At 35.7% G+C, this 72,089-nt stretch overlaps 2 protein-coding genes, 2 long non-coding RNA genes and 1 other non-coding gene across 5 annotated transcripts; 2 read left to right on the plus strand and 3 right to left on the minus strand.

Annotated features, from left to right (window-relative positions):
* Positions 1-8,239: 8,239 nt before the first annotated feature.
* Positions 8,240-10,619, minus strand: LOC147567329 (uncharacterized). Its single transcript, XM_086653955.1, has 4 exons — positions 10,147-10,619; positions 9,907-10,050; positions 9,269-9,474; positions 8,240-8,610 (listed from the first exon to the last, which is right to left on the minus strand). Exons 1-4 carry the CDS (start codon positions 10,392-10,394, stop codon positions 8,447-8,449), a joined length of 762 nt encoding a protein of 253 aa, XP_086510081.1. The 5' UTR covers positions 10,395-10,619; the 3' UTR covers positions 8,240-8,446.
* Positions 10,620-27,360: 16,741 nt separating this feature from the next.
* Positions 27,361-28,799, plus strand: LOC147567330 (uncharacterized). Its single transcript, XR_015237643.1, has 5 exons — positions 27,361-27,487; positions 27,569-27,690; positions 28,124-28,168; positions 28,331-28,554; positions 28,704-28,799. It is a non-coding gene; the product is annotated as an uncharacterized LOC147567330 (long non-coding RNA).
* A 9,762-nt stretch (positions 28,800-38,561) lies between these two features.
* On the minus strand, positions 38,562-43,410 carry LOC147567331 (uncharacterized). Its single transcript, XR_015230738.1, has 2 exons — positions 43,211-43,410; positions 38,562-39,226 (listed from the first exon to the last, which is right to left on the minus strand). It is a non-coding gene; the product is annotated as an uncharacterized LOC147567331 (long non-coding RNA).
* A 2,115-nt stretch (positions 43,411-45,525) lies between these two features.
* LOC147567332 (uncharacterized) lies at positions 45,526-46,164 on the minus strand. Its single transcript, XM_086657400.1, has one exon. The coding sequence runs from the start codon at positions 46,162-46,164 to the stop codon at positions 45,526-45,528; it is 639 nt and encodes a 212-aa protein (XP_086513526.1).
* Positions 46,165-59,560: 13,396 nt separating this feature from the next.
* Positions 59,561-59,633, plus strand: TRNAK-UUU (transfer RNA lysine (anticodon UUU)). The gene has a single exon. It is a non-coding gene; the product is annotated as a tRNA-Lys (tRNA).
* The last annotated feature ends 12,456 nt before the right edge of the window (positions 59,634-72,089 follow it).

Here is a 72,089-nt window from a genome sequence, read left to right on the forward strand (position 1 = left end):
CTAACAATCTCTCTCTGTTTCTGTTTCTCTTTGTTTGAACCTGTCCTCACTCTCTCTGTTTCTTTCTCTCTCCATAATCACTCATTTCTCTCACAAAAAGAAATAAAATACAAAGCAAAGAACAGAAGAAGGAGATGAAGATGAACCAATAATCTGTTTTTCCTTCTCTCTCTTTCTCTGATTTTTCTATTTTAGTTGAGCTTTTGACCCCCAAAGATGAGATGGTTCCTGCTCCGTTCTCTCTCTGTTTTATACTGAAAGAATAAGAACATCAGTCAATTCCTTGATTCAAGTTGTCTTCTTCATCCAACCGGGACTTCCTCTCAATCGAACCCTCTTACCATCTCTATCTAAAACTTTTTATGAGAGAATGAAAGTCGACCAACCCTTGTTCCGTGAGACGGAGAAAAAGACCAGGTTCACTTCCTCTCTTTAAAATCTTTTCTCCAATCACCCTCTCTTTCTAAGGCCATAATATCTCTACAAATATCCCAAATCTCCTTCTTGATTTCTCTGAGAATATTCAATCCCAACTCTCTTTCTCTATTTTGAAATATATATTCAGATTTAGGAAAGAGAGATAAAGAAGCCGAGAGCTCTCTTTCTCTCTAGATATCTTTGTTCAAAACCAACTCCTACCTTCCATCTCTAATTCTCCCTTTCATTTTTAATCAATATTCATCCTCTCGATTTCCAACTCTTATTCCTTTCTCTCACTGGGAATCTAAAGCTCTTTCTAAAATTTCATAAAACTCTCCCAAAGAATGCTTCATACTTGATAGAGACGAGAGAAGGACAATCTGGGCAAATAATGTTGGCTGCTAAGTGAACATGTTATTGTGCATCTCGGGACATGTTAAGCAATTGGGACGCGCCTTTAGATAGACTCAAGTGCCACGGAATGATCTCGAACGTAGATTTGGTTGGCTTTGTAGTAGGAGCATGGCAGCATCTTGCATCCGAGTGTACAGTATCATCGCCTGGTATAGATCTCGAAATAGTCCCGTCCTGCCCACTTGTGTACCGAAATTCCACAGTAACGCTCGGGTGTGCGCCACATGTCTCTGAGGCTGATTTAGTCAACTGACTTTGACCAAACATTGACTTAAAATAATCTTTCTCATACGGGCTCCGATTCAACTTCCGTCTTCGCCGTTGGACTCCTCTTGGACTCTACTTTCATTCGAGCATCAAAACCGACCACAACTTGCCGACTAACCTTACCACCAAAATGACCAAAATGCCCCTCTTTTATCTACTTTCCGAGCTCAATTATGTAGAAGACAACTGGACAAGAGAAACACACAATTCATGAGAGTAACTGCTCGAACTAGACTAACTAGCCCAAATTAAACGATTCAGATGAGGCATTTTCATGACTCATCAACCGACCACAATTTCATTTCGTTGCATAAAAAATAAGTTTCTTATTCTTGATTAGGTTCTTTTAATTTCTTTTCCTTTTCAGTTTAACACCTTTAAACTTTCTTAAATTATTATTAACTTAAGATAATAAGATAATTCAGAAGTTATTACTAAAGTTTAGTTTTTCTTACTCTCTACTTCTACATATAATATTTTAGTATGATAAACACTTTAGGGTCTGGTCGGTTCGGTTTGGGCGGTTTCTAGAAACCCCAAGCCGATTTAAGTTGCTCAGTTTTTCGGGTGAACCGAGTCGAACAGTGATCGGTTCGGTCCAAAACTCGATCGGTCCGTTTCGACTTGGTTTGGTTCGGTTTTTGCTCACCCCTAGCTGGTGACTTTCATTTTTTTCTTGTTTCTTGAAAAAACTAACAAAATTCGCAATCTCTCTTTAAAATTTTGTGTCGTAGAAAATTTAACCAAATCCACAATTTTTTTTTTAAAATTTTAACCCGAAAATATTCTTGTTTTCTCGAAGCGGCGACCAATTACTTGACTTTCAAAAAGTTTAGGTGTTTTTTTTCAAATCAACTATTTAGGTTGTGTTTGATATCAAAAAGTTTAAGCGTCGGCAAACTTCCATCATTGACGACCCTTTATTTTTCTATTATCTTCTTCCCTTCTCTCCCGCCACCACCACCAACACCGCTACCTTCCTCTCACACCTAGGGGTGGGAATCGGTCCCGACCAGTCGATACCATTCTCTAACTTCATCGGATCGGTCGACTCGAACATAAAATGTTGGTGACCACCTATTTAATCTGGCGGTCTCGGGCGGTTACTTTAAAAATATTCTGTCCATTGATCGTCTAAAATCGTTTATTTTATCGGGCTAGTCGGACACCGAACAGTCTAGGTCCGGACTTTCCAATAAAATTTACATAAACTTATAATTTTTTTAATTACCACAAAGAAAATTACATTTACAAATGTAAATGTTTAACCAAGAAAACACAAGTATTTATAAAAAAAAAATTAATCATTATTTGGCAAGATATAGTTAAGACATGCGTTAATCATTGAATCTACCTTCATATCTTCGATAGCATACATTATCTAACACTACAAGGGTCAAGACAAAGTACATCCTTGAACAATATGTTGTTGATTCAAAGTTAGCTCCACGACCATCATATGTCAACAAAATTCGACGGTCTATAACCTCTAAAAACGAGGACGGGTTATTCGGTCACTCGTACGGGTCGGTTAGCGGGCGGTCCTTTAACACAAAATTTTGATCATGACTGTCCACCAATTCTTTCGGGCCGGTCGGACACTGACCGTTATGATCATCGGGTGTCCATGGACACTTTTTGTCTCGATCGAACGGATCGGGTAGCGGTCTTCCGGGTTTTTTCCCACCACTACTCACACTCCTACTCAATCTCCCCCCACTTTTCATTATTTTTCTCTCTTTCTCCCTCTCTCTTTCTGCGAAGGGGAAGGTCCACCTTCCCATTCTTTGAAAGTCGTTTATGGTTTGGGCAAAATCCTCTTAACCAAACCGAAAAGAAAGGATTCTCCCAGCTGGAACCCCTCGTCTAAGAAAGGTATCTACTCGTAAAAAACATATTTAGTTTCTTTTTGAAAGTCCTTTTTCTGGAGAGAGAGAGAGAGATAGAGTAATGTACGTCGTGATGAAGGTGAAAAACTAAAAATGATAAAGACGAAGGTGAAGAACGATTTAAGAAAAGAAATACGAGAATTATTCTTCTGACTTGTTTTGAGAAACATGAAGTTGAGAAACAAGAAGTTGAGGAGAGAGAGAGAGAGAAAGACAAACATGGTAGTGGTGGCTGGAGGTGGTGGTGAGGGGCGGATCCATGGGGGTGCGGCCGCCCCCTGGATCCTCCCGAAAAAAGAATCTGACAGTCGTAATTATCTTATTATATACATAGGTGTATATAATATATGTTCTTATGTAACTATTTAACATAAGTAAGTCCTTGGCTTAGTGGTTAAACCGAAGCTTGGAGTGTATTTATGACCGCGAGGACATGAGGTCAAGGCCATTTGCGAGCAATTTAAGTATTTTTATATTTACGTGTTTATACCTATATATATCTAATCGTGTGTTAGATGACATCAATTAGTGTTTGCCTTCACGATTAAGGCTTTTCGTGGTGGGCGAGTGGAAGCAATTCGAAGTATTTTAACTTTTTATATATAGAAATGATTCAATTAATATATCTTAAGTTCTTATAAAGTTCAAGTACGACTCTAAAAAAGTTCAATTTATCTACCCTAAAGGCATAAGTCTGGTCGTTCGTTTCTGTTGTGAGTTTGATAAAGATTACGATGATATAAATAGAGGGGATATTGTCAGTTAAAATCTCCCTAAAATATCTCTCAACACCCCACAATTTCTCTCTTTCTTTCTTACGTACCCTCTCTTCCAACATATCTTCCCACTAAATTATCGCTTCCATAACTTTTAAATAACTTTTCAGTCTCCCTTATCTCTCTTTATCTTCTTCTTCTTCCAACAAATCTTCCCACTGAATTAGTCAGTTAGGATCTCTCCTCTAAATAAGTTACAATATCCCTAAACGACATACTTAAGTCACTTGTCCACAACTACAAGCATACGGTTATATTTCTCTCTATATTCTCTGCAATTCTTTCTTCTCTAAAAGTATTGAAGTTATTAATTTGTAAGAAGAATATGAAATCTTGCGGCGTTAGTCAAGAGGAATCTTTCGCGTCCGCAAGACGCCGCGGAAACCTAGTCCTATAAGCTTCAACTCGCCATAAACGACATTAGATAGACATTCGAAACTCAAGTATCATACCACACCCATTTAAATGATACCATAGAGGTTGCTCGGTACCCATTTAAATGATACCATAGAAGTAAATCGGTATATATTAGAACAAGTATTGGTGTTTCACAGAAATTATGAACCCGAAACTTCACAAAATCCAGATAATTTCATTAAACTATTAAAGCTTCTTGCTCGAAATTGTCCAGAAATTGATGCAGTTACATTTGATAATGCTGTTGAAAATTTAAAATTGGTTGATCATAATATTCAAAAAGATATTGCTTACTCGTGTGCATATGTTCCCTTCTCTATTTTCATTTAGTGCTTATAACTTTAGCACAAACTTTGCCGGTTGCAATTGCCTCCGTGAAGAAAAAAATCAGTTATGAAGTTAGTTAAAACACGCTTAAGAAACAAGATGAGTGATCCGTGGTTGAATGATAGTTTAGTAGTCTTTATTGAAAAAGAAGATTTTAGTGAAATTGACAATGAGTCGATTATACGAACATTTCAAAATATGAACTCTCATAGAGGTCAATTACGTTTGTAATTGTGATGTATCAATCCGCACCCCCTAAATGAAAATCCTGGATCCGTCTCTGGTGGTGACGATGAAGATCTTGTATGGTTTTATGTCAATTTGGGTCAAATGTGTGCGAATTTTAAATGTGAACATATGAGAATAAGTCGGTGTTTAAGTGGTAAGTGGGAATAACCATGAGTGTGGCCGGTAAACCTAAGAAGTGTTTATAAATTTCAGAGTTAATTGTACAAGATTGAGTAAAATGAATTCAACCAAACCCACAAGTGTGTTCAAAATACTCATTCCCAACCATTCTCTCAATTGCAAATAACTACTTGCTTAGTTGGTTGTGCATCTGCTTCGAAAATCCAAAGGAATTCATCAGTTCGATGCACAGTAGAAGCAAAATTTATTGACTTGTGTTCATTAAGAATTAGTGAAATGAAGGTAGAAATAAATGAGTTTTAGGTAAGTTGGATTAATAATAGTGAAAGACCAGGTTGTATAAGTCCTATACAGGTTATTTGCCGTTGGCCTCCAATTTGTAACTAATTGAAAATTTTGGTTTACATATTTGTCTAACATTGTACGCAATTTAATTTTGGGAGGGAAATTGAAACGATGAACTAATATGGGAACCAAAATTTCAATTGTTCACAACTTTGGAGTCAAACTAGAACTATCCCCTTTCAACAAAAAAAAAGCAAAGAAAAATTAGAACTATCCCATTTAACATTTACTTTTGGAGATACGTGGGTATCACGTATTCAAAATCAAGAGTTGGTAGTTTTTTTTTTGATGAAATATATTAGAATAAAATAACAAGCTATTCTTACATGAGATCCTTAATTTAAAGAAAAAATAAAAGATGGTACTACATTCTATATTTTTTCCTGAATATTATTTCTACCCCATTTAGCTAGAGCATCGGCTTTGGGGTTGCATTCCCTGGGAGCATAAGTGAAGATTATATCTGTGAACTGATTCTTGAGATCTAGAGACTTTGAGATGATTTGTCTAGACTGCCAATGTAAACCGTCGCTTTGACCATTAATGTACTTGATGATATTTTGATTGTCGCTTTCGATGTGAACATGTTGTATTCGTAGTTGGATGGCCCATAAAATGCTGTAGCGTATAGCTAGACTTTCACATTCTTCAGCATTTTGTCCCCTGACTGTGTTTGCTGCCGCTATGATAAAATTTGCTTCTTCATCATGGATACAACCTATTCCTGCTGGTTCTGTAAGTTGCGTAAATGATGCGTCAACATTGATTTTAAGATACGGTGTCGATGGAGGTCTCCATTGTTGTTGATGTGGTTCATCCCTGCATTTGTTAGTTATTATGGAACCAATTTTGAGTGGCTTGGTTGTCGTGTTGTTGATGCGATTGATCATCTGCAAAGGAGTTTGTTTTTGAGCGGTAAAACAATTTTCGCACCTAGCTTTCCATATAAACCATAGGATTTTGGCATATAAATTAGTAATCTCCTCATCCAAATTTTTCCATTGCTGAATCCATTGTCTCACCGTAATTAATTGTTCCGATCTAACCCGAAAATGAAACCATATCGCTCTGGCGTAGTTGCAGTGTAACATCACATGGTCTAAAGTTTCATTATCATTACAGTTTATAAAAGTATAGATGTTACCGATATACCTCCCAATTTTGTCCTTTACTGGTAGGCTATTCGTACAACATTTCCAAATGAATAGTTTTATACGTGGTATGGTATTCAGATTCCATATGAATAACCAGTCGTTAGAGTCATGCATAGGTCCATTGCTACCTGTTCTTAAATAATTATACATTGATTTAATCGAGAAATTACCAGCTTTTGTGAGTGTCCATTTTGCTGTGTCCTCCTGATCAGTCTGCAAATTAATACTCAAAATCGCACTGCAAATATCACTATCAAAACAATTATTAAGCAAGTCAGTATTCCAGGTATTATTAGTAATGAGCTGGGCAACCCAGTTGAGGCTAGAGTTACTTTGATTTGTGATAGGTGGGGGATGGTTCGGGATCAAGAGTTGGTAGTTAATACTGTATCACCTCCTCTTCGGCATACTAATATGACACAGGAAATAAGCTACTAGGGTGGCTTTCAAAATCTGAGCTTCCCCAAGTATTCATGAGCCAAAGTATTAGTCAACTTTGATCGAAGTGTACACGTGATAACCATCGCTAAAGTCTCCAGAGACTGCTAAAGTCACCAGAGACGTAGATCTGGCGGAGCCCTTCCACCTGAACTCTGATATGGGAGGTCGACACGAGTCGCATAAGCACCCCGAACCCTACTTTAACTTAGAGATAAGTCAAAAAAGAGAAACCATGTGAACTCTGATGAAGAGCTTTGCTCCAGGTCTTAGAACAGTAAGGGAGAACTGAAAAATCAACCCAACACCTTGAGCACCGTCTTGCCTCGAGGCACGACAAGATGGACCCGAGATAAAATTTGCCCAACCTAAACCCTGACTTGATGTCAGGGCCGGGGCAGAATTTGTACAGACGCTCATTGGATATTATTCTCCTAAAGTCGGTGCCCTACCGCTGCATCATCTTAGTCGAGCATCACGATTGACCAAGCCTATATAAGCATATCTGATTTGCCCTGACGGGAGATCGAAGGGCCAATTTCACTCAAGACTTTAAATTCATTTCCTTAAACTGCAACATCTCACTCAAATTGTGTTGGCGTGTGCCGCAAGCCAACTTTCGGGTCATGTTGGCGTGTCCCGTAGGCCAACACGACCCGACTCCCACCATTAAGAGAGGAGAATTCCTTGATATGGGATCAGGAATGAATGATAAATTATGATTATTTTACCCATTTACATATTTTTTTTTTTTGTTGAAAATTACCCATTTACATATGTTGTGGTATTTCTATCTTTAGGAGAAAAAGATCTTGTTCACCACCGTGGGTAAAGATTTTGGCCTAAACTATGTCACAATATTTTGCCATGTTCTATCATTTTCTCAATATCTATGAATAGAACCAAGTTGCTTACTATCACAACACTCTTGCAAATCTCCTTCCATCAACTTCCAGAGCTTCATCCTCATGTTTACGTTGTTTGCGTTCCATTAACTCACAACATGCATTCAGTAAGTACACACAAGATTTTATTATAATGCTATAAGATGTCGTAGTGACAGATTAATGATGATTGTTTATGTGAGGATTTATAGAGAATAAGGAGACACTATCCGTACTTTTGCTAAGCAATAGGGTTGAATGCTTTCCACTACAAAGATAATGCAGAAACATGCAAGACGGATGATGTATGTAAGAATCTAGAGAGTTGCAAAATGTGAAACCAGACATATATGACTGAAGCTACTTATCAAGTAATGTCTTTTGGCGTCATTTCCAACAACTTCACTGCCCCACCCTTTTGACATGCCGGCGAGGAATGTTCATTCTCAATGTAGATATTAGCTTTATTTGATCAATGAAGTCATAGAAACAATAGATAGTACTGTCCCTTACGGGAGATTTTAAATGTTCCTTAAGAGTTCCATACTTGTCTTGTTCTCATTGATAGTCAAACAATTAGAGTACAAGTTAGAGTTCAAAGGAATTTGCATCATAACAATAGAGGTTAAGAAGTTCCATACTTATATCGAACTTGTTCAAGAAATAAATATAACTCAAACCAACAAAGCATTACTGATCAGATCTATATTAAACAACAATATCTCTTACTGAAACTAGTTAGAAATCTAATCACTAGAATACCTGTCCTCGTCTTCATCTTCATGTGCTGTTACAACCTTCTCTATGAACTTCCTTCGAACTCCTTCGATAACAGCATCTCTAGATGAGTCACCTGTACTCTGCCCGTCATTAAGTACAGGATCTGATTGACATAGAATTAGTGCAACACCTGAAATTTCAAGTCATGAGTAACGACATAATTATGAATTAGGATATTTAGGACAAAGAATGGAAATAAGGTTTGACGAGGCATTTGTTTTTAGGTCCCCCATTGCTAACTTTCTGATGTCCTATTTCAGTGATTCAATCTACAAATAAAGATAGTATATACCCCTCAAGGATATGAACTAAATCTTTAGCTTGGAAGAAACAGGAAAGAAATGGTTTGATTCTGAATCAATCGGAAACCATTTGTTTGACCAGTGCTGGGGATGTAATTTTCTGGTCCCAACTGCAGGGTGTGCCGTTTTTAATCCCACATATACCATCCCAACATGTTATTGTGCCAAAAACCTTGTAAACTTTTCTCTTTTGCACACAATCTTTCAGACTTCTGACTTAAAAGAAAAATAAGTGCTTGGGGTTCCCGGTAAATGGCAATATATCTGACCACTAATCAGTATCAACAAGATCGCAAATTCGCCACAATCAAGGGCCAATGTCGTAGGTCCAAGTAAACTCATACATGAATTATTCTCACTAATTACGAAAACCTGAGTCATTTTCATCTTTAGGTCCATAAATTACTTATTTGTAACAATTTATAAGATTAGGAAGCAAAAGTGCATACATAAAAATATTGACATAATCATAGATAGAACGAATACCTTCAGGGGTGCATCTTCGTCCAAATTGATGCATGCCTACATGAGTAGCTTTAACAGCACTGTTATTATAAACCAAGATAGTAGGAACATTACGATCTGGGTAGTTCGGAATGCAATCCGTAGATATTATTTTGACAACCTTCGTTGCAGGATATCTAGTAGCTAGTTCATCCAGGCATCGTAAAAGTAGTCCACATTCTGGAATCCTGCTAGCAAATAATTACATTAACTCATCATAGTATAGAAACTATCTGCATATTATGAATGTAACAGCATATCTTTACGATCCATCCATTAAAGCACGAAATTGTCAGATCACAGTACGACAATGATAGTAACTAAGAGGAGTTGTAAAAGAACATCTTTGAGATGATAATCTTGTCGGAAACAAGCTCATGAGTATGCCATTAAGACCAAAACAACAAATTCTTGCAAACTTTAGATCTCATTTATTGGGCTCGAGATTAAACATTGCAGTTTGAGCTTGAACTAATATGTCCTAGATTTTCAAGGCATAGGCTAGAATGATCATATTTTCACCTAGAACATACCTTATTTATATTGATTTCAAGAATCATTTCTCATATTAAGAAAACTGAAAACATAATCAAGAAAACCCTAAATTTAAGATAGATTACCCTTCTTTGTACAAGCAAACAACAACCCAAACATCTGGTGGAGCTTGAGAAACCTCTCGAACAAAATCAGATCCTGATATTGGAGTCACTGATCCAAACTTTGCAACCCTAGCAATTTCTCTCATCTCTGCCAACCTTTTCTTTCTAAATCACAAATCAAAAAAATAAAAACAGACTGCTTGTTAAGCAAAATTGGGCATCAAAGACATAAAATTGGAGAAGAGAAGTAAGTGATCAAACCTGTATTCTTCAAGGAATCGATCATCGTCAAGATTGGGATCATCCTCTAGGTCTTCGAGATCTTCTTCAGTTTTGCTATCGAGCCAGGCTGTGTCTTTAGGTTTTGAACTCTCATCTTCTGAGGGAGTGAAAGGAGGAGGTTTGAAAGGAGCAGGTTTTGGTGGTAGATTTCCCAATTTTGTTTGTATGTCGTCCCATTGAGTTGTTCTTCCCTCAACGTCTTTGTATATAAAGTGGTAATCCCCCATTGATGGTCAATTTCAGAGATTTTAGGAGAAGGGTTTCGTTCAGAATTGGCTGAAACAGATATCAGAATTGAAGATGTTGGAGAAAGGAGATTATAGATATTGAACCAATGACTGGCATATAAAACCTGGAATGAAGTAGAAAGATCAGGAACTAAAAGGGTATTTTAGGTGATCTTCTGAGGGGTGGGAATGGGTCCGGACAGGTAGAGAGACCTTTAGGTGGGACTAGGTAGGGTTGGGAATCGGTCCGGACGGGCAGTCCGCGGACAGACTTGCTCCCGGTCCGGGCGGAACGGACAAAACTCTACGATGACCGTTCGGACTGGCGGACTAAACGGACGGACTAAACGGAATTTTTTCCTCAAAATGTCCGCCCGTGTCCGTTTTATCCATCCGGACATGCCGGGCACCGGTCGGTCGGGCTTCGGGAATGAGAAATAAAATACGTGCAAAGAGGCGAATATTTAAAATTTACTGAAGGCTGAACTAAGCGATAAGTGTAACAAAAATAAAATAAAATTACAAAGCAGACAGAAGATAAATCGAAAAATTAAGTACCAAAGGAGCCTAACATCATTAACTTCAATTCTTCAACACCATTGAATGCGCACGATTAACAAAACACCATTCTTAATCTGTTTAAAAATCCACCTGATGCTTTTTCGAACAAACTTGAGTATGCCTAAAGAAATCCATCGTACCAGTCTTAGACTCGCATATCGTTCTTTCACCACAAATTATACAGACCACAACTTCTACAATTCTCCCAACATTTTCAGGATCAGGTCCTTCAATGAAGTCCCACATTTTCCAGATTTTGGCAGTCCTCTTCTTCATGTTTTGTTGTTTTATCCTGAAATAACAAATAAGATATAAAAAGAAATCAGAAAACAGAATATAAGAGTCTAACATAACATCACACGACCATGAATCAAATAATAGCAAAGTTATGAGTTTTACCAAGTTCAGATCTTATAGATCTGATGATGAAAAGATGAAAATAATAAGAAATCTTTAAAGTTCATACATCAGATGATGAGAAGATGAAAATAATAGGAAATCTTTAAAGTTTATACACCAGATGATCAGAAGATGAAAATAATAAGACGAGTTTAGCATCTTACCGAGATTAGATCTGAAGAGGAGTTCATGTTGTTTCGTTACAGTAAAAACATGAAAGATGAAGATGAAAATAATTAGAAAGCTTTAAAGTTTATACATCAAATGATCAGAAGATAAAAGTAATAAAAAAAAAACTAGATAGATGTTAGATTGTACCTTTGATTAAACCGAAAGGATTAAACGAAATCAAAGAGATAAAAAATGATTCTTCGTCGAAGACTAAAGAGGGTTAAACAAATCGATTGATAAGGGATTTAGGATTTGGAAGATTAGGGATTTGATATTTTCATAGTTTCATACTTTCATCAGTTCATGTAGCCGGGTGCCGGGATTCGAGAAACCAGAAGAGAAGAAGAAACAAAAGAGATAATAATGATTCTAGGGTTTTTTTTGTGTTTATATACTTAGGCTTTGGGAAATCGAACGACTCTAGTGTAACTTAGAAAATCTAATGGTCTATATTGGTACTAAATAGACAGATATATGATCGGGCGGGCGGGACTTATCTAAAGCGGACGGTCACGGGCGGACCTCCGGACAGGCTCTTTTGTCCGTGACCGTCCGCTAAAGCCTTCTCGGTCGGTCGGGCTTTGCCCGATTCGGTCACGGGCGGTCGCGGTCCTTTGCGGACGTGGGCGGACGCGGGCGGACTCGGGTTTTCGGACCAAATTCCCAACCCTAGGACTAGGGGTGGGAATGGGTCCGGACAGGCACCAGGCAGCTACCCATCTGGTTCGAGCTGAGTGGGCACAATTGAGACTTGTCCGCTCGGACAACCGGACGGACATTTCATATTCTCCTATGTGAAAATACTCTTCATTGTCTGTTTTTTCAGCCTAACATGCCGAACACCAGCTAGTTAGGCATCTGGTATACATTGTAATTTGAAAGAAAAATAAAAGCAAAATCACCAATTTCATTATTTTGTTTCGAGAAAACATACCTCCTCATAGTGCCAATTCATCAGAATAATTCATAGAACATAGCTAGATCTCTATTAAGTTCCAAACAACACAAGACCACAATCCATCCGTAAAGCCCTAAGTTTTTGATTTGTTAAGAAAAAACTATAAAACAAAAAGAACAAGGCAACAAAAACAAGAGTAGCATCATCAAAATCAGCGAGGCATCGCTGCATCAGAAATAACAGCAAGGCGTCAAGAGGAGCCTTGGTGGTCCCGGTAGATAGAAGAGAAGAAGATAACAACATATCAACAGAAAAGAAATCAAATGAAGAACACATAATAAAATGATTAATGATCACAGAAATTAAAAAACAAAAACAAAAACAACTTACTCAGGGACAGATAACTCTAACTCACTCTTACCCTCCCACTTGTTGCTTTTGTTCTCTCCCTCTCTCACTCCCTCTCTCTGTCTCTCTCATTCTCACTGACTATATCTTTGTCGTTCTCACTCTAGATATCTCCCTCTCTCTCTCTCTCTCTCTTTCGTTGTAGATCACTCTCATTATTTCCCTCGTTGTTTGCTTTCGCTCTCTCTCTCGCTCTTACTAACTATCTCTCTGTCGTTCTCACTCTAGATTTCTCTTTTTTTCCTCTCTCCCTCTCTCTCTCTCTCTCTTTCATTGTAGATCATTATTTCTTTCATTGTAAACATATCTCTCCCGCAGTCTTTATCTCTCTTTCTCGCAGTATCTCTCTCTCGGTCTGTATAGATCTCTCTTTGGAAATCACAGAGTTTGTGGCTACGAAACGTTTTGTGGTCACGAAATGGTCATGGACACAAAATGTTTTATGGCCATGAAATCTTCGAGGAGGGTTTCACCAGAAACCTTCTTTTATGTCTGGTTTCAACGAAGGGACCACTTCCCTTTGCTGAAGTAGTGTATGTGTGAGAGAGGGAGAGAAACAATGAGAGATCGATTGAGAAACAGTGAGAGATTGAGAAAGAAACAGTGAGAAATCGTGAGACATAGATAGTGAGAACAATAGAGAGAGATAGTAAGAGATAAACAACGAGGAATCGAGAGAGAGAGACTAAGAGAAGAAGAGGGAAAAAAATAAGAGAACAAGAGAGAGATGGTCCGAGACAGGGGAAGAGAGAGCAATAAGATAGATATAGAGAGAGAAAGAAAGAGGGCGAGAGAAGATGAAGATTATGGGGCAATGTTTGATAAAGTAAATCTTTAGACTAAAAAAAAATATGCCTCTGAGTCAATATTTATTGACTAAGGTCTTTATTCCCTGGAGAGTTTTTTTTATTCCCCAAAGCAGCGGCTTACTTATATATATATATATATATATATATATATATGTATATATTCATGTTTTTCTTGTTTGATTTCTTATGCGAGTGACTATCTACGATCACGTTTTTTGTTGAAATGTTTTACGTTTTATTTTAATTGTAATTTAGTTACACTTTTATTTAAGTAAATAATCAAGCTAGGTAATTAATTTAACACACTAAATACATTAAAAAAATGTAAATGATGTGCAAGAAAAAAATCTTATTTAAGAAAGGAGATGATTAGAAAAAATCGTGTTACTCAACAAATTAGGTTTACCAAGAAATTAAACTACACAAAATTTTGCTATATATCATTTCACATATGAAGAATGAGATTATAGTTAGCGACGGACCCACTGGGAGCTCTAGGGGAATGTGCCCCCACATACCTGAGTTAGAAAAAGGTTAACGGGTAGTCTGCTCTGGGTTTACATAATATGTGCTGTAAAACAACGAATGAACATCAGTTATGGTGTAGCGTGTTAGTCTCACTCATGCATGTCCACCCGAGAGGCCAGGGTTCAAATCTGCTTGCTCTCACTTACCGGTTCAATTAACCCCACACATTTTTTCTAAATTTTTGCTATTGTCTTCCAATATCTTTCTTTCACTATTTTCTTTAACAAACATCTTGCAAAAAAACTTCTTTAACAAACATAAATGTTGTTGAGATTTTTCAAAAGAGACAAGTTTCTTAACATTTTCTACGGAGAATTAACATTTATTCTTTGTATATAATTGAAATGTAAATTTAAGACTAATTATTTATATGAGATTAATGTCGAGTCATAAGTTAACGGTAGTCAAGTTGGTTGAGATTGTCACCGTGATATATAGTGATCACTAGTCTGATCGAGACACTTGCAGTTTTAGATGATTCATTTATAACTATAAGTAAATTATTTTAGTGTGTACTACTCCCGCAATCCATCATTATTTGTAATACTTGGTTTTCTTTTATCGTATGTATTATAGTTTAAAAAGTGCCCCCAGAATGAAATTTGTTTGGGTCTGCCACTAATTATAGTGAGATGGGTTTGACACTATTTCTCTATGGACTTGAATTATAATTTTTTAATATTTGTGGCGAGTACACATGAGAAGTGGATTTCTCTTTAATAACTAAATAGGGATGGGTTTTAGGTCCAAAATCACAGAGTTAATGGGTTTAGAGCCCAAAGATAATTTTAAATAGAAAATAACTCCATTAGGAGTAATTTACATGTCTAACCTCTCTTTCTCTACTACTACCTAACCTATCCCAGGTAAAATAATTACCTATATTAGAAGATCAAAATAATCTTTTCAGTTCCAAGAAAATAATTCCTCAATAAGAAGTTTCATGTTTATAAAAAGTTGCCTTATCAGTTTAAAGGAATGTTTCTCTAATCTTTTGACCAAAAGAAAATCGACCATAACTTTTTATTCTTTAGTTCACCGAGAGAAAACCAAGAGAAATTGCAGAGAAAACCCATATAAGGTTTTTAGTCTTCACCTGGAGAAAACCTAGAAGAACATGATGCTCAATGGATTAAATTTCTTCTTTTAGCATATTCTCTTTTTTTCCAATGATAGATTGTTGCGTCGTGCATGGATTTGTTGTTCTTATTCTTAAAGCTAGGACATCAATCTTGTTCTTAAAAAAAATCCTTAGATCTTGTCTCACTGTTTCTCTCCTATAATCTTGTTTTCTCCAAAAAATTTTGCATAAAAGGTAATTATATATTTTGCAAACTTTCTGTATACTCTCATAGCGTTTTCTTGACTCTAACAACATATTTACGTTTTGTAATTTTGAATGAGCGAGTTTGTTTTTCAGTGCACGACACCCTCGAATTTCTTGTAGCACTTCTTTGATTTTGCATAAATTGTGGAAATTTTATCAACATTTTTTAAGCTCTGACAAAAAAAACATATTTTACAAATATAACAACGTTACTGCCAAAATGACTTTATCCGCAGTAGAACTGTACAGATTTTTTGTAAAGTTCTACATTTCGATTCTTTTTTACGTTTAATATTTTATCATTCCATTAATTGCAAGCACTTGTTTGAACACTATTATATTTGTACAAATTTACAGACAGGATTACGGTTGCACGTATGTAATTTTGCACGTGGATGAACTTTTAGTCGAACATAACTATAAACATTTTTCACACAAGATGTTAGCCAAAGATTTAACAATACAACCACAAAAGAAGAGGGTTAAAATGTTGATTTGGATACATAAATTGAAAGGTGACTTTACTATAAAAGCTTTATATACTTCTTTAGTAAAAGAGAAGCCTACATCGTCTAGAAGAGTTGAGTTAGAAAATGGGTTATCATGGAGGAAATTATGGAAGAACTTCAATGTGGTATGGATATTACTCCAAAATGCATTACCAATAAAGGTACGAACACTAAAATGCAATAAGAAGTTTCTACCATATGTGCTATTTGTGGGGAGGAAGAAGAAGATGATGATCATCTATTCCGATTATGTAAGAAGGCAAGGGAAATGTGGATGAGCTATCCCTTAAATTTACGGGTTGAAGGGGAAGAAAATTTTAAACAATTAATCAGTCGCTGGATGTGAAACAATGAAGAAGAGGAAGCTGTGATTGAGTATCGACTATATGTTATTTGGTGCTTATGGAAAGCAAGAAATGCTTGTGCTTTAATGGAGTACAACTAGATGTGTACAAAATAATAAAAGAGGCTTATACTATGCAAGCAGACTACTCGGCTGGGAGAGTAGATAGTGAAGATTAGGTGAATATACAAGTTGAGAAAGAAGTGTAATATTTGAAACCACCGATATCGGGTCGTCTAAAAATCAACTTCGACGGAGCGTTTTCGAATAATAAGGGAGGTGCAGCTGCTGTGTGCAGAAATGAGGAAGGTAAGTTCGTTATCGCTTTGATGAGGAAATTCAAATCTTCATCGGCAATGGAGACCGAAGCTATTGCAGCTCAGTTGGCAGTACAACTTGCTTTATCTATGCAAGAATATGAGTATATATATACTACAAGGGGATGCATTGACAATCATAAAAGCTTGCTCGAAGGAATGGGAGGTTATCCCATGGAAGATCAAACCAATTGTTATTGAGATTGTCGAAGGTCTTGCAAGGTTACAAAACACTTCGTTTAATTTTTGCAATCGTGAGGCAAATAAGGTACCTCATATTTTAGCAAAATCTGCTTATACGAATGTTTCAAATCAAAGTACGGAAATCTACCAGATTCCAAATTCTATTGTAAGTCAATTGGAGGCAGATTGTTCCAACATGAATTCAACTTCAAGTACTTGATAAATTGAGGTATTAATCTCCTTTCATAAAAAAAAAAAGAAATCAATAAAATGCTAAAATATTATTGAAAGGACACCCATCTCCATTGCAGTCAACAGTCACCCTATATCGATCATTCTTTATAAATTTTTAGTTTTTTTTTCGTACTGATAGAGTAATGACCGAGAACATCTCGGAAGGCTTGAACCCCACCCTCAAACTCTTGACCGACGTGGATGAACATTAGACCCCATGCACCCATGCACCCATGCATCTGCCTTAATTATTTTTCATTTAAGGTAACAACCATAAAAATTCCAGTACTAGAATCCATTCAATGATTGAATAAGTCTCCACAAAAATGTAAAATCATTATGTGTAATAAGAATAAAGAAAATTCAGAAAAATGTTTCAAATGTTATCTCCTAATTTAAGTAATGCAGAAGAATGAAGGAAATGCTAGAGAATGTTAAAAATTTGGTTAACATAATGTAAGTAAGTCAGAAAACATGTGATACATTATTATGTTGTTGTCACATCGATTCATCACCTAAGTTGTTTTAAAAACTCCTAAGTATTTTCGAGTGTAAGTATATAATTGTGTTTCTAAAATCAATTAAAATGCTAGATTTTTTTTTTTTTAATTTCTGTTATATCTAAGAATGTTGTTAGAATAAATAAGATGCTAGATATATAATGAAACTTTTATTCACATATTCTAACTAATTCATAACATATGTTAGGCATATTATGCTAATAGAATCAATAAAATGTTAGAAAAATACTGAAAATGTCAGCAAAATAAATATATTCCTATATTATGTTTTTTTATGAAAACAAGACTGTAGTGATCGAAAATTTAACTTTTTTTCTTACGAAAAAAAGTGATAAAATGTGTTACGTTTAAGTATGTTGTTGGAATTAAATAAATGTTTTAAGAAGAATCAAAATTTAATCAACATATATATAACTTTGATAATGATTTTCAATACAAAATAATTTGTAAAGATAGAAATATTGTAAGAACATAGAGAGAGAGAGAGAAAAGGGAACCTCACTTTTAAGACAAGAAAGACTGATTTGGTATGTTGGTCTTGAAAACTATAAACTTTGAAATAAATATTGAGAAGAAGTTTTGACCATAAATTTTTTCCTCTTACAATTTATGAAAAGAATATATTTATTAACTCAACCACATAAAACATTTGGTTTACTATAAGTTAAAATATATTTATAAAAGGATAACAATGGGAGAAAATAAATGGCTTGAAACATGGGGCCCACTTAAAAGTAAATTTTTGGATTTATATTTCATTTCATGTTTTATTTTGGTCTTATAGTGTTTATTAATTTAGGAGTGGATATATGACTAATTACCCCCCATTTCTAGAAATTAGACTAAGAATTTCATAACTATAAATGGTGGCCTTTTTTAAAAAAACAAAATGGTAGCCTTCATTAAGGAAGGGAGGTCTTAGAAGCTTGTGGGGACACGTGCCCCTCACTAGCCTCACCCCTGGAAGGAGGGAGAGAGAGAGGAGGAGAAAGGGAGTCACAGTTAAGGTTACATAAAATACAGAGAAAATCAATACAACAATGATGTGAACCATATAAATATTTTTTGGTCTTCATAGATGATTCATCTAAATAGTCCTATGTTTATCTCCTCTCAGCTCGGGATCATGCATTTGTGGGCTTCTTGCCCAAATTATACAATTAGAAGCACATTTTTACTGATTTTCCCATCAAGTCAATACATCTTGATGGAGAATGGAGGTTACATTATAAGCCTTTAATTCGTGCATCTACCATTTCTCAAGATATTAATGTGGCGCTTAAAGCGAGATAAATACAAAATTTGGTGTTTGACATAGTTGTTGATATATATTCCCGAAGATGCCACTGACTCGATCAATGAGACTTTAGAGCTAAAACTGATGGCATTCCATGAAACAGATTCAACAACCCGAGAATCAAGTGTGAACTTAGTGTTCCATCGACCAAGTTTAATAACAGGAGAATTCAGAGTTGGACTCAAAGCGCATTATCAAACATGTTCAATTGAAGACGCTCTGACAAATTTTAAGTAAATGAACATAAGTAAGAGTGTTAACTGGTCAATTTTGATTCAAGTTTCTCACTATCAAGATCGGGAACCAATTAAAAATTACAGTTCTTGTTTCCAACAGTTCTTATTTCGATCGCAATTCCATAATATAAGGATCTATAGTCGAAACCTATCAAACGTGCGGGTATCCATCGTGTACCTGTTATTTATCAGTTTTCTTTAAGACTTTCTATTTAATCATTTTTGCCACAAATTTGGAAGGTTTGATTAAAAAATTCAAATATTTATGTTAGGCCTTCTTTTAATAAGAGATAGACAATTAAGTTATTAAAAGGGTTAAGTCTGCTTTGGCCTCTAGTTTGTGGTCAACTAACCGATTTTGGCCCAAAGACCTAAAAAAAGATTCAACTTCGTTTAGAAAATACCTTAGGGCCAAATGGAATTAATCCCGCCAAAAATTACAAAATTAATCCACCTCGTATCCCCTTCACTCCTCCACTTCATTTTATCTCTCATTCGCTGCATCTCTTCCTATCCTCGTATCTCCATTTTTCTTCTTCCTCACAACACCGTCACCACCATCGACGTCAATCTTCATTTCTTCTTTCTATTTTCTTTCTATCTTTTTGGTCGTTTCTCCCTATCTCTCTGTCGATGAAGGGGACCCTTGCGTCGATAGGTCCCCTCATCGACAAAGAGAGAAGAGAATAATGGTCGCAACGGTGGCCGTGGTGTGAGGAAGAATAAATTAATAATAAATAAAGATTTAAGGTCATCGACGAAGGTTGCCGACCGACGACAGTCTGCCAGAGAAAAAGGGCGAGGTGGAGAGAGGGAGAATTTAAGTGGATGAGAGCAAAGGCGGACCCAAGTAGGGGCCAGTGGGGACACGAGCGAACTGAAAAAATGTGGTCCTTGTTTCATGAAATTTTACAATATCTTCAAAATCTTAAAAAAAAGTTACTTGAAAAAACGGTTGAGCAGGGTTGCCCTGACTCTTTATGTGGTCCGAAGCGAACTGAAAAAATGTGGCTTTATACCATGTAGACATATTATATATTAGAAGTGAAAATGTGATGGTTGATGAGACTATCTTCATGTGTCAAGGGAATTGCACGTATATAGATTCAAAAAAGAATCGATATGATCAAGGTCATTCTCTATATGGGATTCCCATAATGGTTAAAAGAGGGTATCTACTATTTTTAGTCGACCGAAGCCAAACCATTAAGTCTTCGGCCGCTTAAGTCTACTTCGATTCGATTTGATTCGGTTCGGTTGGTTAGTCCAAATGATTTAAATATTATTTCGTTTTTAGAAAACTCATATAATGTCACATGAACTTCACCGTATTGCTAACTTCATACTTTTATCTCAACATATGTTTTTATTACAAAACTGATACAATCGTAAATGCGTAAACAACTTAACTTCATTGCAAAATTTATTATTTTCATTACATAAAAGTGTTATAAACTAGTCAAAATATCATCTTATACTAGTTTATGCCATGTAATTGGGTGATTCGGTTTGACCGGTTACAAATACACGAGCTGAAGTCAAATTTGGTTTTAATCCGTTTATGGTTAGACCAGTTCGATTATGTTTTACTCACCTCTAATATATTAGTAGTTTAGAGATGCCAGAAGGGTTTTTGCCAAAGGCTATCAACATATACACATACATATTCTTTTTCTTTTGTTGAACTAGCTTTCATATATTATAACAGCGTTATTACAATATTTATTAACTAAAATACAAGGTACATTCTTCCAAGTTTGCTCGCGGTTTTCTTCCTTGCCCATTTAGCTAATCTGTCTGCAGTGGAATTGAGTTCTCTTTTTGTATACTTGAATTTCACCACTTCAAATTCTTTTCTGCTTTCACGAATTTTGCGGATGTGGATTAAAGATTGCCAGTGTAACGTGTGATGTTTATTGTAGAGATGTTTTATGAGATTGATATTGTCACTTTCTACGATTATATTCTTGAGTTGATTAGCTTTCGCCCGTTCGAGGCCGAGTAAGATTGCCATCGCCTCTCCTTCTTCACTATTTCTGGCTCTAGTGGATTTTACATTCGCTTCTATGAATTTTGATTCTGCATTGTGAACAATCAAGCTAATTCCCACATTGGATGTTACATTAGTAAACGATGCATCTACATTCACTTTAATAAAATTCTGGGGCGGGGGTTGCCATTTTTCGCTAGTAGTATGTTTGATTTTCTCCTGTTTAATATTGATTTTTGGAAAGTTTTCGATCATTCTGATAATTTTGCTAAGGTCATTGATTTCATATTGAAAGCAGTGGTCACACCTCACTTTCCATAAAATCCATAAAATGGTCGCAAAGTGAATATTTTCTCTGGTGTAGCAGAGATGACTATGATTTTCCCATGAGAAGATCCAGTCAGATATGGACGTAATATTTTCAGATATGATATTGTAGTTAAACCAGATGTTTTTAGCCAAAGCGCAGTGTAAGAGAGCATGCTCAATAGATTCTATACTAGTGCAGTTGGGACAAGTATTATTATTGTCGATATATTTACCGATTCTTTCCCTAACTGGGAGAGCTTTGGTGCAGATTTTCCAGATGAACATTTTGATGCGCGAAACAGTCGGGAGAGACCAGATGAAATTCCAGTTCTGGTTGTTAGAGTTGTGATTACTGTTATTATTACTGAGGTGCTGGTACATTGAGGCAACCGTGAATTTGCCCGATTTGGTGAGCTTCCATTTGAGCTGGTCCTTACCTTCGCTATTCACCGGGATAGTCTTTATCAGATTCTGAATGTTAATGTCGAAATTAGCTCTGAGCACTTCATTATTCCAGGTGTTATTCGAGATAAGCTGAGATACTTTGGTAAGGTGGGATTGATTGATGTTCGGAAATAGTGCCATTAATTTCAGGAATCCAATTGTCAGTCCAGATGTTAATGTCGTTACCCGATTGCACTTCCCAAGTTGATAGATCGTCAAGAAGGCTGTAGTGCTTTCTGATCGTCTTCCAATTCCAGGAATGATGAGCTTTAGCCGGGCCTGGGGTGTTGGAGTGCGGGAAGTACTTGGCTTTAAGGAGTATGACCCATATTGCTTCTGATTCAGTCTTGAGACGCCATGCCATCTTAGACTGGAGAGCAGTATTATCCAGATCTGGCAGATGAAGCCCTAGCCCTCCAAGTTTTTTAGGAGTGCAAATTTAAGACCAAGCTTTGGTGCAAATACCTTTCGACTTACCCCACCAGAAGTTTCGTTGAACGGCCTTGATGCTTTTGCTTATTCCTTTAGGAATTGCAAAGCACTGCATCTGGTATCGGGGTACGGCCGCCGCTATGGCTGTTATGACCACAGTGCGACCAGCTTGGGATAGGAACGAGTGGTTCCACTTGTTGAGCTTATTCTTGATCTGCTCCAGGATATCTTTGAATACTGTGGTTTTCTGTGCTCCGATGAACAGCTGGGATCCCAGGTATTTCTCTGATGCGGAGGCATATTTAACTTTCAGAGTGCGCATGATCAGTCTTTTGAACTTGGGGTGTGAATTCTTAGAGTAGAAGATGTTGGACTTAGCATAATTAATCATTTGTCCCGAGCTAGCACAAAAGTCCTGAAGAATCTTCTTGAGGATGTGGATGTTGTCTATATTCAAAAAACAAAAAAAAAATAACACATACACATACACATACATATTGAGTGTGCCAGCAAGGTAATGGTGTACCACTAGCAAAAAGAGCCAAAAACCTTTACTCTTTTTTTGTTGCAAGGACAATAACATTAAGAAACTAGAGTACAATTACAATAAAATTGGAAAAGTAAGTTAGGAACCAAATTGAAAATTCTAGTACACTTATTTCTTCTCGCCCATTTTGCAAGAGTATCAGCCAGAGAGTTGTCACTTACGGGAATACGTGATTATGTTGTTGAATTGCCGAATTGCTTTCCTGATTTTCTTGATGTGTCCTATTGATTGCCATAAGATGGATTTCTTAGCATCAGTGATATGGTTGATAAGTGCAGCGTTATCACTCTCAATTATAATGTATTTCAACTTGCATTTTACTGTTCATTGAATGCTAAACAAGATTGTTTTTGCTTCACTTTCTTCCGCATTTCTGGCTCTAAGTTTAGATGTTCTAGCTGCCATGAACCGAGCATTATAATCGAATAATACAACCAATTCCTCTTATTTTGTTAATCTGATTGAAAGAAGCATCAATATTAAATTTAATACTCCGTATAAGGGTTGGTTGGTGGGAGCCAAGCTCTATTTTTAGGAGATTTCTTCGACCCAATGTTATAATCGCCGAGTATTGGAAAGGCGTGGATTTGTTTAGTTCCTTGTTTGAGATCTATATTTTTATTTTGAAAGCATCGTTCACATCTAGCTTTCCAAATGTGCCATATAATAGTAGCTTGTAGCTAAATTTGGTAAGAGTATCCTGCAGAGATTTAAAATTTTCAAGAAGAAATCCAATCGACTCGAGATAAGATGTTAGTGGATCAAATATTAAAATAAAACCAAACGTTTCGAGTTAGGTAGCAGTGTAATAAGACATATTCCATAATTTCTATATGATTACATGAGTGACCTCTAATGAGTTATCAATATATTTACCAACACGTTGTTTCACAGGTAAACTAGATGAGCAACATTTTCATAAAAATAAAATTATTCTAGGAATGGTTTTGATGTTCCATATAAAATTCCACGTCACCTTTATCGGAAGAACCGACAATTGGTTTACTACAAGTTGCTCATACAAAGAACCCACAGTAAATTTGCCAGATGAGGTTGATTGTCATTTTAAATTATCATGACCTTCATGCTGAATATCTATAGCTTTTATAAAATTGTATATGTCGGAGTCAAATAATCTCTGAATAATAGAATCATTCCACTGGTTATTAGTGATAAGTTGGTGCACCCAAGTGAGTTCCGAATTGTTCTAGTTGCATAAAGGTGGAGGATGATCTGGGATCGAGAAGTCAGTCCAAATGTTAAAATCAATACCTGAACCAATTTCCCATATATCCAAGTTCTCAATTTTATCTAGTTGCGGGCGGAGGACTTCCATAGCCATGAGTGGGCTGGACCTTTACTTAATAAAGCCATTTGAAAATTGTGGATAAAGGGGATATGGGAAATATATCGAAGTTCTCAATTTTATCCAGTTGCGGGCGGAGGACTTCCATAGCCATGAGTGGGCTGGACCTTTACTTAATAAAGCCATTTGAAAATTGTGGATAAGGGAAGGAAAACCGTTGATTTCTAAGGTTAGCTGGGGTCATAATTAACATGGCTCACTTGTAAAAAGGGCAATGGAGAAGTATGTTAATCAGGTTTTAACCTTTAAATTGTTGCCCCTAGTAATGGAATGAACTACTATGAGATCGTTTCATCTAGAAAGAACTCTATAGGCACCTCTTAAAATTGGGGCCCTTAATTTTAGTGTCCCAAAGTTAGTTGAGATGTTGTTTTGCTTTGAACATATGAAGGTATTTTAGGGGGCAGTGGATTGGGACATTTGTAGATATTTGAGGATTCTCAAATGTGTGAGGCATTCAAATCCAGACATTTGACAATCCTGAAAAGTCCGAAACATTCAAATCTAGACATTTACAAATCCCCAAATGTCTGTGACATTCAATTATAGACAAAATGTGCGCGGACTTTTGTAGGCTTGAAATGCCTTCAAGCCATTTTGTCTACAAACTTAATGTCTTGAAAATTTCTTTATATAGACATTTTGTCTATAATAAATCATCCGAAATGGCTTGAAATGTCTGAAAGTCCCAATCCCCCCATCCCCCCCCCCCCCCCCCCTTAATTTGGGGTTCTAAATATATAGGTAAAAATAATATAGGGAATAAGTAAAAAAACACAAAACATTTGAAAATTATTATTATGGTAAAAAAGTATACAAAGACTAAAATACTTTTTTTTTGTCATTTTGTGTAACTAAATTATTTTATTTTTTTTTAAACTTTAAAATCGATATAACTTTTGTTTGGGATGTCGGATTTCTATAAAAATTAAATATTTAGAAATGATTTTTCATTAGCTTTCTAACAAGATCCACTATCAATATTTTCTTTTCAAAAAAAAAACTCAGAAAAAAACAACGTTTTTTGCCTTACGTTTTTCTGCAAACATGTGTTTGCAACAATCTGTTCTGCAAACATATGTTTGCAAACAAGTTCTGCAAACATGTGTTTGCAACAATCTTTTCTGCAAACATGTGTTTGTAGAATGTAAACTGCAAACTGTGTTTGGAAAATATATACTGCAAACATGATTTGCAAGCTTTGCAGAATATAATCTTGAGTTGCATATCTTGCAAACTCAATTTGCAAAGATTGTTGCAAACATGTGTTTGTATAATGTAAACTGCAAACTGTGTTTGCAAAACATATATTGTAAACATGATTTGCAAGCTTTGCAGAATACAATCTTGAGTTGCATATCTTGCAAACTCTATTTGCAAATTGAGAATATAAACTAAGAGTATGTGTCTACGAAATCTTGAGATTGGAATTGATTTCATCAGTCATCATATAAAACCCATGAAAAAAATTGTGTAGTCGACTTTAAGATCAAACCTTCATTATTTTATGAACACAAACCCCAACTCAATTTAGCTTCTTCTATATCAAACTCTTCATTAAAAACTTCAAAATTGGAGCATATATATATATATACGTAATACATCTATTATATAAAACACAATGTTTTGTGCTGACTGGGACAAATCGAAAGACAAATCTAGCCGTTCTTTGTGATTTTGGTACGATTCCCACCTTTTGATCTATTACCCACCCTAAAAATAATAAATTTATTGACCAAGATTTAAGTGATCAAGATTTAATTAGTGTGGTCTTTTAAAGGATGGTCTAGATTTAATCCTTCTTACTTTCTTGGTTCAACCCCAATTGTGACCTTTAGATCCTTTTAAAGTCTGATCAAAATCGTAACACTAATGACATGAATTAAGTGGTGCTTTATTGCTCATCAAAATTGTATTTATTACATTAATTGTATTATATAAAACACAATGTTTTGTGCTGACTGGGACAAATCGAAAGACAAATCTAGCCGTTCTTTGTGATTTTGGTACGATTCCCACCTTTTGATCTATTACCCACCCTAAAAATAATAAATTTATTGACCAAGATTTAAGTGATCAAGATTTAATTAGTGTGGTCTTTTAAAGGATGGTCTAGATTTAATCCTTCTTACTTTCTTGGTTCAACCCCAATTGTGACCTTTAGATCCTTTTAAAGTCTGATCAAAATCGTAACACTAATGACATGAATTAAGTGGTGCTTTATTGCTCATCAAAATTGTATTTATTACATTAATTGTATTATATAAAACACAATGTTTTGTGCTGACTGGGACAAATCGAAAGACAAATCTAGCCGTTCTTTGTGATTTTGTTACGATTCCCACCTTTTGATCTATTACCCAGCCTAAAAATAATAAATTTATTGACCAAGATTTAAGTGATCAAGATTTAATTAGTGTGGTCTTTTAAAGGATGGTCTAGATTTAATCCTTCTTACTTTCTTGGTTCAACCCCAACTGTGACCTTTAGATCCTTTTAAAGTCTGAGTAACACTAATGACATGAATTAAGTGGTGCTTTATTGCTCATCAAAATTGTATTTATTACGTTAATTAATATCAATAACCCTCAACACCTCTTCATCTTCTATGTGCGCCACTCGATGTTATTTTCTTCTTTTCCTCATTTCAAAACCTTAACGTCTTCATCTTAGATCTCTCCATCTTAATTACACCCACTAATTCTAATTAAAATATAATTGTTCATCAGTTTTTTGGGTCTTGTAAATTAGCCACCATTAAGATCAATAATTTCCAAAATCCTTTCGGTCTAAACCCTATTCAAATGGTAACGATTATGATAAATCATGGTCATCTTCTTGAATCAATATTTACCATCCCTAATCAATTCTAAATCAATGTAGCGGTTTCAAGTTTAGAGAGAAAAATATTTAAGTTCAATATGGATTTCTGGATGCTATTAACCATGGAGTTTTTTTTTTATCCTCCTTCACTTACATTTCATTTTTTTTCTAATCTAAAATAAATGCCGAAATTTGATCGTTTCTTATTTGGTTATACGATGGAGCTTTATACCTACCCATTTCATTTTTCGTTTTTCTTTGTCTTCTCAGACAATTTTTCTTTGCATTAATTCTTCACTTTCTGCTTGTAAATTCATGTGCTCCATGATTCATTTTTCCTTAATTTGTTCATTCTTGCTTTATTCATGACCAAGGTAGAAGACAGGGAAGATCAATATCAATGCCTCCGAGGAGAAGATTCATTGTTCAGTGTGCCTACAGGTTCAAATTTCAATCGATGACAACTAACTTCTGTTTATACATAAAAAAAAAATTTTTTGCAAATTTTTTTTCTTTTTTCAGGATCTTCAAAGCTTGCCATATTGTGACCATCAGTTTTGTCTTCCTTGTGTCGATAAACGTCTTGTGAAGCAGGACTCTTGCCACATTACAGAAGGGATCTCTCACATTCATATTTTCTTGAGGTTATACATTTAGTTTTCCATTCAAACCCACTTTTTCTTAATAGGTTTTAGTTATACCATGTACATGGAATATGGGTTCACTTCTAATGGTTTCTTGCTTTTTCATTAGTTAGTACTAATCCACATTTATTTCTTACTAAAACTAAACCATCCGGCAATCTACCAAGAAAGCAACCGTTCTCTAAGCCAACCTTCTGGTTAGCTTACACATAAATCATGTATCCTTTAATTTTAATGATTTTTGTATTTTTTTTTCGCAATTTCTTCACTGACTTACTGTCTTTGATGTTCAGTACTTTTTATGAAGTTTAAGGTTATTTTACATGAATTTTAGTTTGTATGATTGTTTGTGGTTTTAAATGTTGATGAAGGTGTGTATTGGTTGACTTATTTACATGATTCTCAATCCGACTCAGAGCTTTTTGGTTTTTAGGTTATAGCAGTACTGAACAACATCTATTTCTTAATCAATTCTATTGTAAGTGATCTAACCTAACATTTTTTTTACTTCTTTTTTGTACTAGATTTGGATACGATATTGTTATTTTGTAGGAAGAGAAGAATACGAAGAATGTATATAACTATTTTATCATTCTCTTTGTAAACTTTTGCTTTTGATTGTTTTTTTTGTACGATTTAGGAATGGATTGATTCTCGAAGTTCTAAAGAGATCTTAATAGGATACCAAACATAAAAAGGGAATTGTTCTCAGGTCTTAATTTGCATTGCCGAATAAATAGGTGGGATAGACATCTACATACAATTTTTTGTTTTTAGTAAATTGGTTTTCGACCTCTCAACTCTATGAAATCTTCGACATATTCTCTCTCATCAACAACATGTTTTTTTCTTCTTTCGCTCCAGGTGAGAAAAAAAGAATCTCTTCGATTTTTTTTTTATTATTCTTATCTTTTTGTTTGATCTTTATTTCTTAGAAATTGGTTCGATTGAATTAATGTTCTTTTTGTTTGATCTTTATTTCTTAGAAATTCGTTGACACTTGATTTTTGCAGCGCAAACGACAATGGAAGTAGAGAAATAGATTTTTAAGGCACTGACAAATATTCATTATCGGAACCCTCTATTGTGAAAAGAGTTGATATTTTACCTATCGCTACCGATTTTAATATTTTTTTCTGCAAAGAAGAATGTCATGTAAATTAAAGAAAATGTACTTTTAATTTCGTTGTAACTGAGTTTTAATCTTATTTTTTAGTTTGTTTTTTTCTTGGTGACTTCCGTAATCATCCAAAGGTTTTATACATCTTCTTAATATTTTCTTCTCTTAGTTTGATAGGTGTATAACTTTAACATTAACCTTACTTCTTATAATCAATTTGGAGACAATTAATCAATTTGGAGCTTCGAAACCGATTTACCTCTTTTGGAGAGTAACCGTGAAGATTAGTGGAGAGATTTGAGGGCAAAACCTCCCATGTTTTCTATCTACCTGGTATAACCCATGGCCATAGGACATGGGTAATTTGTGAAGAACTAAGCAAGATTATATGAAACATCATAACGATACAAGACACAAATGAAAATTAATCAACATCATAAATTCATACCATCTACTAAGATAAAGAATGGAGAAGTAAAAGTAGAAACAAGATTATACAAAAAATATGAAAATGATTTTATAAATTCATTTGTGAAGCAGATAATCAAAATTAAACTACCTCCTATGATGTGATAAGCATGTGCCCGTGCCCTAAGGGCACGGGCTATACCTAGTCTATTATATAAAACGCAATATTTTTTGCTAACTGGGACAAACCGAAAGATAAATCTAACCGTCTGTTGTGTTTTTTCTCAGATATTAGCCATTAGATCTCTGACCTACCTAAAAAAAACACAATTCTTTCACCCACTCACTAAAGCTATTATACAAACCCACGATAAATTTTGACCGTTCAATTTCCACAGTTAAATCTCAACCCTTAATTCCTATCTCAAATTATAACCACCATCGTAAAATTAATGACAGATTAATTTTATACTAATGACCATTTTCACAATTTATTATCTCCATAACTTTTTCAATATTAATTGTGTTTTAGGTTATGAAATCATGACCCTTAGATCTTTATCCGTGAAATCTCCTTAAATCTTAACCATTGGTATCTCCCTCTTAACCTCTTTATCTCCACCTTCGTAAAAGTAATGACAGATTAATTTTATACTAATGACCATTTTCACAATTTATTATCTCCATAACTTTTTCAATTTTAATTGTGTTTTAGGTTATGAAATCATAACCCTTAAATCTTTATCCGTGAAATCTCCTAAAATCTTAACCATTGGTATCTCCCTCATAACCTCTTTATCTCCACCTTCGTAAAATTAATGACAAATCAGTTTTATACTAATGACCATTTTCACAAGTTATTATCTCCATAACTTTTTCAATATTAATTGTGTTTTAGGTTATGAAATCATAACCCCTCGATCTTAATACGTGAAATCTCCTTAAATCTTAACCCTTGGTATCTCCCTCATAACCTCTCTATCTCCATAAAAACGCAATATTTTTTGCTTACTGGAACAAACCAAAAGATAAATCTAACCGTCTGTTGTGTTTTTTATCAGATATTAGTCATTAAATCTCTTACCTACCTAAAAAAACACAATTCGTTCACCCACTCACTAAATCTATTATACAAACCCACGATAAATTTTCCGTTCAATTTCTACGGTTATATCTCAACCCTTAATTCTTATCTCAAATTATAACCACCATCATAAAATTAATGACAGATTAATTTTATACTAATGACCATTTTCACAATTTATTATCTCCATAACTTTTTCAATATTAATTGTGTTTTAGGTTATGAAATCATAACCTTTAGATCTTAATCTCTAAAATCTCCTTAAATCTTAACCCTTGATATGTCCCTCAAAACCTCTCTATCTCCATAATTTTCCAAAAAGTAATTGTCCTTCGGTTATAAAAGAAGAAGATTAATGGATTTTATTTCCCAATCCTTTCTCTATATATACTTTCCTCCTATAATCATTCTTTCTTACAATTCTATCTCCCTCTTTCTTAAGAAATTTCTCATTTGTTTGTAGAAGAAATTTTTTTCGATGGTTCAACATTAGTTTTTCTTAGTTGATTTAGTATTAGCTTTTCTTAATTTTGTTAATATTAAAGGAGTTGAAGGAGATGTCCTTCGACCAAGATGGCAATGCGAGCAATATGTCGGCTAGGACAATTGATGAAGAAGATCATCAAGTCCGATTGATTTAGGGGTCGTAGCGTTTAGCTAGAAACCAACTACGATCGTCGAATTACGAAGTAATTCGCGGCTAACTTCGATCGGATCCTACATCGGGTTACACATAAGAATGGGTATTTAATCGGATGATATGACTAGTGGGAGTGTGATATAACATTGGGAATGTCCCATAAACATATCTCACAGGCCTAAATAGAATTTGGGCAAAAGATAGCAAAAAGGCCCGAAATAAGGGTTTTTGGCCTAGGCCGATTCGGACACTTTTAGGGCTCGGATTGGGCTGATTTTTGGAGGGACGTTTCCTTATGTTATGAAAATTAAATATGCCAATTTTGGCTGGTTTTGGACGTCATCTCCTTAGGGAATTGAGAAAATATCAACTAGTTGCTATTTTCGACTATTTCCCTAAATCTTATTCTAAAGGGTGTTTTAGGAAACCTAAAAGGAGGTGGATTCTTATTAGGGTTCTATATAAACACTCTTAGGGCAGAGAATAAGGTGTGGAATTTCTCTCTAAGCTTTCTTACTCTACCACATCAAGTAGAGAGGAGAAAGTGAGCTAATTCCCAAGCTATCTTCTAGTCAAGCAAGAAGAAGGTCTTCTTATTATCAAACCACCATTGGAGTGCTAGCGAGCTTTCAAGGAGGGAGATTAAATACACTATTCGGTGTCCCAAGTAGAGGAGCTACACTTGAAGCTCTTGGTCTTCTTTAATCAATTCAACTAGTTCGAGGGAAAAGCGATTAAGGTAATCTACTATCTCCATTAGTTTAATTACTAGTTTTGCATGATGATCTTGGGGATACTAGTGTTAGACATTAGATGTCGTTATCCGCTATAAACACTAGTATAAGGGTTTAATTCCCTACAGTGGTATCAGAGCCTCTTGCAATTAACTAGTTTTTGCTAAGAATCGAACTAATTCATATTTGATATACTTGATAGTTTGAAAATTGAGTTTATAAAAGTATTTTAAAAGTATTTTAAACTCATAATTTGATATTATTGAATGGGATTCAATAAATTTTCAAATTGAGAATCAAATTGATGATTGAAAGTGTTGTAAACTCAATTTGATTGAATTTCGGACTAATCCATGCTTGATTAAGTTGATAGTTATGTCCGGCCAGGAAGCTTCCTGGCCGGACCGGAAGCTTCCTGGCCGGACCGGAAGCTCCTGGACGCGTCCAGAGCAGCTGCAACCAGAAGCTCCTGGACGCGTCTAGAGCAGCTACTGGGGACGCGTCTTGGAGACGCGTCCAGGTCGCGTCTAAGACGCGATCAGCAGCTGCAAGGGAGCTTCCTGGACGCGTCTTGGAGATGCGTCTGGGAGGTTCTGGGTGTCTCGGACTAGGTCCGAGACACCTAGTGCTGGTCCGGTCCAGCACCAGACACGTCTAGGACGCGTCTGGTACATGGACTAGCGTCCTGGCTCCGGCCAGGACGAGACCAGGCCTTGGTAGGCCTCGGCCAGGACATGCAGGTCCTACGGGCCAAAACGGATTTCTCTTTAAATTGATTTATGAAATCATTAAGAATCGAACCAATATTTTTTTCCGAAATTGACCCGGGCTTTCAGAACCCGAAACGGAGTTTTTCTTAAAGATGATTTTAGAAATCATAAAAGATAAAACCGGAACGCACCATTAGTTGAATTCTTCGAATTTAGACTTAAGGTCCGTAATGTGACATGTGATGTCAACAAAAGTATCTCCCAAGATAATCATGCATATATAATTCTTAGCCTTGATATGTTATATGATTGCATGTGATGTGAATGCGGGAAACTAGTATGGCCATAGATTTATTTCTTTATTCTTGTTTTAAGCACGAATGGGTGCATGCTTTGTAATTAATTTTAATTTCAAGTTTATACGATCTGCGAATCGTTAGAGTCTTGTAATTAGAGTTTAGGGTCTATGAGTCCATTGAAGAAACTCGAGGATGAAATCCAAAGGCGAGTGGGAGAAATCAATGGAGGTTCAAAGATGGCGATCTAAGACGAACCAAAAGGCGAAACAAGAAGAAAACCAAAGGAGATTAGATCTTCTAGGTTAGGGGCCATACTAGGATCCATGTCTGATTGATTTACTTTCTCGCGCGCATTTACTTACTTATTTACGCTTTATGTCGTGGATGTTAGTTAGACTAAATAGTTCACTATAACAAACGCCAGACTAGCGTAAAAGTCCCCAAAACGTAATCTTGAGTAATCGCCTATCCAGATTAAGACACTCGTTGCGCCCTTGTTCGAGGAAGGTGGGTCGGCCTTCGCAGAGTACCTCCTCTACCTTGGGACAATGCGGGTAGGTCTATGGAAGAGGCCTACAAGTCTAAATGGTTCTACTCAACGAGATCAGCAAGAGAGTCTTGGATACTCGAGGCAAAATGATAGATTAGTCATTCATTAATGAAATCTATCAACCAAGAGTCATAAGGTATGATCAGTGAAGTAGTTCACTCACCCGGAACGACGGAGTCAAAGGGTAGGGCCTTCGTCCGCTTTACTCCGAAGAACTGAGATCTTGGAATCACTTATTCAATCGGGGACGATTTTTATTGAATAATGTGGGAAAACTAAGTTTTTCAAAATGATAACGAGTTTTAAAACTTTGTCATTTATGTAGTTTTAAGATGACACAAACGATTTCAACATTGAATCACACCTAAGGGAGGTGCTGATCAACTTCCTAGAATGGAAGAAGAAATCGAGAAAGGTTCTCCGATTTAAAAGGAAAGCGTACTAGAATACCCAATTCCAATGTTGACTCATACCGAAGAAGGTCCAAAGTCATTTGCAAGCAATCGTATAACATTCTCTTTGGAAGAGTAATGAATGCTAGCATGACCATTGAGACAAACTGAGGAAATAGTTCCTACAGAAGTCATAAATGGAGAGGCACGAGACCTCCATGGCAAATCTGAAAGTCATCCTAATGGAAGACAAAAGAATTCATCTATCACCCAATTCAATATCGATTGAACAAAGATAGATAAGACCTTAGATGAGTCACTCAGGTTGTTATGAACAACTGAGCAAAACACACGGGAACATCGAATCTAAGAAACAGTTCTTAAGATTCGATGGAAGGAATCTAAGAAAGAGTTCTTGAGATTCAAAAGGGCAAAGGATCAGTCAAGTGAGACAAATATTTGATCAAAGAAAAGCAGTTTCCGAGTACATGATCAAGAGTATTTCTCATTACTGTAAATGTTTCCAAATAATGGTTAGACCATTTAAAAAGGAAACTACCTTTACCACCTGGAGGACGATAGGAATGGAATTATGAATTCCGGTTCCGTATCCTTGTTAACAAAGTTAAACAAGTATCATAGAATTCCTTCATCAGGTATTTAAAACCAGATGAGCGGCTCCGTGAGAGCTTAAGGGAATTACATACTTGACTGAAAGAAGTAAAGATCCAAGAGGGAGCAGAAGCAGTAATGCTAAGGATGCTGAAAGGGATCGAAGTCTTCTCTTAGACACTGATCTAGCTTAGAACTTAATAATAATTTATTTGTTCTTCTAGAAACATGTGATGTTTTAAATCAGTGGTAAATTAACTGAAGGTTAACATTGATAATGGCTGATTCACACTCATCAACTTCAGCATTGTCGATTAGGTCTTGAGGACTAATTGACAAAGTCACCCTATCAAAAGGGCATAAGACTAGTAATCTACTAGGACTCATACAGTGTTATGCAGACCTATAAGTTTACTTGCAGAAGCTGACGAGATAAACTTGAAATATGTACTCCGACAACTTCATGAAGTATGGAAACGTACAAATCATAAAGTATAAGTCAGAATGTTTGAAAGGTTCAAACAAAGTACAAACCGAAGTAAAAGAATCATTTTTGACAAAAGAGTTTAAGTCATCCGATTAGATTGGAGTGATAAAAACTTGAGTCAAATACTTAATAACCATCAAAGGAGTTGAGAAAACGTTTCCCAACTCGCTCCATGGAACACATCTGAGGGATGGTGGATTCAGTGGGAGTAATCGAACATTGCTATGCATAATTCGATCAAAGATGGGTTTAAGCCAGTCTTCCGAATATTTTGGGACATATTCTAGAAACGATTGTTTTCACACTTACCAAAGTCCGTCTAACAGCTAAGCTTGTAAAAGCATTACAAAAATTAGCTAAAAGTCTGACGCAATTTCTTTAGAAGAAATTTGGGCTTTTTCCACAAGCAATCAAGAGAACAAAGTGTTTGTTGCTCATGATAGTATTCTTATAGTAATTAGCACACCTAGTAGTCTGGGAGAAAAGTACTAATTATTACAAGAATAAGTGGGAGAAAAGTACAAGTCGAATTAATTCGATCATGAGAAAAATCATGAAGAGTCATGAAGAACAATCATGAAACTTGTACAAGACGATTAAATTCGACCAAGAGCAACAAACTGCGGCTCCTCAGAAAAGGAAAGGTTAAAGATATGATCTTGTAAACCCACCGCACAAAAGCGAATGTCATTCGCAGGAGAACTCTCAAAGCGAGTGAAAGTGTCTCTAAAGGAATATCTCAAAGTAGTTGAGAAAATTCCAAAATGTTGTTCAAAAGCCCTGAAAGGTCAAAATAAAATCTTAAAGACTCAGAAAATAAAGGTTATTTCTGAAGAGATAAAAGACCTGCGCAGAAACGGAAACTGACTTTAGATTTTGGCTAGAAGCCAAAATCATCGTGGAATCCATATCTCGTCAAGACATGAAGCTTGATAATTTAAGTCAACAGAAGACCTAAATTGGTTTTCCAAAGTAGAAAACTGAGAAGGATGGAAACATTCATGTTTCCCGAAACTAGACAAGAAGAATAAGATTCTTCCAATCAAGTTATGTCCATAGGCATGCTTCAGAAATCTATCGACGGATTAATAGCACGCAAGAGTTAGAGTTAGAATCTTCGATTAAAAAAGGCAATCAAAGAAGTTTGATTCTTGAGGAATGAAGAAAATCTTGAATCACGAGTTTCAAGAAGGTAAGTGGGAGAAACAAACCTTCCGGGTCCGTATGCTGAGTACATACAAAAGATTGAGTACGACATAAGATGTTGTGTAACAGTGAACACACTGACTCAACAAAAGGACCACACACAAGGATGAAATGCCATTTTGGGCATCTGAAGATCTATAAGCATAGATCAAAAGGATGATAGGATTGGAGAGACTCAGTACGCTGAGATGTTTGAGATCCGAAACAGAAAATCTAAGACTCGGAAAGTCTAAAAGAATTTCGACCCAAAACTCATGACTAAGAGCGTTGCTAAATCGGAGTTTGAAAAGACACCGATGTAGCAAACAAGCATGAGAGAGAGATTTATGTTCGAATACATAAACTCAATCATATTGGATATGATTAGCATTTGAATATCCAAATTCGGATTTGAAAACCGAAACACTACTTAGAAACATCCTAGAAGGCTAAAGGATGAAGTAGTACAAAAGTTGAACATGTCATCGTAGCAAACTTCCAGACATGGAAGGAAAGTAGGCTAAAAGTGTTTTAAGCCGGGAACTGTTGCAAATACTACATAAAGAATTAAAAGCCTTAACTCTAGTAAAAGTTACTAGGAATTATCAAGGTTGAAGATAACGGTCTTCAAATTAATTGATAATAAGCAAAGTTTAAACGGATTACATCCGTAGTCAAACTAAACTGTCACCTAAGACAAAGTATGAGAGTCATACACGAGTCTAAGGCATGAGGTATAATTTTAAACCTCGACAAGTAAAACTGAGTGGGTAAAAAGAGTTTTACGGAAGAGGCTCAGATTTACAACTCTCGTTATCAGAAATAATAGAGTTGTTTCACCAGTCGTCTAAATTTGGTTTAGTGTTTAAATGACAGTCCATTGATGATAAAACATTCCGAATAGGTTTGTCAGATACGTGATCTGATGAATGAAACCCTATTAAGTGAACTTGGAATATTTATTATCAAATCCCTGGTCCAGGTCATTGCATAGACAACAATGACTCACGAAGACTAGCACGGGAGTCGATGGGATAGCGCAGTTTCATGGGCTATAGGAATAGTACATTCTATTCGACTACGTGGGTGTGTAAAAGGTTTATACACTGGATAACCCTCAAATGAGAAGTACATCACTCGTGATGAACGTCAATACTTCTCATAAAGACAATTGGAGAGATTCCTCAAACCATGAGTGCTCCACTCATCTTGTGAAAGGAATGTCCGACTTTGGTTCCGTCAAACGCCGCGCCGTAAAAGGAGGTTATAAAGACGGATACTGGGAAGGACAGGATAGACATGAAGTTAAGTGGGAGCGCAAGAATGGATTGTGTCAACCTAATCACATTAGGTACAAAGTGTCTCAAGGCCACTTGATGAGTAGCAACTGAAAATGCGTGGCCACGCTCAAACGGATTAGGAGTTAATCGTTTGTATTTTACAGTTGTACTCGGATATCAAGAAAGTCTGAATGACGTGACGTATCAGATGGGATACTAAATTGACACGGGAATCGAGACATTGCACTTGTTCTAAGTCCAAGTGGGAGTCTGAAGGAGTTGAAGGAGATGTCCTTCGACCAAGATGGCAATGCGAGCAATATGTCGGCTAGGACAATTGATGAAGAAGATCATCAAGTCTGATTGATTTAGGGGTCGTAGCGTTTAGCTAGAAACCAACTACGATCGTCGAATTACGAAGTAATTCGCGGCTAACTTCGATCGGATCCTACATCGGGTTACACATAAGAATGGGTATTTAATCGGATGATATGACTAGTGGGAGTGTGATATAACATTTGGAATGTCTCATAAACATATCTCACAGGCCTAAATAGAATTCGGGCAAAAGATAGCAAAAAGGCCTGAAATAAGGGTTTTGGGCCTAGGCCGATTCGGGCACTTTTAGGGCTCGGATTGGGCTGATTTTTGGAGGGACGTTTCCTTATGTTATGAACATTAAATATACCAATTTTGGCTGGGTTTGGACGTCATATCCTTAGGGAATTGGGAAAATATCAACTAGTTGCTATTTTCGACTATTTCCCTAAATCTTATTCTAAAGGGTGTTTTAGGAAACCTAAAAGGAGGTGAATTATTATTAGGGTTCTATATAAACACTCTTAGGGCAGAGAATAAGGTGTGGAATTTCTCTCTAAGCTTTCTTACTCTACCACATCAAGTAGAGAGGAGAAAGTGAGCTAATTCCCAAGCTATCTTCTAGTCAAGCAAGAAGAAGGTCTTCTTATTATCAAACCACCATTGGAGTGCTAGAGAGCTTTCAAGGAGGGAGATTAAATACACTATTCGGTGTCCCAAGTAGAGGAACTACACTTGAAGCTCTCGGTCTTCTTTAATCAATTCAACTAGTTCGAGGGAAATAGCGATTAAGGTAATCTACTATCTTCTTATTGGTTAATTACTAGTTTTGCATGATGATCTTGAGGATACTAGTGTTAGACATTAGATGTCGTTATCCGCTATAAACATTAGTATAAGGGTATAATTCCCTACAGTAAGAGCCCCCTTGTAAGTGCACTAGGACTTGAAAACTATGTTTGTGGTGCAATTCAGTTTTAGGGACCATGTTGATTAATGTTAAAAGATATAACCACAAAAGATCACAATCAATATATAAGACCCCAATACTATCAATCAATAAATCTCATCAAACTTAGATTCATAATATGAGCTCAAATCTCTTTTCAATAACAAAGTTAAATATCCAAAATAACTACTAACCTTTCAAATGCACAAAACATTCACCATTAACTCAAGATACTAGCTTCATTAGTTTCTCTCACTAGACTTGCTCATACACATACAAAGAAGCCACCAAAGAACCCTTAAAAAAACTTCCTGAACTATCTTCTATTAAGTCACTCTTATCTATCTAACCCTTTCCTATCAATTTGGACACAAACTCAAAACGGGCCCAAGCCCAATATAACATAAAATTTGGTTTATGCCCACTTTCTAACATCCCCCCTTAAACCAAATTTCCGTAACTTCTCATACCTAACATCCACTTTAATCTTTCAAAGACATCATGCTTCAAGGGCTTCGTAAATATATCCGCTATTTGATCCTGAGACTTGCAATATACCACTTCAATATCACCTTCTTTAACATGTTCACGAATAAAATGGTAGCGTGTATCAATGTGCTTGCTTCTTTCATGACAAACGGGATTCTTTTGCAGCCGATTTGTTATCAAGGAACACTTCGGTTGGACCAACTTGAGGGCATTGAAGATGCTTCAACATATTTCTTGACCAAACTGCATGACAAACCATAGAGCTAGCGGCCACATATTCTGCTTCACAAGTAGATAAAGTCACAATGGGTTGTTTCTTAGAAGACCAAGTAAATACCGTGTAACCCATAAAAAATACAAACCCCGATGTACTCTTTCTTTCATCTAAGTCTCTACCCCAATCACTATCGGAATAACCGATAAGCTTAAAATCTTGTTCACAAGAGAAAAATAAACCATCATTGAGCGTACCTTTAACATATCGAAGGAGCCTCTTTGCAACATTAAGATGATTTCATCCGGTGTCTCCATGTACCTACTCACTAGCCCAACTCCATATAGAATATCCGGTCTTGTACATGTAAGATAAAGTACGCTTCCAATCAAACTTTTGAAATATGTAGGATTAACATCACTTTTTCTTGTGCATTTTCTCAATTCTACTCCACTTTCAAGAGGGGTGTTTACCGGATTACATGACTCCATTTTAAACCTTTTAAGGACTTCCTTAGCATATCCACTTTGAGAAATAAATATGCCATTTTCCATTTGTTTCACTTCAATACCAAGGAAATGACCCATCAACCCAATATCGGTCATATCAAATTCCTTAACCATGCTCTTCTTGAACTCATCAAATAGTCTTGAATCATTGCCGGTGAATATCAAATCATCAACATAGAGACAAACAAATAACATACCTCCATCTTCTTTCACTTTCATATATAAGGTGTGCTCATGAGGACACTTTTCAAACCCATTTTCTTGAAAATACTTATCAATTCTTGCATTCCATGCACGTGGAGCTTGCTTTAACCCATAAAGGGCCTTCTTTAACTTATAAACTTTATCTTCTTTGCCCTTACTAACATATCCCAAAGGTTGTTCGACATATATCTCTTCCTCTAGGATACCATTCAAGAATGCCGACTTGACATCAAGTTGATAAATCTTCCATTAATATTGAGCCGCTATAGAGATTAACAATCTAATTGTTTCCATACGAGCAACGGGAGCAAATACCTCACTATAATCAATGCTGGCTCTTTGCTTGTAACCTTTAGCTACAAGTCTTGCTTTGTATCTTTGAACTTCTCCACTTGCATTCTTCTTTGTCTTATACACCCACTTCACACCATTAGGTTTGTGTCCCTTTGGCAAGTTTGTCAACTCCCAAGTATCATTCTTTTCAATTGAATTAATTTCTTCATTCATTGCATCTTCCCATTTTTCTTCTTTAATAGCTTCTTCATAATTAATAGGATCACAATCCATGAGAAAACAACACAAGTTCAATTCTTCATTATCCACAACTTCATATATCTCTCTCAAACTTCTTGTTTTCATAGGTCTTTCATTAGAACTTTCCCCCGATGATGATGATGATGGAGATGAAGATGATGGTGAGGATGAAGGTATTTGTGGGTGAAATTCTCTTGATGGTGTATGTTCTTCTTCTTCCCCTTCAAGCATAAGTTCAACTTGGGTAATTTCTTTTCCTTTCCATTCCCATGCCATATCTTCTTCAAATACAACATCTCTACTAAGGAGAACTTTATTGGCAATTGGGTTGAATAACTTGTACCATTTTGTTTGCTCATTATAGCCAAGAAATATGCATTTCTCACCTTTATCATCAAGTTTTGATCTTCTTGCTTCCGGTATCTTTGCATAAGCAATACACTCAAATACTTTTAAATGAGCCACACTTGGCTTGTAATAGCCCCACGCCTCTTCCGATGTCTTCATATACACACTTTTTGTTGGACATCTATTCAACAAATATACGGCACATGCCACGGCTTCTCCCCAAAAATTTCTAGGTAACATTTTCTTTTAACATGCTTCTTGCCATGTTTAATATGGTGCGGTTTTTCCTCTCGGATACTCCATTTAGTTGTGGTGTATATGATGGAGTAAGTTCATGAATAATCCCATGGCTTTTACAAAATATATCAAAATCTCTTGAAGTGTGTTCTCCACCTCTATCGGATCTTAATATCTTGATCACATAACCACTTTGTTTTTCAACCATATTCTTGAATTCCTTAAATGTTTCAAATACTTCAAATTTATTTTTCAAGAAGTATACCCATGTTTTTCTACTATAATCATCAACAAAAGTAAGAAAATAGTTATTACCTCCATTTGTCATTGGCTTCAATGGACCACAAACATCGGTGTGTACAAGCTCCAAGGGATTAGAAGCTCTTTACCTTCCTTCTTTTGAAAAACTTGTTCGATGATGTTTACCAAAGATACATCCTTCACACACTTTATGTGGGTGATCAATATATGGTAAACCCCTTACCATATTCTTGTTTGCCAAAGTTTTCATCCCATCAAAGTTTAAATGCCCAAGTCTCAAGTGCCACAACCAAGATTTATCTTTCACAATAGAGCTTAAGCATTTTACATCACCATGTTGAATGTTCAAAGGGAATAATCTATTTTTCGCCATCTTTACTTTGGCAATGAGAGTTCCACTTCTATCTCTTAAAGTGAGATGAAAATCTTTCAATCTAATATCATATCCCTTCATTAAAAGTTGCCCTAAACTCAAAATATTATTTTTCATATCGGGAACATAATAAACATCTGAAATGTAGCTATGGTTGCCATTTTTTAGTTGAATGAGGATATTACTTTTTCCTAGCACCGGAATCTTTGAGGAGTCACCAAACTTTATATTCCCTTTTACATTTTCATTTACTTCAACAAATAATTCCCTTTTCCCACATATATGATTACTCGCACCGGTATCGAAATACCAAGTATTTGTTTGTGATTCATCAAACCCATCACAAGAAAATAACAACGTAGGATCGACATTAATTTCTACATCATTCTCAACTAAATTTGATTCTTCTTTAACTTCATTTTTATACCAACATTCGTTACTATAATGTCCAAGTTTGTGACAATTATAGCATTCAATATCCCTTTTATCTCTACCTTGGCTAGTGTAAGGTCTAGTAAAGTTTCCTCTACCTCTTCCTCTTGGTTCATTTGTTCTTCCTCTATTAAAAATATTTCTTCCTCTTTGGCTTCCAAAGCCCCTTCTATGATTATCATAACCTCTACCATAATTCTCGTGGTCTCTTTTTTTTTTTTTTGTATATGTTTGTTTTTCTTCAAAAGTGAGTTTTGCTTGAAGCACTTGATCAATCGAATAATTTGAAGAACTTGCAACATTTCTATTCACCCTTTGTTCATGGATTTGTAATGTTCCCATCAATTCATCTACCGTAATAGATTCCAAGTCTTTCGATTCTTCAACAACAATAACCACACTATCAAATTTAGGTGTCAAAGACCGTAAAATCTTCTCCATCACCCTCACATCATCACATTTTTCACCACACCTTTTCATTTCGTTAACATTAGACAATACTCTTGAAACATAATCGGAGACAAGTTCTCCTTCATTCATACCCAACCTTTCAAATTCACCACGCAAAATTTGAAGATGAACTTTCACTACTTTATCAACTCCTCTAAAAGAATTCTTGAGAATATTCCAAGCCTCTTTCGATGATTTTGCTTCGGACACTTTTTCAAATGTAGGACTATCGATCCCTTGATATATGAGAAACAAAGCTTTTTTATCATTCCTTCTTAAATCTTTAAGAGCATTTTTTTGTAATTCATTCATAATATCCTCTTCTTCTAAACTTGGTTCTACATAACCATTTTGAACAACATCCCACAAATCTTGAGATCCCAATAATACACTCATTTGAATAGACCAATGTCCATAGTTTTCTTTTGTTAATCTAGGTATTTGAGATTGTACCATGTTTGCCATATTTCTTAGAAGATCCCCAAAATTTTCAAACCCTAGATTCTCAAGATGTTTAAATGGTAAAGTATTATGGCTCTGATACCATGTTGATTAATGTTAAAAGATATAACCACAAAAGATCACAATCAATATATAAGAACCAATACTATCAATCAATAAAGCTCATTAAACTTAGATTCATAATATGAGCTCAAATCTCTTTTCAATAACAAAGTTAAATATCCAAAATAACTACTAACCTTTCAAATGCACAAAACATTCACCATTAACTCAAGATACTAGCTTCATTAGTTTCTCTCACTAGACTTGCTCATACACATACAAAGAAGCCACCAAAGAACCCTTAAAAAAACTTCCTGAACTATCTTCTATTAAGTCACTCTTATCTATCTAACCCTTTCCTATCAATTTGGACACAAACTCAAAACGGGCCCAAGCCCAATATAACATAAAATTTGGTTTATGCCCACTTTCTAACCACTCTTCCATAGTTGATGATGAAGAAGTCGATGTACTCATTGTCTCATTCAACATAACATCATTCAGATATCAAGAACGACAAGGTATCCACCCTCTTCCTTTTAAATTTTAATTACCCTCCTAAATAATCCATACATGAAAAGAATTTGAAAGTACAAAAAAATCACTCAAGTAGTTCATTACTTCTAATGTAGTTTGGATTTATGAGGAGAACAACAGGGTTTGGTGCCCTTAGTCGGCTCGAATAATGAATCACGTGTTACGATCTCGATAGCCTTGCCTTTCGCTCGGTGGCTTACTGTAAGCAGAACCTCAATTCTCCAAATGGTACAAAAAGTCGAAAACACTTACTACTTAAGAATTTTATATGACTTTTCAATTGATTCCATTTGTAACACAAACGGAAAAAATTTTGGTGCACCGTCGTGAGCATTCCAAATGGACCACTAAATCTTGTGGTAATTGATGGAGAGTATAAAGGAAAATTCCAGATAAGAACTAAGGTTCGTATTCTACACCTGATAAACACTAACTTGATTTCCATTTTCTATTTGTTGTTGCTATTATACAAGTTTATAGATTTTATATAGTTTTATGTTGAATCGTTTATGATATGGTTAGGTTACTATTTAGGGTGGTTCATAATGGTTGTAAACCTATTTAGAAATTACAAAAGAGATTGTCAGTTAACCAGTTAGAAGAACTAGACACAATCAATACCTTTGTAGAATCGGGATGGTTTTATGGAATTTGATGGAGTTAGTAAGAACTAAACTCCTCAAGAAAATTAGAGACACTTTACAAACACAACTGCACAAGTTATAGTAGTATGTGGCTCAGAATTTTTAAATTACCATTTGGTTTCCCTGAGCACAAACTAATTTTATGATGTTTGAAGATTTTATTTCTTTTCCTTTCTTTAAACATTGGTGTTTCATTAGTATAAACAATGGTACGTGGTGTGGTTGTCATGAATTTCATTTTCTTTGCATAGATTGTTTTCACTTTATTAGAATTTCATTTTCATTGCATCGGTTGTTTTCATTATAGGTACCTCCAAAATTGATATGTACTCATGTATTGAACTAAAGTAATTTTGAAAACATCAAGAGAACCGTTAACAAGATCCCAAAGACAAAGAAAAAGATGACCAGTTATGTCTGTTTGTCTAAATGAAGGGAAACAATATTTCTAGACTGTTTTTATGCTAAATAAGTGTTTTGGTAAAAAAAACTTATGTCTATGTAATTAGTGTTCATTAGATATATGTCTAGGTAATTTGTTATTCAAAATATGTTGTTCATTAGATATATAATATGTGATGTAGTCGCAGCGGAATTAAAAGTAAACACTAAAAATAAACGAAGAACGGTAAAGAAAACGGTAAATAAACTAAAACTTAATTAACTTCAATGATTTTTTTCTCTTCAATATGCATAACAAAATAGACTAGACCTCCTTTTATAGGATAATAGATTTTCCTAGATAGACTCAAACTAGGATTCCTAAATATTAAAGATACTTAAAACATAGAAACTCCTAAATAATAGAAATACCAACTTAAGGTAATTTCCTAATCCTATACTAACTAGGACCACTAATGTGGCCGACTGGGTCGTGGGCACGCGTGAACGTGGGCCCCCGTGTTATGCGCCTGCATCAGCTCCCCGTTCCCCAGAAGGTTCGTCCCGAGCCGATTGTTGTATGGTGGTCAATTCAGTAGATCCTTCTGCAATCGACAACAAGGTGATAATCTTCTTCTTCCATGGAAACTCATAAACATTCAAACGTCCTTTGTAAGTAACATCCACATCCGATTGCCAAGGGCGTCCCAAAATAATGTGGCATAGATCCATGTCGGTAACATCACAAGTAATATCGGACAAATAGAAAGAGCCAATAGAAAGTGAAAATGTACAAATGCGATCAACACGTGTAGTGGTACCGGATTGAATCCAAGCAGTACGATAAGGATGAGGCTTTGGAATCGTAGGAATACCCAAGTAGGCAACAAGTCTAGATGAAATCAAATTCTCCACACAACCGTTATCAATAACGATAGTACAAACTTTGTCTAAAACCGTACCTCTGTAACGAACAAGTTTTTTCGTTGAGAACAATCGGGCTCAAGAGGAGTAAAAAGTACCCTGCGAGTCACTAGCATAACACGCTCACCTGTATCGGGGTCAAGGTCGACATGCTCGACTTCTTCACCGTCCGAATCCAAGGGTGGATATTTCTCTACTAGGTTTGCCTTACTGCGTAACGGGCAATTATTAGAATAATGACCTGTTTCAAAACAACGAAAACACTTAACTGGAGGTGGTTTTTTATATGGATTCTCAGTTACATTCTTAGATCCGTCATCCGTTGGTTTTGATGGATCAGAGTCATCCGGTGGTGGTCTAGCATAATTGGAACGAGTGTAGTTTCCCCGATAGATGGACCGAGAATCAGACTCAAAAGAACGAGCCACACTAATACATTCAGAGACGGAGGAGAAAAGACGTAGGTTGACAAGATCCTTAATGTCACTTCGAAGACCGTCTTTGAATTTTTCCAATTTCATGGATTCGGTATCTGAAAGATTAAGCCGTGTACTCAAATGTTGAAAATCAGAAGCATACTCTTCTACTGATCGTCGGCCTTGGCGACAAGGAAGATATTCCAAACATAATCGGTTCTCATAATCAGGAGGGAGGAATCGAGCCATCATAAGTGGCTTAAGTTCGGACTAAGAGGATATAGTTGGAAGTTTCAACATTCGGCGTTGTTCGGATTCCTGTTTCCACCAAGTAAAAGCGGTCGTTGATAAATATCCAGTAACATAACGTACCTGTTCTTGTCCGTGAACCTGCATAACATAAAAAAAAAAAATCTCTAAACGAGAAATATAATCCAAGAAATTTTCTATGTTAATTGAACCGTCATAAGTAGGGACGTCCATTCGGATACGATAAGAAGAGCTTTGTTGGTAACCGTTGTCGTAGTCCGGTGGAGGGATCGAGGTGGTTGAAGGGTTCGGCTGTACGAGTTCGCGAAGGTTGGTGGGTGTCGGTTAGACGGTGATCGGTGTGGGTGAAGGTTTCGACTGTACGAGTTCGGGAAGGTTGGTGGGTTTCGGTTAGACGGTGATCGGTGTGGGTGAAGGTTTCCGGTTCTAGAGATTGATATTGGTTTATTTCGGGATGTCGGTTTGAGGAAGAGGCCCCTCGGGTAGGAGTGAGGTGGTGAGACATGGATTGGTGAGGTGAGAAGGTTTCGGGTCGGATTGGTGTATAGTGTTCGAGTGGTGAGGAGATGTTGTCGAGTCGGTGTGTACCGAAAGTTGGAAGAGTTGAGTCGGTGAAGGAGAAGGGTGGTGTGGTTGGAAGGTTTGTGGGGTTGGTGTTTGTTAATGAAAAAACCGGTGGAAGTGGTGTTGTCGGGCACGGGTGGGTAATGGTATGACCGAATATGGAGGTTGGGATTGGTGTTGGAAAGCCAATGGTTGTGTTGGTGGTGATTGGTGTTGGTTGTTGTGATGAGGTTTGGATCGTAGTGGAGGTTGAAGGTGTGGAGGTAGAAGAGGGTGACTTACATATGCTTTCGAGTTGTCTAGATAACTTCTTGATGGATTCATTATCTTGATCGAATCGATTATCGATATGGTCAAATTTTTCCATGTTTTCCTTCTTGTAATTATCGAAAGCTTCTTCCAATTTTGTAACCGAGGATAACTTCGTGTTGATGTTGTCTCATTCGGAGGCAAAAGTTGGTGTCCTCTCTTTAGTTGTTGTAGCAGGAACGGTAGTATTAACCATTGTGATTGGTTAAAAAAAATGGCTCTGAATACCACTTGATGTAGTCGCAGCGGAATTAAAAGTGAACAATAACATAAACGAAGAACGGTAAATGAACTAAAACTTAATTAACTTCAATGGTTTTTTTCTCTTCAATATGCATAACAAAATGGGAGATTTTATAGGGCCCCCTCATTTTTGTTAAAAGGCCTCCCCTTAGTGATAATTTAGCAAGTAAAATGGTTCATGGGGAGGCCTTTTAACAAAATTGGGGAGGCCTTATAAAACTTCCCTAACAAAATAGACTAGACCTCCTTTTATAGGATAATAGATTTTCCTAGATAGACTCAAACTAGGATTCCTAAATATTAAAGATACTTAAAACATAGAAACTCCTAAATAATAGAAATACCAACTTAAGGTAATTTCCTAATCCTATACTAACTAGGACCACTAATGTGACCGACTGGATCGTGGGCACGCGTGAACGTGGGCCCACGTGTTATGCTGCATCAATATGTCTATCTAAGCCAAGAGTTTAATCATTTTCAATATATTTGATTTGGTTCAAGTCAAAGAGTTTGGACAAAGACTAAAAGAAAACAAATTTGGAGTCTTCCACACTAGATTAAGGTTTCTGCTAAAGGCTTATGTTTGAATATAATATTATCACAATGGGAGAATTGGTGAATTGTCGGTTAGGTTCTATTACTTGTTGGAAAATTTATTTTCAGTTCGAGTTTTTCCCATTTTCTTACATATTTCGGTAAAATCATTCGGACATTGGATTTTTCAGGTTCAGCTTCATTGACCCAAATGTAAATAACACAGTAACAAAATTTGTATATTTATATTCGTGGTATATTGATGGTAATATTTGGACCTAACCGACGCAGCTAGAAAAGAGGTAAAATTATTTGTCTCATTAGGTGATATATGTGATTAGATATTTTAGTTGTTTCTTATTCCATCCTTTCTATTTGCTTAAACATTAATCCGGCGCTTATGTATGTCTCTCTCAAGATTCGGTGATCTGGGTTTGTGATTATTTTCGGTTACATCATCGTTCCTCATTTGTTTCTTTTCATTATCTCAAATGATTATATTTTGATGATTCGTTGTTCCTTTCATTGTTAGGCTTATGATATAACTCATTGTCATTTCTGTCAATAACACAATTTTGATAATGCAGTTGCTGTTGTTGTGGCTCGATTAGCTCCAAAAGCGAAGGTTTACGTTTTATTTTTGGAGATTTGCTTTGTTTTGCTTCCTCCAAACTTATTTGATTGAAGTTTCCCTTTAAAATTGACTTATTTATTATCACCAGCTGATTTTTGGTTTATCTTGTGCCCCGTTCTGTAATTAGTTTGCTTCGGTTTCTTTCATTTTTACTCTTCTTTATTGGTTATACATGATGAATGTTATTGACAACCTACTTTGGGTTATTGATTGGTGAGATCCCAAGCAATGCCCAATATTTTTTTTTGCTACCGTAGCTTTTGATTTGCGCCGCCTTTCTTAGCAGGTTAAACTACATTCACAGTCCTAGAATGGGAACGGTATAGTTATGTTAGATTTTAAAAACATCCAACCTCCATCTATATATAAAGAGGGAGATTTCTAACCTAATATGCTCTTTCTGTTTGTACTTTACAGGGAGCTAAACAAAGATAACGACATCTATTGAGACCAAGTCTATGATTGAGGTTATAAGTTTTCTTCTGATGGGTGTATTATGCATGATAAAACCGGCACGATGAATCTTAACAAGATCGTGGACATGTCATTGTTTGAGGTGATAAATTTTTCTTCTTAACTACTTTCTAGCATAGCAGTATAGTATGAGATAATAGTTTATATGTTTTTCTATCATTATGTGTTTATTAGCAACATTACTTTCTGACAATACCCTATGCAATAGGGTATAAAGATATTCTCAGTCACAACTTATACATCATAATTATAAATACGTATCAATTTGGTTCATGGTGCAACAGATTTTCCCTAGAAGTGTTGATAAGGATAGGGCTACCAGACCCAAAGATTGCTATGGAATGGATAACAATTCCCATTGTCGACTTACCTCTTGCCATTGAAGTCACTGAATTTGGAGTCGTAAGGTTCAAAATCTCTCAATAAATGCACCATTCTGCCGCTTGTGAGACTAAGGTAACTGTGATTTAACTAATATGAATTAAATGTTAGTAATAGGTTTGAATAAAATCTAATAACTACTAAAGAGACTTTCACAACACAAATTACTTTAGTCCCACATCTCTCAAAGAGAAAAACAAGCTTGTGTTTATAAGGATAAAGTTGGGTGTAAACGGGTGTGGCCCTTGGGGTTACAATAATGCTCTCCGGAGGAGAGACCCATCACTTTTTAGAGGCACACTTATATTTATACCTTTAACACCCTCGCGGGTCGGGTCACCGACCCGGAACCCGGTCTCGGTCTACCAGAGAAATGCCCTAATTTTTCTCTGACCTTTTCCTCCCCTACTGTAGTTTCTCAGACTTTTTCTTCCACTACTGGCTACTTTTTCTCCACCGTTGGATCAAAACTACCCAAGGTTTTATGATCTGGTTTCGTACTCTATAAATAGGGATAAACTCCCAGAAGGAAAACACACAGAAAAAATATTTCGTCTTCTATCTCTCTCTCTCAGTTCTCTGTTTACTTCTCTCTGCTTCGAATTCTGTCAAGATCAGGAGATCAAAATTGAAGTTTGCTTCTTCAATTTTGATAAGGAATAGTTGAATCCTAGGGGACTGCGTTCACATACTGCAAAGCAATATCTAACTCTACGGTAGCAGGGGCGTTTAAAGTCTTCAAGAAAGCGAGTTCAACTTGTGCCTCTGTTCCACCTTTATTTTACTACGGTTTATTGCAGGTTCATTCTTTTTGGTTGGTTCGATTAATACTCGATTTCAGCACTGCAAAAAGATGAGTCGCTTATTTAATTTACTGTTTATTGCTCATTGAAATTTTCCTTTTACAATTCGATTTTTAATACTATTTTATTAACATTAAAATGGATGGAATTGAATTGGCGAGGAGGCTTTGTGGAGGTATTGACATGTTTCTTCAGTATGGCCGCCCACTTTTTATTCGATAAATAATAAGAGTACTTTCTCTCGTTTCCACCATTTCCTCTCATAGTACTCCATCAAGCTGTGTTTTATTTATTTCCACTTTCAATTATGACACTTCCAATTTATCTCTCTCAGTTTCTATTGAGTTTTCTTAATTGTTTCAATACAATGTTATTATCTGAATCCTATATCCGCCTCTTTAAATTTATTAAATACTAATGTTTGCAGTATTTAAAATCGACATGTTCTTAGAAACTATGCACATCCAACCATTTTCCTTCAAAATGTTTCATTTCCGCTATATCTTCAATCGCTACGCGTCTTCATACCATATGGGCTTCTATCACTTCTTTAATTTTTGTACTGAGTTGCAACTCTAAGTGAAATTTGTAAAGATGGAAGGTGATGGTTTCTCTCAATATTATGATAATCATATTATGAGTTTGCTTTTGGAATTCTACCGTGCCGCAGGCACGTGTTATGCCTAGTATGTATATATATATATATATAGAGAGAGAGAGAGAGAAGCTTTCAAATGTGTGTCAACAGTGACTAGTCGAAGTTGAAACACAGTTTCTCACATCAGTAAGTTCAGATATGCAAGCTCACAAACCATCCAGAGAGAGATAGATCGTATTTAAAACTGACAGGTTCAATATAACTAGTCAAGTGGGACAATGTGCCATATCAAATTTCGTTCCAACAAATAATCTTATTAGCATTAGCATCTTTCTCTCCTTCTGCAACACGAATCGGTGCTTTCTTTCCATCTTCACTCCCAATCTCCCATCATGGCCATCAATTTGCATGGCTCCATCAACATCCATACCCATCTTAAGAGTATCTTCACTATTTTCCTTAAGCTCTTCATTACCATCTGAACCCTAATTTTATTCGTCCTCCAATTCTTTCGTCACAGGAATAGAAGAGCAACCCACTAGATAAACATCATCTTCACCGTTTTACTTCTACAAATCACCATTTTTTGCAACTGAGATTCGAGATCCAAGTAGAAAAGGTTTTTGGCTTTGGCTTGGTACTTTAAATACCGCCATTGAAACTGTTAAAGCTTAAGATTCAGCAGCCTTCAACATCAGAAAAAGAAGAAGGAGAAAAAAAAAACCTACAATTTCTGACTTTAGAGAGAGAAAGTTATTTTTATTATTCAAGGGTATTTCGGGATCAAAAAAATACAAAAGGCCTTCATGAGTTATTTTAAACCTTATGTATCATTATCCATAATATTTTGCTAACTTCTAGTTAATAGAAAAAGATGATGGCTTTTTTTATTATTATGATAACTTTTTAAACCTAAATAGTCATTTTCCCTTTTAATTTTACTTTTACGTCCTTGATTTCTTTAATTTCATTCAAAGTTTTTTATTTTCTATAATGAGTTTCCTTTTTATTTTAGGAAGTGTGATTGTTCGAAATTGCTAAGCTAATGGAGATTTCTGAAGACGGAGATATGCCACTTATGTAATCTTGTTTTTCTAATGATAGTGATGGTGGTGGTCGGCGGAATTGATGGTGGAACGTGAAGGTGAAGAAGAATTTTGTTTTTCCAAAAAATTTAACAAAATTCACCATTTTCCTTTGAACTTTTTCAACCTGAAATGTTTTTTTGCTTCCAAAGCGCCATCCTAAAAACGCTCCATATAAGAAACAATAAAATGATTTGGGGATTCAGAAGTTTGGGGTGTTTCTCCCAACCCACTACCTCATACTAGCAAAAGTAACCGGTAGGCTACTATCGTTGGCGACCCATCAATATTTTTTCCTGATTTTTCCTCTTACTCTCACCTTCGCCACCACCTTCATCCACAACCACCTTTCTTTCCTGCCTCTCCCCTTCTCTGCTCTTTCTGACTCTCTCTCTCTCTCTCTTCCTTTTCCTCTATGTCTCTCTCTCTCTCTTTGTCGCTCTCTTCCTTTTCCTCTCCCTCTCTCTCTCTCCCCCCTCTTTCTCTCCCTCTCCCTTTCTCTCTCCCTCTCCCCTTTCCCTCTCTGTCTTTCTCTTTCTGTCTTTGTCTATCTCTCCATTTCCCTCTCTCCCCTTCTCTCTCTCTCTCTCTCTCTCTCTCTCTCTCTCTCTCTCTCCCCCCCTCCCTATGAAACTTCACCCTAGTCGACAACAGAGAGTTATCGTCAATTGGGGTTTTGCCCCCTCATCAAAAGGAATCGTTTCCTACTGATTTACACATTAAAATTGTGAAATGATAAAAGTGCCAACAAACACTATCGTTCGAAATTAATTAAAATATTTTATAAAACTAGAAATTAGTTTTCCATTATTTGAATTGGATTTTGACTACTAATAGTTACATCTTTTGATAAAAATATATGGAGAGATTATCTTTTGTGAAAGGATTTTTATTCAAAAATATGTCTTTTTTTTTTAATATAAAAATGTGACTTTTCAAGTTTTATAAATAAGTATTTTTCTAAATAATTTTCCAAATGCAAGGAAAAAACTATGTCGGAAAATCCTTTGCCATATTGAATGTGTTCTAGTGCTCCTTATGTGACATCTCCACAAGTTACTTTGTGTAATTTTACTAAGGTTTGTCATATCTTGGGAAGCAATTTGCCTAGTGACCTTCAAGTAATCTCGACCGAGAGGGGACAAATAATGCTTTAAAGAAAGTGTACCTAGTACACGTTTCAAACCCATAAGAATTTTTGGGCTTATTGCCCAAAAAACGGGTCCTAATAGCAGATATAGTCCTCTCTAATCCTATAAAGGGTTTCAAAACAAAAAAAAATAATATAAATGGATATCTAGTCCATTTGGTCTCATCTAGAGAGAAAACACAAATCCCGTGAATACATAATAAATCTTAATACCTAAACTAACCTTCCTTAAATATAAAAATTCATCTATCTTCAAATTCACCAAATATCTTTTCCATTTTTATCTCCACCTTTCTCTCTCCAATCACGTTCCCAAACTAAGTAACCGTGATCTTCATTATCTTTAGTAACCGAAACCTTCTAATTTTCTCTCTCTCTCTAAATCAGAATCTTTTGGTAATCATCCATTAATCTCAGAAATCTAGTTTCTTCTTCATTAGAGGAGCTGAAATCATCTTCTTCATCGTTTATCAGGTAAAACACATTACAGAAGTAATTTTTCGTTCCATTGATAAGATTTTATATTGTGTTTCAGGTTTTTGTAACAGATTCTCTCTCTAAAGTTAATCATATCTGTTTTTGAGATAAAGTATCAAAGATTTCTCTACTTTTCATTAATTTATAATGTTTGATGTTTATTTTCTCTCTCTTAAATTTTCATTATTGTTTTTTATCTTGATGTTTAAAAGATGTGATTAGTTCAAATCGAGTAAATTATTTTTTCAATCAATCATCATATCATCATTCTTTAGATAGTAGTTTAAGCTTAATGATTTTCACATTTTTTTTTCAGATCTCATTGTTCTATCCGTACAGATATATGAACTAGGCGGTTTTCCGTACGGTTCTTCATAACAGAATTTACATTACCTGTAATGTACAGTAAATTCCCATAATTTACAATAAATTACACAAACATCTTTCGTACGATGTTTTTATAACAAAAAACATAATATATGTATGTTGTAACAAATTATCCATACTTTATCAAGAAAATCCAAAATATTATATTAATGTCCATAAATTATGAGTAATTTATTGACAATTACGTGTACTATTAAACTAACACAATACTCATTTCAAGCTGAAAAAACTTTGCTTCAACGCAAAATCTCGTGTACTTTGACGTAAATTATATATAATTTACATAACTATACACGTCGTTTATAGTAAAATAAAATTATTGTTCTATTAAATGTATATGTATTAATGAACCAGATCTTTGGTTTCGTACAATTTTATGAACCAGGTGTTATTCAGTACGTTTATCATAACAGAATATACAATATAGGTAATTTACAGTAAATTTTCATACTTTCTAGTACATTACTCAAACATCTTCCGAACCATGTTTTTATAAGAGAATGTAAAATACGCGTAATTTGTTATACATTATATATAATTTTTAATTAATTCTAAACATCGTATAAGTGCACATAAATTATGTATTATTTAATTATTTTACCATTACGTGTTTTCACCCAAAACAGTAGCCTTGTAAGCTTACCAAACTACTCAAAACCTTCAAATATTGTCAAAATTTGACAAACATTATACATAATTTACGGAACTGTACATGTAGTTTATAATACAATATATGATTTTTTTTGTTTAATGTATGTGTATTTATGTGTGTAGATTTGATATAACAGATGGAATTTCAAAGAGAATCATCAAATCAAAGTAAGTCAATGAACCTAAAACCTGATGGCTGGGATAAAATATTGAATGAAGTTGGTTAGTTGTTCCTGCTCAAGACTACAAATGGAGAGTACATAAATAGGCACCATTTTTGAACCACAGAAGATTTTGTATGTTTTTTTTGTAACAGAATGTAAACGATGTGTAATGTAAAAGAAATTATGTGTAAGTTATTGAACAAGACCCACATACATTTGATACATTACGTTGTATACTTGACAAATGATGGTTTCTTCGTCATAAATAACACATAATTTACGTATTTGTTTCATAATTTGTATTCGATGTGTATTTATGTATGACTAAAAACGAAAACAAATGCTGCTTTAATGTTCCCAGAAAAATATACTATTTCGATGTGTATTTGTATTCGATGTGTATTTATGTATGATGGAGACCATCAAGATGGGCCTCACGGCCGAACTAGTTAGAGGGCCTCATGGGCGAGCCCATTAGGGTTAGAGTTTAGGAATTTCCATGTTTTAGTATTTCCTACTAAGTCTAGGTTTAGAAGTTTCTATGTTTGAGTATCTTTGATATTTAGGAATAATTTGAGTCTATCTAGAAGTTTCTAAGTTCCTATAAAAGGAAGTCAGGTCTGTCCTTGTTATTCAGATCAGAGAATATTATCAATCAAGTTTATTATTAATCAGGTTAATCATTTTGTTCTTTACTTTATCAGTTTATTTACGTATTTTATCAGTTTATTTACGTATTTTATCATTGTTATAATGGTGGATTCCATTACTTTTACGCTTCCGCAACAATCTACATCAACTTGACAAATGATGGTTTCTTCGTCATAAATAACACATAATTTACGTATTTGTTTCATAATTTGTATTCGATGTGTATTTATGTATGAGTAAAAACGAAAACAAATGCTGCTTTAATGTTCCCAGAAAAATATACTATTTCTAAATCTGAAAGTTAAGTGAAAGAAAGTGATATATATGTTTTGTATATTAACCGCCAAATCACGCTAAATTGATCCCAGAAAATATACTATTTCCAAATCTGAAAGTTAAGTGAGAGAAAATTGATTTGAATCGAAAACAAATTTACATAGTAAGTTAGAGAAAATTGATTTGATTTCTAAATCTGTAAAGAAGAGAGAGAAAATTGATTTGGAAATATCCGTGGTGATGGCATTTCGTTTTGGTTAGGATTTTGGTTTCTGATTGATTCGGATAATAGGAAAGAGAAAATTTGATTTCCAAATCTGTTTAGAGGAGAGATAAATTATGATTTGTTTCTATCCATTTTTTGCTAATAAATCTCCATATTCTTTGCTAATAAATCTCCATATTTTTTGCTAATAAATCTCCACGCGAAATTTGAGCGTGGGACATTCACGGTAATGTGTTTAGAAAGTGAAGGTTATTATGTCCCTCATGTAAAAGGACTAAATGTCCATATTTTGGGAAGATTGGATCATAAACCTTTTTTGGACATTATTTTGGTCTATATACCCACAGACCCAACCTATAATCTCCATCCCTCTTCATTTGTATCCAAAGACAATTTACTAACATAGTGCACAACTCTATAATATATTGTCAGCAATATAGGCCTTGTATGATGTGATTTTAAGAGAGTCTGTGTTACACTAAATCTACATTAGTGGGAGACAAAGTGGACGAGGCCTTATAAAGAGTTAGGCATTCTTACTTAAAGAACCATTCTTACTTAAAGAACCATTGTAGAATCGCAACGTCCTCAGGTGCCAAAATAATTTTCTTACTTAGTCCAGAAAGGCAGTTAGTACAATCCTACAACAATTGGATGAAATGGGAGTTTTTTTTTTATCTTTTTGGCTCGGTTTGTTATGTGGAAATTGTTTGAATGTGAAAAATCTATTTTTTCTGATGGAGAAAAAAATCGTTATCAGAAATCAAGTGTTATTGTCAGTATCGTTGTGAGAAAATTTTAATAAGAAGATGTCGTTTTGATTGTGTAGGGTTAAAAGGGTTGAAGCCTTGAAGATTATGGAGATGTTTTAAGAACTACTAGACACGGATCTACAACCAAGTCAACTCACTCACTGTCTTTGTTAATACCTTATTAATCGGTGACATCGGTTAATCTTATCTCATAAATCAATTCTAATATTTTATTTTTTTGATAAATTTTACTGTTAATACCTTATTAATCTATGACTCCAGTTAATTTTATCTCATGAATCAATTCTAAAAGATAAATGAAAAATACATATAAGAAACAAATTTTTCATATTTCACTTACGTTTTCCTCTAGTAAAAAATTTAAGGGTTAATTTCGTTTTGGCCCCCAATTTGTGACCAACTGACCGTTTTGGCCCTCAATTGTGTCCGGCAGTTCGTTTTAGCCCCAAGGGCTAATTTTTAACGAAATTATCCTCGGAGGCCAAAACAGATTTTTTTGTGAAAAAGGTTAAAAACAAGAAAAACCACATCACACCTTTCTTTATCATCCACCTCATCTTATCACTCCTCCACCACACCACCTCCTCTCCACCTCACCCTTCTTCTCCGGCGGAATGTTGCTGGCCGGAATAAAAAATTCCGGCCGGCCACTTTATTAAAAAAAAAAAAAAACTTTCTCTCTCGTCTTCCTCCTTTCTCTCTCTTCTTCCTTCTTTCTCTCTCTCTCTCTTTCTCCCTCATCTTCTCTCTCTCCCTCCTCTCTTTATCTCTCTCTATTCCGGCGAAGGTAATCCTTCGCCGGAAATTTCTGGATCTGGGGTTTCCCCAGATCCAGATCTTCTTCGTCTGGGATTTCCCCAGATCCAGATCTTCTTCGTCTGGGATTTCCCCAGATCCAGATCTTCTTCGTCTGGGATTTCCCAGACGAAGAGGAGTATCTTCGTCTGGAATCCAAGACGAAGAGGTTCTGGATCTGGGGTTTTCCCCAGATCCAGAAATTTCCGGCGAAGGATTACCTTCGCCGGAATAGAGAGAGATAAAGAGAGGAGGGAGAGAGAGAAGATGAGGGGGAAAGAGAGAGAGAAAGGAGGAAGAAGAGAGAGAAAGATTTTTTTTTAACAAAGCCCGCCGGAATTTTTTATTCCGGCCGGCAACATCCCGCCGGAGAAGAAAGGTGAGGTGGAGAGGAGGTGGTGTGGCGGAGGAGAGATTAGATGAGGTGGACAAACAAAAAGAAAAAATATAAATTACAGAAATGTCATCGGGGTAGAATTGGGAGGTTGGATAAAATTTGGAGCCAAAGAGGAAATTTTTGGGGCCAAAAAGAACTGACGGACACTTATGGGGGCCAAAACGGCGAGTTGGTCACAAATCGAGGGCCAAAACAGAATTAACCCAAAATTTAAACTCAAATTTTTTTCTTTTTTAAGTTTTTTTAAAAGGACAATTTACCTGAAATAAAAAAATTATATATTTTAGGTCATTATAACGATCACACTTTTTAGATCCGACAAATTGTAAATATGAATTGCGTTTTAAAATTTAAATCATTAATTTTAGGATTTTTGATTGAAAGGTCCAATTTTTGGGGGGTAAAACCAAAATAAATCCAACCTTGCCAAAAAATGAGTTTCCAGTCCAAATGTCAGGACAACTCATTGTTTCCTGATTTTTTTTTTTATCCCCCTCTTGCCTTTGGATGGGACATGCTGACGTTTCCTGGCAAAAAAAACTGGATGGTAAATAAAATAATTTCCCGTACACAAAAAAATTTAAAAATTCAAATTTTTTTGAAAATTCAAACGAAATTTCAAATTCCCGCCCAACAAACCATCTCTTCCTGGTAAATAAAATAATTTCCCGTACACAAGAATATTCAAATTTTCATTTTTTTTTTAAATTTTCAAATTTCGCCCAGCAAACCATCTCTTCCCGGTAAATAAAATAATTTCACGTACACAAGAAAAATTCAAATTTTCAAATTTCAAATCCCCGGTACAAAAGTGTCTAGTACAGAAGAAAATTTCCGGTAAATAAAACAATTTCCCGGTCACAAGAAAATTCCCGGTACAAAAGTGTCTAGTACAAAAGAAAATTTCCAGTAAATAAAATAATTTCTCAGTGCGTCATACAATTTTTCAAAAAAAATTCGTTTCCTGGGAATTTTTCGATCGCAATTCCGTAAATTTCTGAACAGTACAGATTCTGATGGACGGGTTGTCAGATTCTTTTTTAGAAAAAAAATCGTTTCCCGAGAAAATTTCGATGGCATGAACTTTAAATACTTTGTTTTCCAAGGGCCATTTCGTCATTTTTTTTCCAACCTGACTCTTTGGACCTGGCTTTCATTTTTTGGCTACTTAGGATGGGAAACCTATTTCTTCCATCATTTTAATGGTTAACCCAATCCCCCTTAATTTTATCATATAACTTCATAAATATTAAAAGATGTTATTTAATATCAGACCCCTTGTTTTTTCGTCCTGGTTCCGTCCCTGGGAACTACCATGAAAGTTTATATATCGAGCTAGAGCTTTTTGGAAGAGAACTGCAGGTTACAACCACTATTCTTCTTGAGCATGTATGTCAAAGTATTGGACTACTAAGATGAAGTGTAGAAATTAGAATGAAAACAAAATGAGCTCCATCTTTAACCGCCATTAGAAAACCTCTTCGGTAGTTCTCCACTACTAATATTGGTTCTTTTACTTATATTGTTTGCGATAACAATGATTTTACCCAGTTATAATCGGATGTAAAAACACGAATCGCTTTAACATTACTGTCATGCCATACCCAAATATGTAAACCGAAGGTAATTATAATAAAGAACAGAGTGAGAAAGTTACTTCCTTTCAACAAAAAAAAAAAAGAGTGAGAAAGTTACTGTAGATGAAGATGAAACATAGTTCTCTAGTACTATTATTTTGATCCACCGAGCAAGAGAAAAGCCTTTATATCAAATTACTTAGCGCCTAACAAAATCCAACTCGCCGTCTTAGCTCAGCTGGTAGAGCGCACGGCTTTTAACCGTGTGGTCGTGGGTTCGATTCCCACAGACGGCGCCTGGCATGAAAAATAGTTTGTTTTGTTTTGCTTTTCTTTTCTTCCTAACTATGAGTGCACTACAGATGTGTATTTTCACAATGAGATTTCTTGATTACAAATTAAGTTTTCTTTTTCCTTTTTGAGATGGGACTTCAAGAGTCATTATATTTCAATGGTGTTAATACATTATGAATATAATATGCGATGCGTAATGAATTTGGATGAGCAGCATAGCTGCCAATTTGAACATCTTGGGCCCTAAGAGGGAGTGCCCAACCACTGACATTGCATTCCACCAGAACTCAATCCCAGGATCTCATGGACTTAAGAAGAAGTGTCCAACCACTACATTAAATTAGAATTTATTCATATAATTTTTTATACTAGAATGACTTTTTTTACTCTTTATTTTAACAAATGTTAAAAGAATCTAAAAATTGACCCAAAGTCTATTATATGTCATGAAATACACAATTATCTTAGACTAGGCAAAAGATAGGCGATTAATTCAAACGAATTCGGACTAATTGGAGTTTTAGCTAAAATGTTGGAAGAAAAAACTATAATTGACCTGAATTTCAAAAGTAATTGTTTGCAGTCATAATACCACTCTATTAGTGGAATCGCCTGAAATCACTTGAATCCCTGTATCGCATTATGATCCTCCATAAAGTATTACGAACTATCATATTTTAAAGTTTCTCTCTATGAACAGTCATAGTGTATTATAGTTTTTTGTTTTTGAAAAGTATTGTAGTAGTTAATAATACATAATAAGAAAACTCTATTTTGTTATTTAACTAGACTACTAAATGATTTTTCATTCTAAAATAATTTTAATAATACATAGATAAGACTTTATCGTTAGTTCGTTATTAAAGTCATTTCTAGCAAAAGAGAACTCGAATCGAGAAAGAAATCGAACATATCATTGTGGACGGGTAGAAAATCACACAGTTAAAAAGATCGTTAGATGTGCACCAACAACTAAGCTTTAGACCTCCAAATGAACCAGTAAACGAGTAGAAACTCGATCCTGGTAGTCAGGTAGATGGACAAGAGAACGTCCGGGTAGGAAGCGAGTATTGGTCGACCTACAAAATAAAACCGTGAAATCCAAGGACACCAGAATGGTGGCAGCCAAGGACCCTTTCACGACCAAGTCAGTAACCAAATTCGTCAGAGAAAGACAAAGAGAGCAAAGGTAAAAATACTAATGATATCGCTGTGGTAATGACGTCAGAGTATGGCGCAACTCGAAGAGTTGTCAGAGTTCAGTTCTACGGAGTAAAACGTTAGAGTATATTCTAGCATAGTGGATAGGCGGAGTAGATCATCGAAGTAGACTTGGGGGATGAAGGATGAGTAGACTAGCGAGATGTCACGACCCATTTTGAATCCCCAAAATACAACATACATTGGCCCAGGACAACAACACGCACAACCCACAATAGCAACCCACAGAGCACCCCATTTGAACACCAAAAAAGAAGTATGGGTTGGGCTGCCTTGTGCATGGTGTTAGGCATCGTTTGGAAACTTATGGGTTAAGCCGAAAGGAGTTTTCTAGAGATATTTTGGAGGAAATTCTCTAGAGGATGATGGATCCTTGGAGTTATTAGAAGCATTCTAGAGATTTCCATATAGCTTAATCTTGACCATCAATTTTGTAAGCTAAATAAATAGAGGATCACCCCTTCATTTGTAAGCATCTAAGTGAAGATTCAAACATTTGAGTTATAAGGTTGAGTGACTTGAAAATTGTGCCCAAGAACATACTTGTAATCTTTAAGTTCATATCAATAAAGATCAAGCATACTTGTAATCTGTAAGTTCATATCAATAAGGATTCAAGCATTAGATTTCTTTCACATATTTTCAAAGATTTAAATTGGGACAAAACGATTTACAGTAAGCTCACCAAAAATGTCGTCAATTGCTCAGACGAAGAAGCATATTTGCTTCCAACGAAAGAACTAGAATTGAGATTTCCTATTATGGTCATCCTTTATTTTATAACCAAGCAAAATCTATAACGTTTACAGAAAGGTTTTTTATTGTATGCATAGTTCAAAACTCGCAGCAATAGATTTCTATTTCCAAGACAATCTTTTTTTTTATGAAATTATTTTCAAGACAATCTTAATAAACTAAATTTAAACTATCGCGAGAAAGAATTTAAACTTGATGGAGAAGAAAAACTTGATAGTCTAAAGTCAAAGTACGAGGGATTAAATACCATTTTAGTGTCGGGTTGAAAGAGGAAAACGAGGTATTCCGAATGCGTGGTTCTCAAACTTCGTAAGAGTTTTATGCCAATGTCAGATCCCTGAAGAAGTTTTATAAGAATACGTTTACTATCTACTTTAAGGTCAAATACAAGTGGGAGTTGTACTCGGCAGATGAGAGGGATTTTTGAGGAGAGATAAAGTTTCGCATGACATCAGCAAAGCGATTCTTTCCCCTCTCCTTTCTTCCCCAATAGTAAACCCTAGATCTCAATAACTGCTAGAAAACCTAAGCAGTATTAGATCTCCACCCTATAGAGTATCGAGATAATCAATTGCAACACCATTAACACCATCTAACCGCCATCAAGAGAAGCACGAAGAATATCTGCCACTTCTCTAGAACCTGAAGAACAAAACGAACAAGTGTACGAGCAGGAATACAAAGAGATCCATTCTCGGGAATCAGCAGAAAGTGGGTTTCAATCACATCAGAAGAATAATCATTAATACAGGTTTGTCTTATCTCGTATTTAATTCCATCTACTTTTCGATCAACATGTGTAATCACTAAGCAGGGAGAGTTAGACTGTTCATATCCCCTCAACCCTTGCATGCAACGAACCAGAAACGAACCTTCCTTTGGCGACTACAGATTGGTGAGTTCTTTCTCGAGCCTCCAAGTGTTCTTCTAGTTTCATCGGGCTAAGAAAGGCGTGGGGTAATGATGATCGGATTCAGAGATTTACGTCTGGGTTTTGTCTTACTTTTTTTGTCCAAGTTCAATCAGATATTATTATCATTGAAGAAGAGGAAGATCAAAGGGTCTTATTTATTCTCTGAAGTCATTGTCTGGTTCTCTTCTCTTACTTCTAACCTTCACCTTATAAACCTTCATCCGTTTCCTATCCAACCTTCTCCCTTCATGTCGTCTCCTAAAACTAACAGTGACATCAACCACCTTACAGAAAAATGGCTCTTCAGCTCAACCTCTCAGACTATGGTAACCTAACAATCACATATCCTAAACCTTCAGAGAACAAGGATCTTCAAAAAGTTTCTTCCTGCTTTGTTGCCAGGCTAGTCTGTCACTATGAGTATGGGATTGGGTTTATTAGGAAAAATCTCTCGGCCCAGTCGAAGTTTTTCAGAGAGTGTAGAATTACTCCTATCAATCAAGGTCACAACTTCTTCGTTATCAGACCTCCCAACTCCATAGTGATGAATGAAATCAATCAAGGGAGGCCATGGATAATCAGGGGGTTACTAGTAGTGATGCAGGAGATGGAATACCCTTTGGTTGGAGATCTCCCTGAGCTGATGCAGGAGCCTATGTGGTGTAGTTTCACCGGTCTCCCCTCTTCGATTCAGAATCAGCATGATCTGGAGATCATCTTTTCGTGCATGGGTTACTTACTTCAGATCCAACCGAAGAATTTCAGCATGGTCACCAACCCATATATCAGGATACAGTTCATGTACGATGTAAGGACCCCATTCTTGGCTACTTTGACGTCGATCTTCACGGATGGGGGAAAACCTGTGAACTTTAGTTATCTTAGGTTCCCCAAGGCTATTTGTCACATTTGTAGGATTGTGGAACATCCTATCACTCCATGTATCAAAGCCAACCCTCAGCCTCTGTACTCTCCTATGGAAACTAGCTCTAACCAATCTCTTTCGGCTGCTAATTGGGCCATTGCAGTGGCTAACCCACCTTCTCAAGCTCAGATTCCTCTGCCACCACAGGACATATTCCAACAGAGAGGAAAAAGAAAGGAGCACCACTCCCTTATTGAGGTCAAGATAGAAGAAGGTGAGGTACGAAATAGTGTAGCTAAGAGGCAGAAAGATCGAATGGTAGGCAATGCTGCTGGCAAGGGTAAAGAGCTTCAGTGGGTCTCGAGAAGTTCGTCTGAATCTTTGGGTTTCTCTTCTTCCATCCCTGATAGTTGGCTCTACACACCTCCACCAGAATCTGTTGGAAGCCAGGAGGAGAAAAGAAGGCATTTGTTTGCTGATTCGTTGTTGGTCTCTCCTGGTCAATTCTCTGATGCAAGGGAGGAAGGAGGAATGAAACAGTCTAACTCTCTGGATTAGCTTGTGTTTTAGCTAGTTATTAGTTATAGTTTATGGTTTTAGTAGTTTATAATTATCTTTTAGTCTGTTAATCTCGGTTTATCCTTGTCTGATTTTGGTTTTCAGAGCAGTTCTTTATCTAATATAAGATAGATAGTAACTGTCTTCTGATTCTTGCTTAATTCTGCTTTGATAGTATATGTTTGTCTATGGTATGGGATTAATCTTTTAAATTTCTGGTTGTTAATTTCCTGTTGATTATAGTGTTTAGTTTATGTTTTTGCTGGACTTTAGATTTCGTTTTGGTGGATTCAGCTTCTGTTTTTGTTGTTTTAGCTAGTTTTTTTCTTTGTTTCTTGTTCTTCCTCGTTTCTGCTCTTCTTCTGGTCCTTAGGTTTTAGTCCTTTGTTGTTTCCTGTTGGGCCTATTTTCTAGGCCTGGGAGGGTGCCTTCAGCCTGAATAGTTATTCTTTTCCAGACCGGTTTTCCGTGTGGGCTTTTGGCTCGGGGGCTATGAACAGCCCATCTATCCTTAGTTGGAATGTGAGGGGAGCTTCTTCCTTCCTCACAAAGAAACATATTATGAATATGATTATGAAAAAGCAACCGGACATTATTATTCTCTCGGAGACGAAAAGCAAATCTCACAACATGAGGAAAATTATTCCTTTAGACAAGAAATACTCGAGCCACTTTGTTGAACCCATAAATAAAGCGGGGGGCCTCGCTTTTTACTGGAAGCATCACCTTAACATTACTATTATCTATTCGGACAGCAACATGATATAAGCTGATTTAATTGAAGCTGGGTGGAAAGCTCCCATTACCATCACTGGTTTTTACGGCTCCCCCTATCACCATAACAAATACAAGCCCTGGAAAATTTTTAGACAAATCAACCCCAACAGAGATAACCCTTGGGTTCTCATAGGAGACCTTAATTGTATTCTTGACTCTAAGGAAAAAAGTGGTGGAACTCATACCTCCAACTCTCTTATTCCGAGGATCATTGATACTATGAATGATCTAGGTCTCACTGATTTGGGTTATCAAGGTAATCCTTATACTTGGAGTAATAAACAGCTAGGGGAGAACCTGATTCAGGAGAGGCTTGATAGGGCGATGGCGAATCTTAACTAGCTTCAGCAATTCCATTCATTTGGAGTCACTCATCTGGAGGCAGTTGGTTCGGATCATCTACCTATCCTCCTAGACAACAGGGACCCTAGTCAGGTCCTCCCGAAACCCTTCAAGTTTATCCGAACTTGGATGACGCACCCGGATTGCTTCAATTTCATTGAAGATAATTGAAATAACATTAAAAAGCAACACACCTCGAACCATATTCAAAAGGATCTTCAAAAACTGAGCATACAATTGACTAAGTGGAACAAAAGGGTCTTTGGTAACATTGAGAACAATATAAATAAAATCATAGAGAGACTCATGAATAGCAGTTCAAAAGAAGAGGAACAAAATCTTAATCTTGCACTAGAAGAGCTTTATAGGCAGCAAGAGAGCTTATGGAAGGAGAAATCGAGAAACAATTTCATTACCCAGGTGACAAAAACACGAAGTATTTTCATTCTCAAGCGATACAACGGAACCGAACCAACAAAATTAATGCAATCAAAGACAGCAATGGGGACTGGCATGAAGATGCTAACACTATTCAAGATATTTTCACGTCTCACCTCCTCAACATTAGCACTTCTATAAACCCGAACAAAAATCAGAATACTCTTAACCTCTTCAAACCTTCGATATCTCAACAACAGAATAAGGATCTGCTTACTATTCCAGGTAGAGAGGAGATTGAATGGGCTATGCATAACCTTAAGAAAGAAGCGGCACCTGGACCAGATGGTTATCCTCCTTTCTTTTTCCAATCTAATTGGGAGACGATCAATGCAGATATTTTGAATCTGGTGCAGAACTTCTTCACCACAGCTGAACTGCCTCCAGACATTAATCATACTCATATTTGTCTCATTCCCAAAACCTCGGTTCCACAAACCCCGGCGGACTTCCGTCCTATTAGCCTCCTGAACACCACATACAAAATCATTACCAAAATCCTAGCCGACAGACTCAAACATACTTTAAAGCATATTATTTCGCCTTTTCAAGCAGCTTACATTCCGAGGCGACAAATTACAGATAACATCATTATGGGTCAAGAAATTATCCATTCCTTCAAGAAGATGAAAGGCGCCACGGGCTACTTCGGTTTAAAACTAGACATGTCTAAAGCCTTCGACAGGATTGAGTGGAATTTCCTCACGGATATTATGCGGAAACTAGGGTTTGCTGAGCACTGGATAAATATGATAAATACGTGTATTTCCACCTCCTCGATGTCAGTTCTGATTAATGGTCGTCCGGGAAAGATTTTCCATCCTACGAGAGGCATTAGGCAAGGCGATCCATTGTCCCCTTTCCTTTTCACGTTGGCTATGGAAGGTTTGAGCCGCAATCTTATGGCTAATAACAATCATAATAGATTCACGGGTTTTCCTACTAACCATGCGGAATTTGAGATTTCGCACCTTCTTTTTGCAGATGATTGTATTATCTTTGGTAGGAACACGATGGATAACATTCACAATCTAAAGAATATTCTTCAAGAATTCTGTAATCAATCCGGCCAGATGATAAATTATGCGAAATCCAACATTTTCTACTCTAAGAATTCGCACCCCAAATTCAAACGCATGATCATGAGAGCTCTTAAGGTCAAGTATGCCTCTACTTCGGAGAAATATCTTGGAGCTCAACTTTTCATTGGAGCGAATAAAACTAAAGTTTTTAAAGATATACTTAATCACATCAAGGAAAAACTAGGTAAATGGAACAACTCTTTCTTATCCCAAGCAGGTCGTACGGTGGTCATCTCGGCCATAGCGGCGGCCGTACCCCGATACCAGATGCAGTGTTTCGCCATTCCTAAAGGAATATGCAAAAACATCAAGGCCGCTCAGCGGAACTTCTGGTGGGGTAAGTCTAAAGGCATTTGCACTAAAGCGTGGTCTGATATCTGCAAACCTAAAAACCAAGGAGGGTTGGGCCTTCACATGCCGGATATTGATAATACGGCTCTTCTTTCCAAGATGGCTTGGAGAATTTATACAGAACCGGATGCGATTTGGGTTAAAATGCTTAAAGCTAAATATTTTCCTCATACCACTACTCCGGGCCCAGCCAAAGCACATCACTCTTGGATATGGAAAAATATCCGGAAAAATTATCATTACATGGAAGAATTAACAACATGGGAAGTGCAATCAGGAAATGACATCAACATATGGAATGACAGATGGATCCCTGGGATCAGTAGCACTGTTACTAATTACAATCAATCAGAACTCACGAAAGTTTCACAGCTTATCACTAATAACACCTGGGATGCCGATATTCTCAGAGATAATTTTGACGCGAATACTCAGAATCTTATTAAGGCTATTCCGATCAATAGTGAAGGGAGAGACCAACGTAGATGGAAACTTACAACTTCGGGTAAATTCACAGTTACTTCTATGTACCACTTTCTTAGCTACAACCAGACGACCATGAATACTTCTAATCATAACTGGAAATATATCTGGTCTATTAATGCAATCCCGCGTATAAAGTTGTTCTTATGGAAAGTCTGCACTAAAGCTCTACCAGTCAGAGAAAGAATAGGGAAATACATTGATAATAACATCTTTTGCCCGAATTGCATAAATACAGAATCGATTGAACATACATTACTGCATTGTGCTTTAGCCAAGAATATTTGGTTTCACTACAATATCATCTCAGAAAACATCTCTTCTGTTGCAGAATGGATATTCTCTTGGGAAGCCAATGAAAAATACTGTTACACCATAGATAATATTCATCTGGCGATTATTTTATGGATTCTATGGAAGGTTAGATGCGATCACTGCTTCCAATATGAGATCCATGACATCAATACGGTCATCAGAATGATAGAAAATTACCCGAAAAGTCTGCAAAAACAAGAGAAAAATAAACACAAAATGAAAATCACTTGGCAGCCGCCACCACAAAATTTCATAAAGATTAACGTTGATGCATCCTTTATAGACCTAACATCCAATGTAGGAATTAGCTTAATTGTTCATAATGCAGAATCTAAATTCATAGCAGCGCAAGTAAAATCCACTAGAGCCAGAAACAGCGAGGAAGGAGAGGCAATGGCAATCTTACAGGGTATTGAATGGGCTAAAGAGAACAACCACAAGAATATCATAATAGAAAGCGATAACACCAACATCATCAATCATCTGCACAACAAAAACCACTCGATTCAATGGCAGTCCCTGATGCACACTAGGAAAATTCGAGACTATCATCCTGAATTCGAAGAGGTGAAATTCAAATACACCAAGAGAGAATGCAACTCCAGTGCAGACAAATTAGCGAAATGGGCGAGAAAGGCAAAAGTTTCTAAGTTATGGAGGAATGTACCGTTTATGTTAGTCAATAAGTATTGTAATAACTTTGTTGTTTAATATGAGTAGTATAAGTTCAACAAAAAAAAAAAAAAAATCTACTTTAAAGTCATTGAAAATGAAAACGTACACTTCTTTTTTCTCTTATTATTTTATTAGTAATAGCCCCGTGCCTATAGCACGGTAAAAAATTTAATGCAAACACTCAAAAACATGAGTGCTATGTAATGTTCTTTAAACACTACACTTTTCTGAAAAGCATAAATAAAATATTTAGTTTTGCAACACATGGATCTGAGTATATCAAAATTGGGTGATGATTTTTATTGGCCCTAAATATGATTTTTTTTTTTTGTAGCAATCAGTGAGTGTGAAGAAATTATTAATTCTAAGAGAAAAGAAGAAAATTAGATTTGTTTGAGAAACCCTACAATCATAAATTCTATGTATTTGCAAAGCTACAGAGACAGTGAAGAGGTAGAAAGGAGCTTCAGTTACTGTTCAATGATTTAGTGAATAACCAGGTTTATATTTTCAAAATGTTCTCCTAAATCATAGCTATTCTTATACCAAATAGAATGAATAATTACTAATTACACTTTAAATTTACAACTTAATAACGTAGATATTCAGCAGAACAGATGGTTTTTATTTGCTCGTGGTTGATCTGGTTTCCTCTCATGTCAGCCTCGATATGTTTAGAAGAAATTACTCTTTGTACCCATGGCTTTTGCTGCTTAAAATAGTACACCTACATTCAAAAATCAGGAAAGAAGATGATGAAAACAATTATGTTGAGCAGAATTTGCAAGTACAACTACTTTCTTGTTGAACACAAATTCGGTCTGATGTAGATACTGAAAGTAAGAGCTCGCAATTGAATTTTTACGAACTACCAAGTTTAATCAAAACCATCTTGTATAACACATGTGCAACCCTTAATACCTAAAACATACATCGGAAGAAACAATATAGCACAAGAAATAGGAAAAAAATCAACAAAAGTAATGATCATCGAAATGGAAGAGGAAAAATTGTATTTCCAAACTTGATATAGAAAAGGAATTAAATCCTGATAAACTTAAAAGTTACAAATAAAATGGCAATTGACATGTCTGCTTCATGCTTTATGTATAGAGCGTGCAATATTTAAAAATACCAACAATATTTGATCATAAACTACTTAAAATAGTTTCCCTAACTATAAGTCAGACAACTTAAGATAACTATATATAATCGTTACTTCGTTACCTTTGTAGAAATCAATGCCTAAACACAAGTGGTTTGGGTACAGTATATGTTTAACAATGTAACAAATTATGGGAAGCATATCAAAAACTCAATTAAACAAGAAACATAACTATTGATTTCGGAATAACGTGTTTCAAACTCGATCTATGCAGTACGACTCGGCCGAGTCAGCCGAGTGACTCGGGACTCGGCTCGGACTCGGACATACACCGATCCGAGTCCTGACTCGGATCTGACTCGGGTCGTTACTAGTATATGCCAAAAATTTTTCCTTTATTTGTCACATATTAATTCTGTTTTTGAAAATATTCTAGAAATACCAAAATTTTCCGTTTCTTTCAAAAGATTATTAGTAGTAAGTTGCAATTACAAAGTTTATTAGTAGTAAGTATTTAAACCTTTGGAATAGCAAAAGATTTTCTAGAAATATACCAGAACATAGTTATAGAAAGTTGCAATTTAGTAGTAAGTATTTAAAATCTTTATAATACCAAAAGATTTTTTAGACATAAAAAGAAAAATTTATTAGTAGTAAGTATTCAAAATATACCAAAGGATTTTCTGAATAAAATATTTAAACTACCAAAACATAGTTTTAGAAAGTTGCAGATTAGTTGTTAATTTTCAGTTTTGAAGTTTGAACATGATTACATTTTGAATTGCCGTATTAATCATATTATATGGAGTACATACATTAGTAACTACTTATGGGAAGCAATGAGATCGACTCTGACTGACTCTGGCTGACTCGGCTGAGTGACTCGGCTGACTCGCCCGCTGACTCGGACTCGGATCTTGGCCGAGCCGAGTCCGAGTCCGAGTCGTACTACTTAGAACTCGATCATCGTAGAGAAGAAATCAAATATATCTCAAAGCACATGAATTATACAGATATCTCATAACTATTGACTTTCAATAGTACATGTAGTATAGTACTTATAGCTAGAATATACATCAACTAAGAAATCCTCATACTTCATTTCCTAAATATTTTCTCAGGTAGTCACGAGAAATTACATCAACTAAGAAATATACATCAACTAAGAAATCCTCGTACTTCCTTTCCTTGATAGTTCAACTTCCACACTTCACTGCACTTAAAGTTACTAAATAAACTAATACTCAACCGATCAAAAGATTTAGATTCTTATTGAAGTTAGGATAGAAGTAAAACAACGAAAGGTTTTTATACGTCATCATGAAGATATATACAAAGATACTAATTAATTTATCATATACTACGTTAAATGTGAAACTAAAAATTTATTCTTATAAACCTTGAAGTGCTTGAAGATAAACCCCTAACTACTCTAAGATTTTTCTCATTATCTACAATATCTGCAACCATCAAGCACTTATTTCTTAGACACAAAGCATGGCAAATTATCACCATAGAGCTGCTGAAATAATAAATTAAAAATCTAACATTCAACACCCAGAAAGATGTTGAAAAGGGGGCTTTTAAACCGAATTTGGGTTTGGCCCCAATATAAAAGTGTGGGTTTGAGTAAATGGTTTACCAAACTAGAAGGGGTAAAAAAGTAAAAGCCTCATGAAATTAATTAAAAGGGTGTAGAGAGTTCTTTTCTTAGTCAAGTTCAAGAACAATCTAGAGAGAGAAAGTAAAAGGAGAATAGTATACAAGAAACTTGAAGAAGAAGACATAGATCTAGTATGAATATTGTGTTTAAGGTAAGAACTAACTTCAATATCTAGTTTAATATTGTGACAAAACTTTGTGTCTCTTGTTTTATGAGATTGTGTAGATCTAAAGAAGCTTTATTATATGAAAGTATGTTGATGTGAATCTTTTGAGTTTATTTGAGTGTATTGAAGTATCTATACCTCTAATCTCCAACAAATTGGTATCAGAGCCATATTAGTTTATCAATTCAAGCTTTTTCAACATTTTTGAGATCTAGGGTTTGTGAAATTTTTGGGGATCTTTTAAGAAAATGTCAAATATGATACAACCTCAAATACCTAGGTTAACTAAAGAGAACTATGAACATTGGTGTATTCAAATGAGTGTATTATTGGGATCTCAAGATTTGTGGGATATTGTTCAAAATGGTTATGTAGAACCAACTCAAGAAGAAGAGAGTTTTATGAATGATGTACAAAAGTGTGTTCTTAAAGACTCAAGAAAGATGGATAAAAAAGCCTTATTTCTTATCTATCAAGGAATTGATAGTCCTACATTTGAAAAAGTGTCCGAAGCAAAATCATCGAAAGAGGCTTGGAATATTCTCAAGAATTCATTTAGAGGAGTTGATAAAGTAGTAAAGGTTCGTCTCCAAATTTTGCGTGGTGAATTTGAAAGATTGAGTATGAATGAAGGAGAACTTGTCTCCGATTATGTTTCAAGAGTATTGTCTAATGTTAACGAAATGAAAAGGTGTGGTGAAAAATGTGATGATGTTCGGGTGATGGAGAAGATTTTACGGTCTTTGAC

Source organism: Eschscholzia californica, unplaced genomic scaffold (assembly GCF_041429995.1).
Source record: "Eschscholzia californica isolate CP2 unplaced genomic scaffold, dmEscCali1.0.p SCAF_1, whole genome shotgun sequence".
Lineage (NCBI taxonomy): Eukaryota > Viridiplantae > Streptophyta > Magnoliopsida > Ranunculales > Papaveraceae > Eschscholzia > Eschscholzia californica.

Coding starts and splice junctions, on each gene's coding strand:
- LOC147567329 (XM_086653955.1), bottom strand. CDS start 10,394: ATGGGGGATTACCACTTTATATACAAAGACGTTGAGGGAAGAACAACT. Junction 10,051..10,146: donor CGATTCCTTGAAGAATACAG/GTTTGATCACTT, acceptor TTTGTGATTTAG/AAAGAAAAGGTTGGCAGAGA. Junction 9,475..9,906: donor GTTTGCTTGTACAAAGAAGG/GTAATCTATCTT, acceptor ATTTGCTAGCAG/GATTCCAGAATGTGGACTAC.
- LOC147567332 (XM_086657400.1), bottom strand. CDS start 46,164: ATGGCTCGATTCCTCCCTCCTGATTATGAGAACCGATTATGTTTGGAA.